The 69,304-nt window shown below is 37.3% G+C and overlaps 8 protein-coding genes across 11 annotated transcripts; 2 read left to right on the forward strand and 6 right to left on the reverse strand.

Moving 5' to 3' along the window:
• Positions 1-10,205: 10,205 nt before the first annotated feature.
• On the reverse strand, positions 10,206-15,148 carry LOC149932410 (uncharacterized). 2 transcript variants are annotated; one of them, XM_090157056.1, is made up of 3 exons: positions 14,029-15,148; positions 13,875-13,951; positions 10,206-13,799 (listed from the first exon to the last, which is right to left on the reverse strand). In XM_090157056.1, the coding sequence occupies exons 1-3, from the start codon at positions 14,246-14,248 to the stop codon at positions 13,254-13,256; spliced, it is 843 nt and encodes a 280-aa protein (XP_090013182.1). In that variant the 5' UTR covers positions 14,249-15,148; the 3' UTR covers positions 10,206-13,253. The 2 variants fall into 2 exon arrangements, with proteins under 2 accessions (XP_090013182.1, XP_090013181.1); XM_090157055.1 differs by having other exon boundaries at positions 10,206-13,951.
• A 103-nt stretch (positions 15,149-15,251) lies between these two features.
• gny (ALG6 alpha-1,3-glucosyltransferase garnysstan) lies at positions 15,252-17,709 on the reverse strand. Its single transcript, XM_090157054.1, has 8 exons — positions 17,532-17,709; positions 17,222-17,396; positions 16,730-17,152; positions 16,526-16,661; positions 16,094-16,264; positions 15,960-16,030; positions 15,684-15,891; positions 15,252-15,533 (listed from the first exon to the last, which is right to left on the reverse strand). Exons 1-8 carry the CDS (start codon positions 17,623-17,625, stop codon positions 15,336-15,338), a joined length of 1,476 nt encoding a protein of 491 aa, XP_090013180.1. The 5' UTR covers positions 17,626-17,709; the 3' UTR covers positions 15,252-15,335.
• Positions 17,710-18,748: 1,039 nt separating this feature from the next.
• sqh (Myosin regulatory light chain sqh) lies at positions 18,749-19,546 on the forward strand. Its single transcript, XM_090157057.1, has 3 exons — positions 18,749-18,951; positions 19,018-19,247; positions 19,304-19,546. Exons 1-3 carry the CDS (start codon positions 18,765-18,767, stop codon positions 19,409-19,411), a joined length of 525 nt encoding a protein of 174 aa, XP_090013183.1. The 5' UTR covers positions 18,749-18,764; the 3' UTR covers positions 19,412-19,546.
• Positions 19,474-22,398, reverse strand: Tgs1 (Trimethylguanosine synthase 1). Its single transcript, XM_090157058.1, has 6 exons — positions 20,926-22,398; positions 20,550-20,869; positions 20,351-20,482; positions 19,886-20,099; positions 19,748-19,826; positions 19,474-19,690 (listed from the first exon to the last, which is right to left on the reverse strand). Exons 1-6 carry the CDS (start codon positions 22,206-22,208, stop codon positions 19,583-19,585), a joined length of 2,136 nt encoding a protein of 711 aa, XP_090013184.1. The 5' UTR covers positions 22,209-22,398; the 3' UTR covers positions 19,474-19,582.
• Positions 22,399-39,958: 17,560 nt separating this feature from the next.
• On the forward strand, positions 39,959-41,086 carry LOC149932414 (uncharacterized). The gene is made up of 5 exons (XM_090156070.1): positions 39,959-40,117; positions 40,208-40,390; positions 40,451-40,552; positions 40,626-40,676; positions 40,734-41,086. Exons 1-5 carry the CDS (start codon positions 40,025-40,027, stop codon positions 40,827-40,829), a joined length of 525 nt encoding a protein of 174 aa, XP_090012196.1. The 5' UTR covers positions 39,959-40,024; the 3' UTR covers positions 40,830-41,086.
• An 11-nt stretch (positions 41,087-41,097) lies between these two features.
• On the reverse strand, positions 41,098-44,531 carry LOC149932415 (golgin subfamily A member 5-like). Of its 3 annotated transcripts, none has more exons than XM_090156068.1 (12): positions 44,470-44,531; positions 43,947-44,029; positions 43,622-43,828; positions 42,956-43,546; positions 42,772-42,895; positions 42,611-42,707; positions 42,446-42,552; positions 42,077-42,385; positions 41,911-42,009; positions 41,704-41,853; positions 41,402-41,635; positions 41,098-41,327 (listed from the first exon to the last, which is right to left on the reverse strand). In XM_090156068.1, the coding sequence occupies exons 3-12, from the start codon at positions 43,810-43,812 to the stop codon at positions 41,241-41,243; spliced, it is 1,989 nt and encodes a 662-aa protein (XP_090012194.1). In that variant the 5' UTR covers positions 43,813-43,828; positions 43,947-44,029; positions 44,470-44,531; the 3' UTR covers positions 41,098-41,240. The 3 variants fall into 3 exon arrangements, with proteins under 3 accessions (XP_090012194.1, XP_090012193.1, XP_090012195.1); XM_090156067.1 differs by lacking the exon at positions 44,470-44,531 and adding an exon at positions 44,075-44,134 and having other exon boundaries at positions 43,947-44,018; XM_090156069.1 differs by lacking the exons at positions 43,947-44,029; positions 44,470-44,531 and having other exon boundaries at positions 43,622-43,872.
• Positions 44,532-57,131: 12,600 nt separating this feature from the next.
• Positions 57,132-61,506, reverse strand: LOC149932416 (chymotrypsinogen A-like). Its single transcript, XM_090155698.1, has 9 exons — positions 61,385-61,506; positions 61,100-61,284; positions 60,793-61,021; positions 60,606-60,722; positions 60,312-60,534; positions 58,681-58,804; positions 57,612-57,780; positions 57,416-57,555; positions 57,132-57,353 (listed from the first exon to the last, which is right to left on the reverse strand). Exons 1-9 carry the CDS (start codon positions 61,440-61,442, stop codon positions 57,171-57,173), a joined length of 1,428 nt encoding a protein of 475 aa, XP_090011824.1. The 5' UTR covers positions 61,443-61,506; the 3' UTR covers positions 57,132-57,170.
• A 50-nt stretch (positions 61,507-61,556) lies between these two features.
• LOC149932417 (plancitoxin-1-like) lies at positions 61,557-65,801 on the reverse strand. The gene is made up of 7 exons (XM_090155812.1): positions 65,660-65,801; positions 65,198-65,390; positions 65,058-65,133; positions 64,833-64,997; positions 64,483-64,689; positions 64,142-64,401; positions 61,557-61,825 (listed from the first exon to the last, which is right to left on the reverse strand). The coding sequence occupies exons 1-7, from the start codon at positions 65,782-65,784 to the stop codon at positions 61,652-61,654; spliced, it is 1,200 nt and encodes a 399-aa protein (XP_090011938.1). The 5' UTR covers positions 65,785-65,801; the 3' UTR covers positions 61,557-61,651.
• Positions 65,802-69,304: the final 3,503 nt, after the last annotated feature.

Raw genomic sequence — 69,304 nt, forward strand, 5'->3', positions numbered from 1 at the left:
GTTATGTCTTTAGACGGTGTCGATTTACTTTATTTAGATGGTTCTAAAATATTTGCAGATTCGAAGGCTATATCAGAGTATAATCGCCTCAGAGCTGAATTTAGGCCTGATTGGCTCCAAATCAAGTTATTTATAAAGAGGAAAACTAGAATCATTGAAGCAATCACGCATGGACATTGATACGTGTGCTGAATTTACTCCTTCCAAAAGTACGGTGTCTAAAACCAAAAGCTCAAACATTCAGAGCGAAGTTCCGTCTCTCACATTGAAAGGTTTCATTAATAACGATAACTCTTGCTATGCTATATCTATTTTGCAAAATCTTTTATACGAGCCAGAATTTGTTAGAAGCGTTCAAGAAAAAATGATTACTCCAGGATAAACAACTGCTGCATTGCAACAACTGCTGATAGACAAATTAAATTATAATATTCCTTATTTACGAACCACTAATGAAAGGAAAACGCTTGATATTCGATTTCATTGCCTTAATCAAGAGGACCCCGTAGAATATTTAATTAGTCTTTTGCAGAAGCTTAAAGATGAAAATGTTACTATAGAAAATGTATTTTTACGTCGCATTCAATATCAAGATAGATGCCAACAGTGCCCTTTAGGGCGAGTTTTTAATTATCCCCCTGAAGTTGGTTATGTGTACATCGTTGATGTTTTGGCTGACAAAAGAAGCTTATTTTTTAACGATTTTTTGGAACACTGGGAATTTTTAAAAAAAAATATTCTTCCAGTAAGTACCTCTTTCTTAATCTAGCGAGGTTTTCTTATAGAGAAGCTGAAAGGTTTAAAATTGACACTGCAATAAAAGGATACATTTTTGACAAAGTGAAAATTAATGAAATCTTTTTTAAAACTAAAGCCGCTGTAGTTCACATAGAAAGTAACTGCGGAAGTGGCCACTACATAGTTGCTTACAAAAAACCCTGGGATTGGAACGGGATGGACAGTTTGCAACGACAACGAAGTATCTTCAAGAAAAAGGTTTTACAACAATTTAACTAACGTTTACTTTTAGAAAAAGAGTAAATTTGCGAAATCTATGGAATTGCAAATACGTGAGGTTCTACAGCGGAAGAAGGAAAATTTCACTATTGTGCTCAAATAAAGAAAACGCTAAAAATTATTCTTGGCTAACTAATATATATTAATGTATGTATTGACAAGAGTTGCAAATTATCCAGTTAATTAATGGTAAACTACTCTAATTAGTTTTTACATGATATTGACAGAATATTCGAATCTTTTAAAATCAGCTAAAGGGAAGGTTATCTCCAAGGCGATCTTTATCGTATACCCTATAATTTTAGGGATTTTCTAGCAATGCCGTAACTATATAAAGCCAAAATGGGAGCTGAAAAATTTTCACCCTTTCATGGCGACAAAAATACTAAGGGTGGGTTTGCCTTTAATTAGTTTTTATTTCGTGCCCGCCCTATAGGGGGGGGGGGTGGAACGAAATTTTGCGTTAACTCAATAGCGGTACAAGTAGATGGTTAGCTAGCAGTGCCCGTAAAGGCGGGAGAGAACCTCTCTGAAAGAGAAGTGGCGGAGAAAACTGGAAATCAGTCACCTCGTAGCGGTCGCAAAGGCACACTTACTGCTCCAAATCCCGAAGAGCAGTATCGGTTAACCTATAAAAACGTTTTGTCGAGTAAACGGAGAGAATAAATGAGGTTAGCTGCTAGTACACGTAAGGTCTCGAGGAAGGTGAATTTTCTGTTTAAAATAGTAGAGAGTCCGACGAAGTAACCTCTCTGTATGAAAGGTGCGGAGAAAAAGAAAATGAGAAACAGTTACCTAGTAGTGGTGAAAAACTCGCACTTACAGGTTCAAATCACGCAGAGCAGTATCGGTTAACTTGAATTAGACGCCACGGAACTAGAGGTAATTTACTGTGGTAAATTACCATGGTAATTTACCATCGTATTCGTGTTTCACTGTTTCTCAATTTTCTTTGATCTTTCGGGCTAAAATGTACCTAAAATACGTCGCACAAGATTACAAAACTCAAAACCTAACGTTACTCGCGTTTTAGTGTATTTTTGCATCGTTTAATAATGTAATTTCACTCCAGCAAACACTAGATCATAGGCGTAAGCCGCGTAACGCACTAACTCGAAGAGCTAGGCACCGCTGCGCCACCTAGATTCATTTTGGTTGCGAATTTCCAAGCAGTCGAAGGTCGTGTTAAAATAATATGATACGTTTAATAGGAAGAATACTTATGTCTAGCCCTGTGTATACCGGTTCAATTAACTATCGATGAATCTGACGAGGATGAAAACGATAGTGAGTACCCTGAGGAATATGATGATACTGATAATGCATCTCAAAATGAAGATAATTGAACATTTTTGGGCATTCATAACCTATTGTGGCAAATTATAAAATGTATAATACCCAACAAAAGCGTTTCTTCTATGTATTCCTTGTTTTAATCGTAAAAAAAACTTTTTTTTAAATTACGGTAAATTACCGCGTAATTTACTGATTTCCTAAATTACGGTATTTTAAGAACTCTACACGGAACGAGAGAGCGCATGCTGCCGTCGGAAGGGGAAAATTCGGAAATTGTCTTCCCTCTTTTCATAAAATGGCCCCGGAACTAGCCTTTAAACGAAAATATTTTTACAAAATGCTAGTTCCTGGGCGTAAAGATTTTCTTTATCGTGTTTACTGTTTACTCAAAGAAAAAACAAGAATAGTTATATGATAAAAACTTGCACTGGCTAAAGCTGCAGGTGATATATCCATGTTCAACTTTCACCTAAGAAGGATCTATCATGGATTAACAGGCCCGTAGCCAGGATTTTTCAGTTGAGGGGGCCTGAAAAATTCCTAATGGGGTACGCTCACGTCGTCAGTGGCGTACCGAGGGTTTGTGGCGCCCGGTTCAAAATGTGTATATGGCGCCCCCAATTAAAGTAAATTAGGAACAAGTATTCTTTACACACTACTTTAATTATATTGAAATATAAATGATTTGAACACGATGAATTTACTGGATTTAGGAGACTCTACATCGGCATCTCTTTTCCTTTTCCGATAATAATCGCCATTCGCTTTACGTTAAGACATTTTCTACTAAAACACTTTTATTTAAAGTTAGGAACTGTGTCAATAATAGTCCAGTTTTTAAAAATTGTAATTTTTTTTTTATAAATAAAACTATTACTGACACTGGTCCTAAATTTTACCGTTTGTTGTATTTTAACAAAACTAACGTGAAAGGCTTAGTTTTTTTTAATTACTAATATGTTAGGCACATTGAATAGTTCTGCTATCATAACTATTATAATAAACGATAATCATGTAACAATAGCACAAATATAAACTTACTTTTTAATCGATTGCCCCAATTTGGGTTTTGTTTTGATTGTTTGTTACGAGCTTTAAAAATATTAAGTAACAGAAACTTACACCTAATAGATAAGTACCTATAATTATCTGCTGAATTCTTGATAAAATTATTTATAAAAGTAAGAGACTCTTTCTGTTAAAGTCTGTTAAACCATGGACTGTAAATTTTAGAGGACGAGTAAAGCCTTGCCTTCCCCTGTAGAATTTTGGTTTCCCCGAGCATCAATCACTTCGAACTAGAGAGAGAGAGTCCGTCAAGGTCATTTGTACCACGCATAGAGATAGACCCCCCCCCCCCCCCGCATGTTATCTGGAAATCTGGCCGACCGAATGACACGCGCTTTAGTTTTTATTATGATCTTGAGCGACGCCCGTCAGCCTGATCGGTGAACGGGGCGTAAAATACCTCGGGAATACCGGTCCTCTAAAATTTACAGTCCGTGGTTAAACAACTAGAAATCTCCAATTTCTCCATAATGGCCTTTCGATATAGACTACATTCTAAAATGACGATTTGGACTAATTTCTCAACAAACAAGTTGCTTTTCTTCCTTACTTCTTACGTCGTTGGTTCTGTTCTAACGATAATTTAATATTATATACTAATTAAATTCCCAACGAGATCGAATACAGATCATTGAATTGGGAATAATACTGCTAGAATTACAATTATGATTTCGGTTACCATGGTTACGCGGGACCTGTTCTGATAAGACTGTATGAAATTCATCTTTATAATTAGGTGGTAGCGCCATCTATACTTTGTAAAGTTATATGGCTAAAAATAAATAATTATTAGCTAACTCACCGTAACCTGAGTTAAAAAGGATCGTGTTGACATAATAAAATTATTTTTAAACAACTTCAAAGGTTTGTTTGTTACGAGTAATCATACATTTCAATTTCGCATCAGATTCGCGAAAAAATTCAATTGCAATATAGTTTCCACCACTAGAGACAGATGCCGCCACGGTAGAACGATAAAGTTGATAAAGTCTCCTTATTGAACGAAATAGGTCCCGCGCCAGCCAGATTTGGTTGTACCTCTATTTATTCCCAACTCAATGATACAGATAAGGCCGTTCTTCGACAGAGTTTTTTTAAAGCCGTTGTAAACTGAGAACTACACGGAGGGAATTAAGTGAAATACGCCGCCATTAATAGTTGGATAACACTGAATACACGACGACGACCATTATCAGTTAGACTACAGTGCTACGGGAAATTAACCTTAGACTTAGTTAGTATAGTCAAATCAATATTTGTACCAGATTACGTCCCATATTATTGTTTCTGCTACAGCTTAAACTTTCAACTTGGCGCACGTGGAAGGGAACTAATATAGTAAAGCGAGGTACACGAAAGGTGATAATATATTTTGTACAGCTGGACAGAACTAAATATAATATGTAAATAGGACATATTTTATTGATTTTGTTTACTTACTTTTTTCTAGGGGCACAATAATATTTTTAAGTGGGCACCGAGACTTTTTGAGGGGCACAACGGGGCACTCTCAGATTCTTTTTGAGGGGGCCAGGCCCCCTCGCTGGCTACGGGCCTGTGGATTAATCAAACGGACATAGATTCTTCTTAGGTGAAAGTTGAACTAAGTTCTAGCGCGTCGCGTCGCGACGGTGGCGCCGCCTGGATTAAAAAAAAGGAAGCTCAACATCCATTTTAAAAACAAATGCCCTTGACAGTGTGCCTTTAAGGCTCGTCCAATGAAAGGTGTACACAACACTGCGATAGCGTGTTTAAAGACCTGGTGTGGAACTTTCTAATCGAAGTCGTGTATTTGCCAGAATTAATAAATAAGTGTGGAACTTTCTTATCGAAGCCGTGTATGGTCCGAAGTAATAAATAAGTGTGGCACTTTCTTATCGAAACCGTGTATGGTCAGAATTAATAAATAAGTTTGGCACTTACTTATCGAAGCCGTGTATGGTCAGAAGTAATAAATAAGTTTGGCACTTACTTATCGAAGCCGTGTATGGGCAGAAGTAATAAATAAGTGTGGCACGAAATATTAAAATCGCCTTCTTGGCGAACTTGTTATACTATTGGCAGGAAATCGATATCCTTTTTTAAAAAAGGCTAGAATAACGGATAATATGTTGGAGGCCAACCGCGCCACATAATTTGGACCGTTTTTTTGACACAAAATATGGACAGTCTGTCCTTCATTTTGATTAACTACTTACAAACAAAATTAATGAGTACGTTTCGAAAATACCACCTTCGGCTGCGATGCAGGCTTGGGCGCGAACAATCATATTGTCGAAGGCGGCTTCAATCATTTCCGGGGTTACTTCCCGGCAAGCGCTTACAATTCGTTGACGCAGCTCTTAAAGGGTCTCAACCGGAGTGGCGTACACCTTGTCCTTGACGAAGCCCCAAAGACAGAAATCCAACGGAGTCAGATCGGGCGACCTTGCTGGCCAGTGTACGGGACCGTTCCTCGCTATCCATCGTTGTGGAAATTCGTAGTTTAGGCATAGACAGTATATATCCCTAAGGGGACGAGAATACGCTCTGATTTTTAGACCCCCACCACAGTCGCTTTGCGGCCAGCTGCAAGAGTTCGTGTCGATGCTAGGGCCCCAACCGAATAAAGACGGCCGTACTTTAAAAACGGGAACTTTCAAGGTCATTTGAAGCGCTTAGAAGCTTACGTGTTTCCCCCCCTCTTTCAATAACAGAGCGTCAGTGAGAGAAACAGCGACGTTAATGCAGTGGAAGGTAGGCGATTTCTCGTCCCCTTAGGGATATATACTGTCTATGGTTTAGGTAATCTCTCACGGCTCTGTGGTAATGAGGCGGGGCACCGTCTTGCTGAAACCCCAGTCTTGCTCGTTGCACCAACGGCAGTTCGTCAAGTTGTTGTTCTAGCTCATTTCTCAAGAAATCTAAATCAGGGTTGCCACGAAATTTTCAGATTCAAATTCCCTGTTTTCCCTGACCATTTTAAGAGATTTTCCCTGACTTATTAAAGCCAAATTTTTTCTTTTATATTTTACTTTTATCAGAAGTTAATAAATTTAGATGGCCTTATATTTCAGTAAAAAGGTTATTGCAATGTTGAAAAAATTAGCCAAACTTTCAAGGAAATAAATGATAATCGTGGAATTTGTCATACATCTAGAGACAAATACAAATATTGTGGAACTGTCCTGTACATTTAAAATTTTAAAGAAATGAATAAAAACCACTATTGCACAGTAAAATAGTTTTGTATTCGCCTGACGACGACGCCGGTTAGTGCGCCGAAACAGCCGTAGCGTTTTAATAAACAAAACTATTTTACTGTGCAATAGTGGTTTTTATTCATTTCTTTAAAATACATCTAGAGTTAAATTACCTTCAAAAAGTGCCCAGATAAAATTGAATTCCCTGACTTTTCCCTGTATTTTTACCAATTCTTAAAATTCCCTGACATTTCCCTGACTTTTTAGGCCCATTTTTAAATTCCCTGTTTTCCCTAACGCGTGGCAACCCTGTAAATAACTCTGGCCATTTAGATTTTGCGGTAAGAATACCGGACCAATTAACCGGTTTCCAACAAGACCAATCCAAACATTCAAGCGCCCAAATTGAAATTGGTGACGGTGTTCATATCCCCAGTGTGGATTTGTGTCTTCCCAAACATGATTATTTTGGTGATTGTAAGGGCCGTCTGTTGCAAACGAGGATTCATCCGAGAATAGCATGTTGCGGAGGAATTGGGGGTCGTCGTGCACGGAATTTAGCAGCCAGTTGCAAAAATCCAGCCGTTGTTGAGCGTCTCATCTCGTAAACCGTGGTGAAGAGTTGCTCTGTAAGGATGGTACTTATGCCTATGTAAAATTTCCCAAATGCGAGTTTTACTGCAAGCCAAATTGCATTAAAGGCCGACTACATAAATCTTCGGTTTACTCTGTCTTTCACTGGAAGTTGGCTTACTGCAAAACACGTGTGCCATGTCACTTTTTCAAGTCATATTTTGTCAGTGAAAAAGACGTCTATTTTTTTCACCCAACGCTATTTGTACGTTTTCGGTAACGCTCTACAATTTTCTCATTGACAATTTTCTTATAGCACCTAGCGGTTAAAATTTAAATTTTCAAAAAACGTGAAAATATTTTTCGATTTAGATGCAATTTTGGTAGAAAGTGTCCCCCGGCACGTATAATGTACAGAACAAATTTCAACTTTCTAGAAATCATAGTTTTTGAAAACAATCACTTTTTCGAGCAAAAAAAAACACCCTGTATTACTTGATCAAAGTGAAGCCGAGAATACCTTTAACCCATGTGGCTGTGGAAATCAGAGAATGCATAAGAGCTTGTGGAGCCATTCTCTTGGTCGGAGTAGTGGCGTACTCTATTTTAATTATGGTTGTGAGGTTACGAAATATTTTCAAAGAGTCTGGAAGACGTTTCTCCAATAAAGTATTGGAGACATGACATTGTAAGGACAAAACACAATTCTTGTAAAGTTCCGAAAAATAATGATGAATTTATTCAAGTGTTTTTCTCTAATTCCTCGAAGTACTTAGGTCCTGATGGGAACTAGTTAACCAAATAAATTTGGGCATTTATCTAAAGGCGTGACTAAATTCAAACGCCGTTGTTGTCCTTCAACTTCATGTGGCACCATCACTTTTGGAATAGTCAACGTGAATTAACAAAAAAATGTTGCTTTAAAAAAACGTTACGAAATGTCTAGAGCTGGCTTATTACCCGAAGTACACTCACCATTTTAAATAATAGCATGACCCCTCTTAGTTTTTACTTAAATTAAGGTATTTCTTTCATGTGACCCGTATTTTAGTTTCCATTTAAATCAAGGGTGTTTTCTCGTTTCATTTATTTTCCTACTAAGAAATCCAGGCTACCTAATACGGAATTTTAAGGCAAATGAAAAGATTGGTGAAAACCAAGAAATTATTTTTGCCAGAAAAATTGCATAGATGTAGACTGTGCACATATAAAATATAAATTTTAATTTTACAATTTCAAAAATGATCCCGGTAAAGTTGTTTAGAAATCACAGCGATCACGAGGAGGGATCAAAAAATTTAATTTAAAATAGGGATTTTGGATAAGGCTCAATTTCATTCCATAACTTAAAAAAGTAGAACAACATTACTAGCTGTATAATTGTACTCACGCGAAAATGTTTTTAAAACATAGAATTTTGTACTTCTTAAAAAATAGTTGAAAAGAAGTATAACTGGAGAAATATGTCTACGATTTTACTAAACAGTAAACATAGTGGACAGAAATATATTTTTTTTTGGTAATGTATTGTTAACTGTTCATTAATATAGTTTTGGTTTGATAAGTGCCAATGTATGCTTTAAACTATTTCTTTTCATTGTATATTTCTATGTTTAAATACGTTCATTTTTAAATTGAGAGAGAGAGAGAGAGTATATATATATATATATATATATATATATATATATATATATATATATATATATATATATATATATATATAATTTATAAAATTTAACAAATAAAACATTTCAAGAAATATATGTGTGTATAGTTCTTAAGAAGCTCAGCTACGCCGAGTAAAGAAGGTGATATATAGGTAGACCTGGGTCATTCGTTGCGGCCAAGAAGGGACAGGTATTTGAGTGGCTAATAAACAGTTTTAAATGTAAATAAATTCCAATAAAGTCTAGTTTTTGGGGTTACACACATACGTAATTAACGAGGCCTTATAGTGACCGACGCTGTATGTATATATCAAAACACACTAAAAACTACATAACCGTAATGGCAACTGCAATTGTTTACTACCCGTAAGCCGCGTATTTGATTAATAAAAAAAAACGTTGAAGTTGTAACAAAGTGTACAATTATCATCTTATGTATAGCTGTTTTCCTTTTCAGCCTATATATAGCGGCCATTTTTATTACCTTTCATTAATCACTAATATTCGCAAACGATGCGCGGAAAAGGCTTTAAAATACTACAGTATTAGTTACATGTATAAAGTACACAAAAGAGGACTATTTTATAATAATTGTTTTTCTGATTAGAAGGATAAACTTTCACCGATTGTCAATACACTATAAACACTTAATTTTTAAGGTATAATAAAGTTCGCGTTCGGTCTTGGGCTAGTACGACGCCGTTCTCAACACTTATACAAGCGTGACTATTTTACAGGTAATTATTGTAAACTTTAGTCTAAATTTGATATATTTACTAGACAGTGTACTTTTCCACTAAGTAACCATAAAAACAAGTTTTAATAAAAATTATTATTTAGTTTTAAATATATTTCGCCGACTAACTTCAAAATGGCCGCTATATATAGGCTGAAAAGGAAAACAGCAATACATAAGATGATAATTGTACATTGGTGTTGTACACTTTGTTACAACTTCAATGTTTTTTTTATTAATCAAATACGCGGTTTACGGGTAGTTAACAATTGGGGTTGCCATTACGGTTATGTAGTTTTTAGTGTGTTTTGATATATACATACAGCGTCGGTATGTATACGGTAGCCTCGTTAATTTCGTATGTGTGTAACCCCAAAAACTAGACTTTATTGGAATTAATTTACATTTAATACTATTTATTATCCACTCAAATAACTGTCCCTTCTTGGCCGCAACGAATGACCCAGGTCTACCTATATATCACCTTCTTTACTCATATTATAGGAAAAAGCTCTGCTAAGCTATGTATTTATATGTGATAGGAAACATTAGGATTTTTTTTCAAAATTATAATTTATTGTTGGTGAATATTTGTTTTAGTGAGTTTCTTTTTTTAGAGGGCGCCACAGAAGCTTCTATTGGCTTAGGCGTATTATTATGTACTTTTTTATGAAATAAAATAAATATAATGTTACAACGCACCGAACCAAAACACAGATATATATCGGCGACGCTCATCGCGCGACGACTATACTCTTTAATACAGTGATTTCAGTATCACGTGACACGACGTCACCTATGCTTTTTCCCATAGAGAAAAAATGCCGCACAAAATGGCGACCATAGCCAAAGCTACGAACTGAAACTACTCTATAGTACAAGGGTCGGTCAGAAAAATTTGGAAATTCCGCCAAAAAATCCACAGAAGTATCAACAAAATATACAAATCCAACCAAAATACAGATCCGTGGATTTCTAAGGCTCCACAAATCCAAGTGAAAAACCAAAACCCACAAATGCATTTTATTTTGAAATTCTGGACATGTTTTCTGAATGCCCGCTTTCTCGATCGAAAATTTGCTTCGAAAAGTTGGGCGTCAACGGCAAATCGTTACTAGTTCACCGCCGCGATTCTTTTGTTTTTCCCCCGCGTAGTTTAAAACCCTAATATCAGCCAAGTTTATGTACTAATGGGGTTACCGTGACAACCAGCTGTTCATTACAGATATAGGAAATTTTATGTCCGAATGAAGTTACTGTAACCTCGCGCGTACTTGGCATTTTGTTATTATACATGATTATTTTATCATAATACCATTTAATAACTTGTTCAAAAGCAGAAATTTGTATAATTACGCGGCAACAAAGTTGAACAAACTTATTTTTTCATAGGGGTTGGAGCTAAAAATGAAAACAGTCAAAATAACGGGGGGAAATGTATGGTGGGTTAGGGCATGGTTAGGGGTTACGCGGGTATTTCCGTTATTTTAATAAGATTTGAAAAAACCCGACGTTGCATTTAATTTATTTTTTATTTTCGATGCCACAAATATGTGAGGTCAATAAATTTGATATATACTCTGCCCGTACATATCCAAAACTTATGTAAACAAATATATATTCGAAGCTTGTAGCTCATGGGTGTGGCCTGTTTTCGTTACCGAGGTAACGAGTTTAGGCCGGCCATGACGGTCACGTGATTATTTGACCCCACAGGATTTTCTTCAAGCAGATAGCAGACTAGCAGAGCAGAGAACCATTTTTTATATGGAGATATTTGGAATTATATAAATCAGTTTCATGTTTATTAAATGGGCATAGCACCGAGGGATATAAATTAGTTAGAGTGCGACAAATTCAATCAATTTCATCAAGGGGTGTAACCTTCTTACCTCTCTTCTAATAGCGTTTTCCATTTGATTGCTCGAGATTCGCTCCGAATCTGTCTCTGACGTCATAGAACTCGCCCCAATCGACTAGAGTAAACCGAAAATGGAACATTCCATGAACATATTTGAATTTTCGCGTCTTGGTCTGCCATTTTGCCAACAAAACTAATAGCGATTTCCATTGGGAAGCTCCGAGAGCGCCCTGAAATCGATTTCGACGTCACAGCTCGTGTCGAGATTTCCAAGGATCGCGGTCGAGCGAGTTTCCCAGTGAAATACAACCTCGTTTTAAAAGCAACTCTCGGGGCGAGCATTTTCGATAAACTTTATTAATCATCCATGGTTAAGCCTAGGCGTAAAGGAGAACTTACTTCATTTTCGGAGTAGGAATATACCACATCCTCTATATATCTTATTATTTTAGGCCTTTATACTATTTCCGGCGTTTGCCTTAAAAGAATTGCCTTTATTTCTTCGTCGGAACTATCCGAAGACGATTCTATAAACAAATAAGCAGCCCGAATATTTATTGTCCTATCTAGTTCCGCCATTTTTAAAAATCACGAAAACCGCTCGAAATCTGTCGATCCGTCGAATTTCTCGGATCAAAATTTTCGCTCTCAGAGCGCTCGCTGTGAGAGCGAGATTGCCAGTGGAAGACACGGATCTCGTCGCGAGCTGCTCTCGATTTCCCAGTGGAGGACGAAATCTCATCACGAGCGCTCCCGGAGCGCCCGAAATCCCCCAGTGGAAATCGCTATAAAAGGAACACGCAAAAATTTGCTCTGATCTAGATCTTGATACGTTGATCTGTCGAAATCGGCAGATCAGATTTGGCCGATCTCGGACCATCCGAGAGCGGGAAATGGAACACGCGAAACTTGATCGTAGCAGATCCGAGCACGCAAATGGAACATAAAATGTTGATCAGATCGATCTAGAGCGCTCGAGAGCAGTCAAATGGAAAACGCTATTAGTTACCATCTCTAAGTGGTTACTTTTCGCCTGTTCTCGGACTAAAAGTGTACTCTTTTTAACCTTTAACGTTTTATTCGCCTGTTCCAAGGATACGAATTACTCTGCCCCATAAACTATTCGCTTATTCCAGAGTATTAGGGCTACTCTTTTTACTCCTTCTGAAAAGGTGTAAAGAGAAGAAATCGGATTTTGTCGTCTGCTAGCCAGAATTTATCGTTTAGTAAATGACGGTATCGCTAGGTTATTACAACACAATCTTTCAGAAATATTGATGGAGTAGGCACTAGTAAAATCTTTGTATTCATGATTACTACTTCCACTAGATTCTCATTGTTTTCTTTAAGCGATTTCACCTTCGATTAGTACACCTTATTACTTAGTAGGGAGCTGTTGGCTCGCGTGGCATGTAGGGCTTGCTACCACCCTCCTACGCATTGTAATCCGGCCACCTGTTTAAAGGCATAATGAAGTCGCTAGATGACTTGGGCCTAAGGTGGTGCCTTGGGTATTGGCCTAGCTGATTATTATTATTATTATTAAGTAGCTACCCCCTCGAATAATATGAAAATCTTGGTCTACCAAACCAAGTCACTGAGTAAGATATGGTTCAATAAACCTCTATGTTCCATTACATATTTAAATTATTTATCACTGATTCTTCCTCACTAACCATACCAAATAAAACTTAATGAGGCGTAATACCAATAAAAAAATTACAAGCGTTGTGGTATTTATATGGTGACCATGTTATAGCTCTATAAATAGAATCTTATAGACTTATATGAACACAAACCAGTAAAATTTTACCAGACTTTCATTGTTTCCTTCAAAATTCTTCTCTTTAAATTCAATTTGCAGTTCTTTTTGACTTAAGAGTGTGCAATTCTTCACGCAAGCATAAATTATCATTCTCTAGAGCCAATATATCACACATTGAGAGTTCAGTCTGACATTCTATGCTGTGCTTATAATTGTAGGGATCTGTATTCATAGTAGTTGACACTGAACCATTGGTGGTTGACGTTGAGATATCCTTGGTTGAGACTGAACCATCTGTAATTGACGTTGAGATAACCTTGGTTGAGACTGAACCATCTGCAGTTGATGTTGAGATATCCTTGGATGACATTGAACCAAAACAAAACTGAGTAGAATGATCTGAAATTGAAGGTGAGTAATCCATAGTGGTAGTGAAGACATCCATTGAAATAGGTAAAATGAAAGTTTCACAATCCAAAGGAACAGCAATTGAATTTTGCCAGTTTATGATAGGCTCACTATCTGATTCAACATTTTCTTTAACACTCATGAAAGTCTGCGTATGCACCAGTTCCAAAGGTACTACTGCTGCAGTTACTTCAGCTGAGCAGTTGGGAGATTTGAGTTGCCTTGACTGAGGGATGTTGATATCAAAGAATGAATGTTGTTTCATTTTAATATTTTGTAGAGAATCATTTTTGACTGTAACCTTTTCATTTTCATCATCCAATCTCAGAGTTGGTACCCAGTCAGGATTTGACACATCAAATAGTTTGGCTGGTTTACCTACAATTGATTTTGTATTAAAACCCAGGTTTAATTCTATTATTGGCATCATAGCATTGGGTTAAGCTTAGACTTACCAGAAACAAAATGTAATCCACAAACTACTGTACTTGGATTTGCAGTGTGCTCATTAACATCCTCACGATTAATAATCTCAAACCACTTGAGCCTTCGTAATGACGATAGCTCTTTAGTTTTATCGCACTGATTAGTAATTTTGGCTGGTATTCGAAAATATGATATGGTACTTTTCCAATTTCTTCTACTGTTACAACTATTGATGATACACTTAGACATTTCAGAATTGGTAATATTAAACGCAATTCAATAATTTAAACCTAGACCAATCTACGTAGCGTAAAATTATTAGAAAACGACAAAATGTTCATGTCAAAACTAAATTCGTAAATTTGCATGTAGAATTTGACGTAGAATAATGTCATGGTGGTCGTATTAAGGCGGAGCTTAGAACTAAGCCTATGCCTACGATATCCTTCGTAAAATACGAAACGGTCTAAGCACATTCATTATGGAACTTTATTAAAAACACACCCACGTGTGGTTATCAATTTTAGCAGGTTTACACTGTCAGGTTCGGGTAGGTATTTTATAATGCAGTTGGGGTAACTTTTCCTTATTTTTAAAATCGTCACTCTTATAGCCCCGTGATTTTAATTGAGCAGTCCAATCACTTAATCAACCGAGATCTTTTTAGTATAAACTATATATCGACATTAAACAATTATACAGGGAGGCTCTTACATGATGTAGGCAGTTATTGGTGGATACTACTGCATAGTCAGAGGCTTCAATTATAATACTAATAGGAATCAGTTTGCAGATATCCCAGGGTCGCTTTACTTTTAGCAAGTGCCAAACAAAACAATCCCTCTCTTTGCGCCGCGCTACTTTTGCCATCTATGTGCAGCTTTAGTAAACTACTTAAAAGGAAGCACCTAACGCCATCTTAAATCTTATCAGACTCAGACTGATACATTGTTGTCAAATCGTTCGTGGGATTTTTTATGAATTTTAGAGGAATAGGATAAACTTAAAGTGATTTTTAAGAAAGCTTCTCCTGTGTTTTGAAAGTGTTAACACGTTTTCTGTATGGAAACCTTGGGGGACGCTGGTCTATAATAAAATATGAACCTTTGTAATGAATAGGAAAATGGGAAAACTATAATAATGAGAACACTACACAAACCAAATATAACTATTGCATCTTTCTAATCTTTCTAATTTGAGTAAAAGTTAAAACGGATGGGGGGGGGGTTCAAAAGTTAATTAGCCACAAAAGTATATTAAAACAACCCTTTTTAATGAATAGTAAAAATCGGTAGACTAGAATGATAAAAACACTAAACAAACCAAATATGACATCCTATTGCATCTTTCTGATCTGAGTAAAAGTTTGAGATCGACGTAGTTGCAGCCAATTGCAATACGTAAAGAAAATTAAGAAATGAAGGCAACTTAATTCTGCATTAAGAACAGTAAACAAATCCGGATAACGAGATGGTTTGCGAAAAACCAAGGGAGCCACGCTCAAGACAATACAGCCTGATAATGAGCTCAGCATCTATTAAATGCAATAACACAAACACTCATTAAAAATGTTATGAATACCTAACTAAAAAAAATACGAGTTGCAAAAACTAAGAACAGTGAATTCTAACCAAACATTCCCAGTGCATTTTTTAAACGTTAAGTTAAATCAAAGCACACTCACAATCAGTTTGACATAGAGCCGCTGTTTCTTTAGTCGAATCCAAGAGTCCTTGTAAGATTGAATGGCAACAGCGCCAAATATCACAGTCAATGCGAAGTATGGGATGTTCAGACCATCCTTGATAAGTAACGGATGCAAACTGAATGTTGAAACCACCGAGAACCAAGTAGTTAAAATTGGGTGTTCATCCATCAACAGCAGAAACGGTCTATTAGTAAAATATAATGATAAAATTAATTCTTTATCAACTAATATTATTTTGACTAAAAAAATTACATTGACACAAGTAAAATACTTTTCTCGTGAACTTGATACGAAAATAAGAAAAATGCCAGTGAACAATTGATCTGAGGGACAAACATTTAGTAAATTCCTGAATGAAGTCATTAAATAAAAGATAACTATCAAACCAGAGAAAGCTTAAAAGCACTGAAGTTGGGGTTTAGAAAAAGGTGCCAAGCTGATGGTAGGCACGCTAAAAGGGTTGATACACCACTGATCAGAACCAAAGAATGGTTGGAGAAGATATTTCTTAATTTTAAAACAACCGAAACAGCACACCAAAAGTTTGCAACTTTATCCTAGGAAAAATCAACATTTAAAAAGTTTATCAAAAGAATTTTAAGGGAAAATTACACCCCTCAATTGGAATTTTGCAACTATCAATAATAGCAAGAAAGAAACCAGATTTTGGTTGTTTCCCAGTAAGCTAGTCACAATTTTGGTCAAATAAAAATGCTTATAGCTTCCTTGTTATTATTGATAACGGCAAAATTCCAATTGTAGCTATTCACTATTTTTGACTGCATTTCTACTGATAACGTTCCTTTAAAAACTCTTACTTCATACAATCCTCGGGCCACTGGGAATAATCTCTTAAGAACCAGAAATGGGGTTTCTTTATCCATGATAAATGGTGTCCAACACACTGCAAATGTTGCCACAACTATAAGTCCCAATGACACAAACCTTTTCGTTCTATATATTACATTTTTATTACAAAATATTTTGTAACTCAAGGAATACTTATTAAATAATATACATACCCTTCAACAATGCCCTTTTTAACGCAGCTTCCAAATAGATACGCAAAAAATGGAATTGCATGATAAAGTTCCATTTGCTTATAGTTTAATGCCAATACAAATGTTGACGATGCAACTAAATCCAATTCCATGTAGATGAATAAGACTGCCCACAAAAACAGGCCCAAACTGACGCAGTTGTACTGAAAATGACCATGATCAATGACAATTAATCCTGGGTACAACAATGTTAGAGTAATAGCTATGGCTTTGTTTCTGGCTTTAAATGGATTGGATATAATATTCCAAAAGAAAACAATGGCAGTGAAATAAATTGCGACATCAGCAACAAGAACTGTAGTTCGCATGAAAAGTTTATGATCTTCACTCTCATAGCCCCGTGATTTTAACAAAGCAGTCCAATCACTGTTAATCCACTGGGCTCTGTTTTTTTAATGAAATTAGTGACAACTATATATCGACATTACACAATTATACTAGGCATGCTCTTACATGTAGCCACAAAGAAGACTATGGTAGGCCGTTAATGGTGGATAGTCAAGGCCCCAATATTCTAAATCATTGAGAGTACTATTCTTGTACCATTCTCTCTCGGGAAGATTCACAGTAACTTCCATCCAATGTCTTTGGGCTTCATAATCACCATACAAAGGTGGCTTACCAGCTCCTAAAGTAAGAAATAATACCTTTTAACTTCATCGTATTCAGGAAAACTTATACCAGAAGCCAAGGCTTAACAAATGTCAAATATGTCATGTGCGTGTCAATACAGCAAAGGCCTCTGAGATATTTTAATAATTACCGGAATAGGAATAAATAGAAGCGCTCCAACGAGTATATAATGAAAACAATATTCCAAAATACAAAACAGCATCATGCCTCGAAAAATACATCATGTCAAATAGGTCATAAATAAGATGAAAATGGATTGCATTAAACTCATGAAACGAAAACCCAACAAAATTTCGTAAAGGCTGTTCTAGCGCAAAAAAACCCAACAAAATTTCGAAATGTCTTCTACCGCAAAAAAAGGAGAAATATCGCCTTTATTATTGGGTATTTTGAAGCACACAAACAGCGTGACGTTTTATCATATTTAACCAATGAAAATCAAATAGATTGAAATGTATAATACGTGACGTCATCTTAATATAGTCATTGAAAAAAAACTACAAAGTGTCAGTGTCACTCGCCTCCTTTGAAATATTTAAAAAATAGTTTAAGTTTTATTTGAAAATTTTATCGTAATTGTTCAATCAGTAAGTACAAATGTTCTTGCTTTATAAAAATATTACGTTAGAGTTCGATTTTGTTAAGGGTTCATAGGCTTTTAACTAAGACTTTGATTCTCTAAAAATCTGATCCTTCTTAGAAAACTTGGGTGAAATCCTTGATATAAGTTGGGTGTGGTGTTTCGTTACTACAAATTATGATTTAAAAATCTCAGTAAACAACTCCTACGTGATAATTTTAAATAAAGTTTAATTCATAAGTTAAGTTCATATGGTTTAGCTATTTGGCTTATCAGTGTTAGTATAAGGTTTTGCAATCGGCACTAAAATTTGTATTGTTAATTACATGACTTCCTCCGTATAATCCCCTTAATTTACCATTAAGACTTAGTAGTGAGCTTAGAAATCAATGTTGTTTTTATGCAAGAACCTCCCTTCAAGCTAATACTTATATCCTGTGTGCTTTATAGCACCGTAATCATATAGAAGTACAAAAAAAATAGGTCATATTGAAAGGCTTCTTTGTTTATATAGTGATTGAGTAAAACATGGTCAAATAAGGGAATAGCATTTTGCGTCTGGCAAAATAATTTTTGGGTTAACCCGAATTCTTATTTCCAACAGCATTTTAAAGGAAAAGGTCTTAAAAGCAGGATTAGATTTATTTTTGTTATATTATTTAGGATGTTAAAATATACTCTCTGGTAACTAGGGAAGTTTTTAAATTTGATTTTAAAGGTTATTGAGTGTTGTATTTAATTAATTGGAATATTTTTCTTATTTATAGGCAAAAGGCTTTCACCATGTCTAGTCGAAAAGCAAGAGGCCGTGGAGCCACTAAAAAGAGAGCGCAAAGGGCAACTTCCAATGTATTTGCCATGTTTGATCAGGCTCAAATTCAGGAATTCAAAGAAGCGTTTAATATGATAGATCAAAACCGGGATGGTTTTATTGACAAAGAAGATCTTCATGATATGTTGGCTTCATTAGGTACTTATTAATATTTTTGTACAGATATCAAAACACTTAACTTAACAAAATTTTAAATTTATGTAGGAAAAAATCCGGAGGATCTTTTCCTTGAATCAATGATGAACGAAGCACCTGGACCTATAAATTTCACAATGTTCCTGACACTTTTTGGTGAAAGGTTGCAGGGTACTGATCCGGAAGAAGTTATAAAGAATGCTTTTGCTTGCTTTGATGAGGAAAATGGTGGCTTCATTCACGAAGAGAGACTACGAGAACTACTTACCAGCATGGGAGACAGATTCACTGATGAAGATGTATAAATTATGTTGCTATTATCTTTAGAATTGCTAATGACATTTTCCTTTTACAGGTTGATGAAATGTACAGAGAAGCTCCAATTGACAAACACGGTATGTTTGACTACTTGGAATTTACCCGTATTTTGAAGCATGGGGCCAAAGAAAAAGATGACCAGTAGAAATATTCCAATTTGAATCTTAAAATTATAAAAATTATTCAAAGTATTTTTTCTTAGAGCTTTTATAACTAAGCTGTATTTAAGATATGTGCTCTTAGTATGATTTATACTTTAATAAACATTTTTAAAAGTAATTTAGTATACTGTTGTAAAAAAGTTAATTATACATTTTCATTTTTCAACAAGATTACCATAATACGCTGTAATAGTTTTTAGTTTTTTGTCCAGAATATTCTGTTCAATTTCCACTTTATTTCCATGACCAGCCATTTTCACTAACTATATATTATACATTATTAAACAATGAAGAAAACCAACTTTTTGCTCATTAAATACCTGATTATTGTTGCTGTTTCTTGGAACAAATAAAACTATGTTCTGGGTAATCTTTTGACAGAGCTCCATAATTTCAAAAGTAGCCATTATTAAGGAAATAAAAGCAATATTACCAAAAAAAACAATAATAAAGGATATCAGTTAGGAATGGTGTTGTTCAAATCATAGGTCTCTTCGTTCAAATATTCAGGTCCACCCCAAGGCATGCTGACAAAAACAACGTCTGCCCGCAAATATTTTCCAATTTCCATAAAATCTCCAACCACAAACTCTATTCTATGGGCCACACCATAGACATTGGCATTGTGACGTGCTAGCTCAATTTTCATTGGGTCTATATCAATTGCCAAAACTAACAAGAAAACCTTGATTAGCTATCGCTTCACTTTGATTACACTTACAAGGAAACTATCCGAGCTGTTTATCTCCGATTTTGTTCAAACTCGGGTGGTAGGTACACCTTTGTGTAACTTGAACATCTATCCCATTCTTATCTACCCATTTAGGGATTTTCAAGTTACACGGTCTACTTACCACCAGAGTTTGAAAGAAATCGGAGATAAACACCTCAGGTAGTCTCCTTGTTAGTAACACTTTAGATACCATGTTGGCATGTAAATGCAAACTGAATCGTGTTACCACCAGCACCACAAAATGCATCCACAAGATAGTCACTTTGACACCTCCTGGCAATGTGCTTACTTATTCTTTCTGGTGTCACAGAATACCATGACTCTAAATAAAATTGGAATATTTTAAATGAACATTGATATTAAGCCGCAAATACCACATAAAAATTTACCAGCATCAAGCTTGATTCCCTTGTCAAATTTGGAGAATAGTCTGTAACGTTGATGCCAATATTTAGCCAACTCTGGATTCAAACGCATTTCATCTGGTATTCCTTTACATTTATTATTTTTCTTCTTTCTGTTCATTTTATTACACCCAAATTCAGTGAAACTATCTTGTTTTGGTGGCTGTTCATTTATTGGTTTCAGGTTTAGATGACGAATTATATTCATTGGAATTGGAACGTCAGCTCCTTCAACTTGAACTAATAATCCAGCCTTTTTAAATTGAATGCTAAAGTCAGCACTTTCCTCCAAATCTTCTTCATGACTAAGAAATATATCAGTTAAGTTTATTATGCATTAAGTTCCTAATATTGAAATTACCTTCGTTTTTTATCAATTGACTTCTCTTCCGGTGGTTCATCATCACTTCCCTCTGCACAGTGTTTCTGGACTAATGCTTTTGACGATGCATGTCCTGAGTTAGAATTCCCTTGAGCAATATTTACATCTGTAGAAGTGTCAATACTATTTTCATTTGAGCTTTGGGGTTCATTTGTGTCATTGCCGTGTTCTTTATAAAACCTTTCCTTTTCTTCTTCACAGACAATCACCCAGTGTTCATTCCAGAGATCTTCCCAAAGTACATCATAGTCAGAGTTGCTATTCCCATTGGATTCTGTCTGTAATGAAGTAGGCATACTGTTTGTTTCGCTACAATCTTGAGCACTGTCACTATACATATAATCAGAATATTTCAATTTCCATGATTCCAAAACTAAGGTATAGCCATTATCATTCCAAAAATTATTAAAAGCTTCTTCTAAAACATTCAGAGTGGATGTTGTTGTCATTGATACTGATGAATTAAAGGCTTGCAATTGCCAAATAAATCTATCTTGAAGTTCTAAAGTTTCAAATATTAAATTTATAGTTCTTTCTGGCAATGTTTGTATTCCTGAAAAGGTATTCAATTGAACAGATGAGTTAGTAGAACATAACTGGATTGGGGGGAATATGAATCCTTTCAATAAGCAAATCACAAGATTATTTCTAAACGATAATTCAGTGTAGAGTATATCCTTCAGAAAACCAAATTTTGCCTCAAGCAGCCTTGTCCAATGAGCCAAAGACAAAATATCACAGATTTTATTTATGTTCACTTCATTTTCAATGCTCAGACACTGTATTCTTCTCATGAAATTATCTATATTAAGATTATTGTTTAACCTAAATTTAGATTTATTCTTTGATTTTTTTTTCTTTTTTGCTTTGATTTTGGTAGCATTTTTATTTGTCTGCATGTTTGTTTGCTTCCCAAATGAAATTGGTAACCCCATTCTCTCCATCAACATTATTTCTTCTGAATCTACTGTTGTTTCAAGATATTGAGTCTCACATTGGTCACCATTACTATATAACCATATTATCGAATCATCAGTCTCTGAGAGATGACATTTTGTTATGTTTTCTGTGTCAGAAAATTCACATCCCCCAAGATCACGTTTGTCCAATTCATCTTCATCTTCACTACTTGACCAAACTCTAAGATTTAATTTGGGGTTTTCACAATTTTCACGAGGAAACTTGCTGCAGTGCAAAAACACTTGTGAAAAAACGCAAACCGCTTCGAAACTAGTAGATTTCTCATTGAACACAACTTCCATAAATAAAGGAGCTTTAAGCTTTCTTTCGTAGCTGTGAACCAAACCAGCGTGGCTTCCAAATAATGAATTTTGATCTTGGGGTTAGTCCATGGGTTAGTCCATGGGTTAGCCCTATAGTGCCGCTTGTAAGAACCTTGGGTGCAGCCAGGATAAGGGAGTCGTAAATTACGCGCTGTGTCCAAGCTAGGAGGATTCAAGTGTACCTGGAGAAGAATCCGGGGGGGGGGGGGGGCCACGGGAGCAGGCTTGGAAATAAGCGGTGGTCACTGGGTCAAAGACCAGTTTATTAATTGCTCAGACTAGTTTTTTTATTCAAAAGCTAGGGGTTCACTGGTCCAGTGTCCAGTTTATTAATTCAAAATTATCTACCGTATTATTAACCAACTGGTCTACGTGACCACTTAAATAATTCAAGAGTTGGGAGTCACTGGCCAAATAGACCAGTTTAGAAATAAACCTTATATCCAAGCCTGCACGGGAGAGGCTGCTCAAAGCCTCAAACCCTTGGACATAAAACTACAACGGAGCCATCTAGTGGGGAAAATGTGAACTATGACCACGTGTTAGGTTTAGGAACTGGATAAAAAATTATATTTTTATGGCACCTAGAATCGCTACGACAGTTGTCAAAGCAACAATATTTCCCCATAATTAAATTTAAAACTTAACATACATTGCAACTTTTTTTGAAATTATATAGTTTTCGGGCAAATTTCTTCGACGTGGCCTAAGCTAAAAACCGTTAAAGTTCGAAATACTGTCTAGCAGACGAATGTTTTGGTAACTCCTAGGTTACTCTGAAGCTTTGTAGGTGGCGCTAAAAACGTTATGTCCAAGTATTTGACATACCAGGCGACAGTTGTAGCCGAGCCGCGAGGCATTGGTCGGGGGAATACAAATTTCTTCTCCAGGTACACTTGAATCCTCCTACGTACAAGAAGGGGAACCGGGAGTCCGGGAATCCACTGCTACAGGGGAGCTGATAATAGGGTTTTTTGAGCAGGTTAATAAGTGTAGTCATATGACGTAATTTTACTTCAATTCTGTCTTGACGAAAAAAAAGATTTGGAGTAAGAAGGGAGTTATTTAAAGGTTATTTATAAAAAGCTTGCCCGTCATGTTTTCGTGAAACGAAATTTAAGCAGACGACAAAGCTAGATTACTCCCTCTATATTAGGTGTTTTTTCGCCTGTTCTGGGCATAGAAATCGGATAACAAACTAGAACGCTTAATCGAATCATAGAAATCTCATAGGTAACTAGAATGCTGCCGCCGTGTAACTGGCAAATGGCCCAAACGCCGTGGCAGACGAAGCCAGATCTCAGCCAATCAGAGCTCAAAGAGCGGTTCTGCCAAGAATTTAATGTCACCGGAGAGAATGACATCACCTATCTCCCGCTATAGTAACGGAAACAAGGAGGATTATTATCCTCCTTGGCGGAACCACTCTACGGCCTCTCATTGGCTGAAGGTTCAAGGCGAACTGGCGTCAAGCTCGGCCGTAGGCGGCAGCATTCTAGTTACCTATGAGATTTCTATGAATCGAATGACTGACCAGGGAGGCTATTCTCTAATTTATCTCGATCTCACTCTCGATGTCGACTCGAAGTCGATCTCGAAGGCGATCACTTCGATCGAGAAGTCATTTCTCGATAAACGCTATTCTATACTTCATCGAAATCGACTTCGAAGTGATACATCTCGACTCTCGACAAGCGGGTTCTACATATTTCCGGTTGTAATCGCGCATAGGCTCTCTATTTTCCGACCAATAAGAATACACCATCACAAAAACAGCTGATTACAAACGCCCATGTTTTATAGTTTAGAGAAAGGATATTTATTTTCATTGTAATACTGCAGTATATATTTAAAGTCCAAATAGAGCTCGGCGAAACAGCTAAATTAACCGCTAAAGTTTTGATTAACCATAAAAATTACGATTAACTGTTTATCCATGGATATTATCCACGGCTATATAGCAATTTAACATGTAAAATAATCGGGTTTTTTTCGGATAATTTTCGTTTGTGGATAAAAATGAATAAAGTTATTATTTCTTATCCAAACGCCGAGCTCTAAGTCCAAAGGATTTATTGTTTGGTCTCTTATAACTCTTTATCTTTGAAAATTACGCCTAATATCGATTTCTAAGGCTATATTTAACAATACAAGCCGAGCTATAGCAAGCGCCATTGCTTTTTTCCCTAAGAAAGACGATTTGGGTAGTGGTAGCTTTTGGCAACACGGGAGAAGGGGGGGGAGGTAATTAAAAAGAACTACTAGCTCGATGATTGGTTGAAACCTCTGTCGAAAGCGATCTCGTAAGCTTCGGACACGACGAGATCGACTTCGAGAAGTCCATCGAATTCGAGTAGCATTTTTCGACAAATATTTTATAGAATAGCGTTTTTCGACATCTCGTGAGAGCGATTCGAGATCGAGAGAGATCTCGATCGAGAAGTGCTCACAGAATAGGGTCCAAGGTACCGATTAGATTCTTGGCTAAAACGACAGTAACGCCATCTGCGCTGCCTAAAGAGGCGCGCTCGCGCGTAACTTGGTTAAAAGTTTTCTCCCACCCCATTGAAATTAATGTAAAGTTGGCGATAATTAAACGTTAATTAACCTACCAAATGATATAAGAAATATTCCACTGACAATTTTTCCCGTTTATATGAACTTAAATGTAATATAAAATCGTCTTGAAAAATCGTTTATCGCTTTATAACATTCAAAAATAATATTTTTCCCGCACCATGTAGATAACCGAGCATTTGCTCGTCTAGGTAAAGTTTGTGTTGTCAACGCGCGTATTAGAAAGAAAAATGAGATTTTAGAAAGTAGGTTGTAATTCGGAACCATAGATATAAGAAATTTATATAAAGGTCTAGATAAATTTCGGGGCGTCTAAGCCTAACATAAAATACGGAATTGACACCTAGCAGACACCGAGGAAGGCACGTGACCAAGAGCGCGAGCTCTCTTATAGCGATTTCCACTGGGGGATTTCGGGGGCTCCGGGAGCGCTCGTGATGAGATTTCGTCCTCCACTGGGAAATCGAGAGCAGCTCGTGACGAGATCTGTGTCTTCCACTGGCAATCTCGCTCTCACAGCGAGCGCTCTGAGAGCGAAAATTTTGATCCGAGAAATTCGACGGATCAACAGATTTCGAGCGGTTTTCGTGATTTTTAAAAATGGCGGAGCTAGATAGGACAATAAATATTCGGGCTACTTATTTGTTTATAGAATCGTCTTCGGATAGTTCCGACGAAGAAATAGAGGCAATTCTTTCAAGGCCAACGCCGGAAATAGAATAAAGGCCTAAAATAATAAGATATAAAGAGGATGTGGTATATTCCCACTCCGAAAATGAAGTAAGTTCTCCTTTACGCCTAGGCTTAACCATGGATGATTAAATGGGCTGGAAAGTGGGGTTTTGAAAAACGTCATCCGTGACGTCATTAACGAAATTTGGCGCGTAGAACTACTTTTTCTCAAGTTCGCGAAGACGTAAACAGGCACCGCTGTGTTGAGATTTTTGTATGACGAAATCCAGCGTGGTCTTGGTTAGTGTTATAGCTGAGCTCGTAGGAAGTTTTCAAATTTCATTAATCTTTATTGAGATTTAGTTTAGTGAACAACAAATGTTTAACGAAAAATTCATTTGAGTGTTTCGGCCTGTTGTAAAACTCGTAAATAATAATTTTTTAAATTATTATTTACGAGTTTCATCGAATTTTGTAAAAAAACGCTAGATGAATCGAAGCCAATTTCTTAGGGCCTTGGTTTCACTGGAGCATTTTGATAAACCTTAGTACTACACCACAGTTTTTTGCCTTTTCCCACTTATCTAATTCGCCAACAAGATATATTTTCGTATCATCACGTTTCCGTTTTTTATTTGAATTAAACTCGTTCATTAACATCATTATAATTAAATAAATATTAAAATACTAGAACCAAAACCACGTCCACGAAGGCCCGAATATCTTAGTTCGCGTATGAATACCTGTCATTAGTCTCTCTCGGGTCGCTCCTCACTATTTTCAAAACATCTCCGTCAGAGCCAAATTCCTCAAGCGGGGAAAAAAGGAAATAAAGCAGGGTCCGGATTTTTTTGGAGATACCACGTCACTAGACGATTTCAAAACCCCACTTTCCAGTCCCTTTAATAAAGTGTATCGAATACAATATTATTGTCCGCCATGACTTTCCGCTTATTTCACTGGAAAATCCTCCCCCCCGAGAGTTGCTCTTAAAACGAGGTTGTATTTCACTGGGAAACTCGCTCGACCGCGATCCTTGGAAATCTCGACACGATCTGTGACGTCGAAATCGATTTCGGGGCGCTCTCGGAGCTTCCCAGTGGAAATCGCTATTAGCATTTTAGTACTAAGTGCTTGACCTTTCCGCAGGCCGTAGTCTTTAGACACCATCTGTTGGTGACTTTTACTATAATTTTTAAGCAGGAGACAATGGCTCTCGCGACGATAGCACGAGCTTTCTAACCAATAGATAGCGCTTTATAAGGATAGCCTGCAGAAATTACGCGTTTCTGCTAGCTGTCACCTCCGTATTCACTCCCTTTGAAATATTTTATCTAGACCTTTATATACGTTTCCTATATCTATGTTCGGAACAGTGTTGGAAATAAGGCGGTGGCGTCGGTCAAAGACCAGTTTATTTTGGACTATGACCAGTAAATTAAATAGAACCTGGGGGGCGATTCTGTAAATATCGAATGGGAATTCTATCTCGATACCCTATACCATGTCGAAATCGACTACGACAATTGCATTGATTTATGCTTATTCGAAATCTATACCGAATACCATTCGTCGAGATCTCGAAGTTCGAAATGTAGTTTTCGATCGAAAATTGGATTTCGAATCCTTACAGAATAGGCCCCCTGGGGGGTTCACTGGTCATAATGGCCAGTTTATTTTTAATTAAAAATATAATTCTATACCGAAAAGAGAAAATGATAAAAGCGTTGCGCTCTCAGTTTCTCACTGATAAAAGCGTTGCCCGGCCCTATTCTGTAAGCAGTTCTCGATCGAGATCTCTCTCGATCTCGAATCGTTCTCACGAGATGTCGAAAAACGCTATTCTATAAAATATTTGTCGAAAAATGCTACTCGAATTCGATGGACTTCCGAAGCTTACGAGATCGCTTTCGACAGAGGTTTCAACCAATCATCGAGCTGGTAGTTCTTTTTAACTCCCTCCCCCCACCCTTCTCCCGTGTTGCTAAAAAGCTACCACTAGTCCACTACCCAAACCGTCTTTCTTACTTTCTTAGGGAAAAAAGCAATGTCGCTTGCTATAGCTCGGCTTGAATTGTTCATGATGTGACAAAAATTCCACTATTGCCTCTTGCTGGGAAACTGAAACACGACTTTGTCTCTCCAACATTGAAAAAATTAGTTCAGCGATTAATTTATTTCTTTATAGAAGATAATTCTAAGCTAATAAAAGAAATTTCACTAAAAAAACACAACCAATTCTTTACACCAAAACTGTTTACCAAACAATAAATCCTTTGGACTTTAAATATATACTGCAGTATTACAATGAAAATAAATATCCTTTCTCTAAACTATAAAACATGTGCGTTTGTAATCAGTTGTTTTTGTGATGGTGTATTCTTATTGGTCGGAAACCTAGGAGTATGAATGTTCCACTGGAGAGGTATTGTGCCCGCCGCGCGTAAGGCAGTCTGAAACCATAGAACGTAGTACAGTATAGACCTCTATTGGTGAAAATGTGATATTTTATCCAAACATTTCGTCTGCTAGTTGTTCTTGGGCAGTGAGATCGTGCATTCGTTGAATTGTTGGGCCGGTTTGGCCCATTGATTAATGAAATAAATCACTAACACATAATAGACATTCCGGAACCCTTAGCCCGGCCACCTGAATTAAGGGCTTCAAAAGTCGCATGATGACTTAGGCCTAAGGTGGTGCCTTGGGTATTAGCCTAGCTGATTATTATTATTATTATTGTATCGCGATTCAAATTTTCGAAGTTTGAAACCCACGATCTGGCATTACTGTCTGGAAGAACTAGCAGACGAATTAAAAAAAAAATGCAGTTTCTTTAAGCGTCGTAGGATGGCGGTAAAATCTTAGGTTCTATAGTTTGAATCCCGCCGAACTGCCTTAGGTAGAACGGAGAGCTCGTTGTGGGGGAATACAATTTTCTGTTCCAGGGTACGAGTATTATATTCCTAGCGGAAACTAGAGAGCCTATGCGCGATTACAACCGGAAATATGTAGAACCCACGTGGTCTACTCGCTTGTCGAGAGTTGAGATGTATCACTTCGAAGTCGATTTCGATGAAGTATAGAATAGCGCTTATCGAGAAATGACTTCTCGATCGAAGTGATCGCCTTCGAGATCGACTTCGAGTCGACATCGAGAGTGAGATCGAGATAAATTAGAGAATAGCCTCCCTGGTTGCGCTCTCAGTTTCTCACAGCCAATGAAATTGTGGATTTTGACTCTTAAATTGAGCGTATTTCGTGGCATCTGGCAGTAATGCAATTTGACGTTATTCCACTACAATCAGTCAGATTCGTACAAAGATAATATACAGTACCCCCGCCAGGAATTTATAATACACAGGCCCGGTCTGATTTAGAGGCCCGCCATCTATATATTTTAATTTAGAAATGTCCTATTTTAAAGAATTTTTTTTTCAAATTCATCCCCTAGACAACTAATTGACTCTTAACTTTCTCTTCCCCTACTTATTTTAATTAAACTCAACTTAACAAATTATAAGTTCATTATTATATATAAGCTTAAAAAGTGTCGCAAACTCTTCGATTAGAGCTTTTACCAAATTCGTCACTCACTAAATTAGGGTTTTCTTTTAAACAATTCGACAAATCCCGATTAATGGACGACGTAGCCAGATTTGAAAGTCTAAATTATCCCATAGTTGTTCGTAGACGTGTTTCTATTCTTTTCAGGGAACTTAAACTTCTTTCTGAGATAGTGTTTGCCACAGGAATGCATGAAACAGCCTTGTAGTACTCAACAAGGTCAGGCAAGCCATCTTTCATGGTCATTAAATAGTGGAAGCAGTCGCTTACGCTGTTAAATTTTTTGGAGATAATAAGATTTCTCGCAAATTTAAAATGACTTTTTAAGGAATAAAGGTCGGAATGAAACCTATCGTATGTGTTACAATTGGTTATCATATCGATTTCGTTTAGGAAGTTCTCAGAGTTAGGGTCACACGCCATGATACCTTTATATAGACCAGAGTTAGCTAATAATCGTATTTTCATTATTAATTCGAAATAGGTGGACCTCATCTGGTCTATCAGGGTTTTTGCTTCAGTTTCCCTGGGCCCCGTTGTACTTGTTACCACAATATGTTTTAATCTCCTGTTAGGGATAAATTTATGTTTCCGTAAAGCTAATGGTTCGCTGTTACGGTCAGGTACTGCAAATAAAGACTATTCCGCGAATTTAGTAGCTTCTTCCCAAATAGAATCAAAGCGTTCAGAGTTTCTACACTCTTCTAAAGTCTTGACAGTTAAGCTTGGCAAATGGCAACGGCTTCCGTAAAAATAACTATGTAACTTTGTAAATATTTCGACAGGGAATTTGTTACACCTAATACTTCGTCTAATGCAATGACTAATTTTAAGTTATCTAATTGGGATATATACCCATGCCACTCGGCAGCCTCGTCGGGTTTTCCGTTTTCAATCACATTCTCTAAAGTTAAAACTACGGAATCGAGTCTATTTCTAAAATAGTTAATCCCCTTTTTTTGCTCCACCAACGAGTGTCGCAACTGTGTGGCATTTTAAGTATATCGTAGCCTAGATCTATTTGGGAGTTTTCAAAATATTCACTTCTAATGACCGAATTGCTTTGAAAGTTGTAAATGGCTTGAACCAAACCAAGTAATTCCCTAATTGTCGATATTTTGGAGCAACAGTCAACCAAAACTAAATTTAAGCGGTGGGCGTAGCAATGAACGTACGGACAATGGGCACCTACTGCTTCTTCTACTTTCACCCTCACTCCTTTTACGTGCCCACTCATTGCACTAGCCCCATCATAAGTCTGTGCAACACAATTCTCCAGTTTGAAACCACCCTCTTTCAAAATATTTATAACTGCCAAGCTGATACTCTCAGAATCAAACTTGTGTAAATCTGTGATTCTGACCCTAGAAATCGTTCTACGACACCTATTTCTGCTTGAGTATATCGAATACAAAACTTAACTGATCTACTCCCGCATTGTGCCGAGTTTCGTCAGCTTTTACAGAGTGGAATCCACCGGATTCATTGACCTCTTGAACAATAATTTTTCTCACTAAACTTGCCTTTGGTAGTGTACTCAGGAAATATTGATTTCGAGGATAGGTGGTTCAAAAGATAACATTTTGTGAGGGCCATTTAGGACTATTGGAAATTGAAATTGAATGGGATTACTTTTTTAGAGGGCTAGATGACCAATTTAAAAAAAAAATTGAAAATCATTTTCGGTCACATTTGGAGGACAAAGTGGGTATTTTTTTAAACTTTTAGAGGCCCCTTAAATAGACCTAAAATTTTTCAACATAGGCACGTGCCTACTTGTGCCTACTGCTGGCGGGGGCACTGATAATATAACTACGTACCCTAGATTCGAAATCTCCATAGCCCGTTTTTTATGAGGCTTTTACTGAGTTCGCGCCGGAAGTTCGGAAAAATCGGGCTCCATAGCAGGGTGGGAAATAAGGAATTTCAAGAGATAACCCAAGATTATATTACTCACCTTTAGTTTTCTTTCGTTTAGAAACATTTTTAGAGCTACAGGCATGATCCATTATTGTTTTAAAACAATATAACGCAAAAATATCTGGTATCTTGGAAATCGTAAGTCAAAAACCACGGCGCAATTTTCACTAAAACTTTACGTTTTAACTAGATGTCGGTAGCCCTGCCAGCTCCATGGAGGCCATTTTTTCCGACTTCCGCCAGGAACTCAGTCGTAAACGCGCCAGGAGCTAGATTTCGAATCTAGGGTACGTAGTTATATTATCTTTGCTCTTACTGAGTTCCCGGCGGAAGTCGGAAAAAATGGCTTCCATGGAGCTGGCAGGGCTACCGACATCTAGTTAAAACGTAAAGTTTTAGTGAAAATTGCCGAGATTTCGAATCTAGGGTACGTAGTTATATTATCTTTGATTCGTAGAACTAAATGCGAAACATCTAGATCAATCATTAAGAATATGTTTAAGAAAAAAAGCATAGAAGGCATTGCAATTTCTTTATGACTTTTAGAAACAAAAAGAAGGTAAAAAAGGAGTAAAACTGTTTTTATTCGAAGAACAAGAATATGATGAAATATTTTTTAAAGTTCCTTAAGAAATGTGATAAATATCCAAGCTTTTTGGTTTGTGATAAATAAATATCATTATAGTTCCTAACCGCTATTAACAACTCACTTTCATAGGTAAAATAAAAGGGGGGGGGGGAGAGAGGTGGGGCAGAAAAGGGTGGTCATGACCAATTATTTTATTTTTAAGTAGGGGGTATAGTGGTCACATTGACCAGTACTTTTAAAAAGCTTATTTCCAACACTGATTCGGAACGGTATTAATACTTTTCACGAATTTTGTCATCGGTGAATTATAAATATGACTTGAAATAAGTTTCAAGGTTTATTTAAAAGCTAGTTTCATAACTTTTCATCCATTGGTTCGTTCAGAATGTATCTTTAAAGTAGACAAAAATTTTAAGGCGTGGAATCTTGCCCAGTCTTAAGCCTCGGGCTTAATCTACTGCGTATTTTGAAACGGAAAAACCCGATTACTATCGTCAAAGATAATTTAAACTCGTACCCTAGATTCGAATACTGAGAGCTTTCCCATTGACGGTTTTGTTACGAAGCGTTTACCCTTTTCCGGCACGTGACCTCAGAAAAGTCGGGCTCCATCGGTTGCGGTAAGGCACAAACCATGGAGCGAATTTTTTCTGAGTTCCAGCGGGAAGTGGGTAAACGCTATCAACTAGTCAATATTTGAATAAATAATCATACTATATGTTAAACAATATTCCAACTAGTCCTGTATAAATTATCATTATAATACATCATCCCATATTCCTACTATTATGTATTATTAAACTTATTTTGGCTCTTAAAAAACAAGTCAATACCTTAATAATAAACTTTTACATATTCTTCAAGAGAAGTCACATTTGTTTTCTTTTAAAATTAATTTATTTTACTAATTTAATTTAATTAAATTTTTAAACATTAATACAAAACAAAGGCCTCTGGAAGTTACTACATAACAAAAATACAGCTGTGAGGAGAACCCGCTCGGGAGAACCAAGTGTTTACATTTTTATACAGAAAACGTCGACGGCGACTTCTGGCTCCGGAATCACCAAATTTTAATAACGTTTTTCAAAACTTTACTTTGCGTTAAAAAATCTCAAGAGGTGTTTAACTTTTTTATTATTAATTAACTTAAATATTAATAAAAAAATATTTTACAAAAAATTACACATTACGCGATAATAATTGAAATTCCAAAGTTCCGCGCAGTTCCTCCCATTCGATAACATGGCTACGAATTTTCTGAAGGGGGGGCTACACTAACGCCAAAAAATGATGTGAGACGTTTTTGAACTAATTTCCCATACGCGATTTTCGTATGATCGCCTGGGCCGCTATGAGCGCGAAGCAGATCTCGAGACGGCCGTGATTGAACCAAGGACAGTAGATACTACTGTCCTTGATTGAACATAAGTTACTTTAAAGATGTAAAAAAAACCGCGTTAATTAGCGTCGAGCTAAAGTCGGCCATTTAAGTTTAGGCGAAATAGAGTGTTAGTTCACCAGTTTGGCACCGATGGCGTAACTTTCGTTGCCAGCCAAAAGAAAAGCATGGGCCAAAAGCAGGGTTTTTTAAAAGTTCTAATCGGAACCCGCGACAAAATTTCAAAAATCGTTCTAGTTTGTTATCCGATTTCTATGGTGAACCCCCCAGATTCTATTTAATTTACTGCTCAAAATAAACTGGTCTTTGACCGACGCCACCACCTTATATCCAACATTAGGTGGTTTTTTTTTCGCTTGTCCGGGGACCAAAAGTGTAAACTTTTTACCCTAAGACGTTTTATTTGCCTGTTCTCGCGGGGTAAGATTTACCCTGTCCCGAATTTTGTTCGCTGGTTCCAGAGCTCTAAGGTTACACTTTTTACTCATCCTCGAAAGGAGGTGTAGAGGGAGTAATCTAGCTTTGTCGTCTGCTTAAATTTCGTTTTACGAAAACATGACGGGAAACTTTCTGTAAATAACCTTTAACCTTTAACTACTCCCTTCTTACTCAAACTCGTTTTTTCGTCAAGACAGAATATAAGTAAAATGACGTCATATGGCTACACTTTTCAGAGGTGGGCAAAAATAGTGAGCACTCGTTTTTGAAAATCCTGCAGTAATGAGCGAGCGCTTCAAATTCGAATTCCAGCTGCTCTTGTTCAGCGAGAGGGCTAAATTGAGCAGCCTCTGGGCGAGCGCCGAATAGTTCGTTCCGGCGTTGATGGCTGACGGCGCGCTGAGGGAGATTCCCCCCTCGACGGGTTAGTTCCCTCACTTTTAAGCGCTCACCGCGCGCTGAGCGAGATCTCCCGATCTTCGGAATAGCCCCCTCACTTTTAAGCGACGCGTTAGTACCCTCAGTAGAAAGCGCTGACGCAGCGTTGAGGGAAAATTACCGAGAGAAGGAATAGTTCGCTCAGATTTGTGCGCTAGCTACGCGCGGATTTTGATCACGGTGAGCGACGGTAAAGTTCGTTTACGCAAATCGCTCACAGCGCGGCGAGCAAAAATTTCAAAAATCAAACATTAAACTATTACTCGGCTATGGGTTTCTTATATACTTTTTTTATTAATAAAATGAAGGGTACTCTAAACGTCGGGAGTTAATGATATCTTCGATTGAATAAAATTCAAAGGTTCTTCCTAATTTATCCAACGATAAACTAGACCGCAAATATTCCGTTTAGTGTTAAAAGAGCTTTATTAAATATTAAAAGCCACAAATTATAACAATAGGCGCTAGTATACAATCTTTTGGTCTTGACAAACTTGGCAGGTGAAATGGGCTGCGCGGTACGCGTTTCTTCATTTTTAGGGGATTGTGGCTCGCGCTACTTTAATGGAAAATATTAATTAATGATCGGTACCATAAAAACAAGTGGACATTTACTAACCCCTAATCGAACTCATTTGTAAATCTCCAGAATTTAATAGACAGTTTTAGCAACTACCTACAGGGGCGGTGCCAGAAGATTCTTAGGTGTAGGCTAATAATGTTTATCATTTGTGGGCCCCCTGTTCCTCAATATTGGGCCCCTCTATGTATTGACTTAAAATTCAATTTTGCAAATTCAGGTAATTTATTTATTATTTGATATTAGTGCGGTTTTTAAAATTTTACAGTATTAACTATCATCACATATTTTATTTGAATTTAAAAATCGACTTGATGTGGCCCCGACAGATCGATTTGTGGGCCCCTATTTGAACACAAAAGTAGGTTATAGCTCTAGTTGCCTACCCCTATAACGCCGCTCCTGACTACCTACACCAGGATTTTAATCAGAGTGAACGACGACAGAGTTCGTTTACGGTAAATCGCGAAGAGCAAACATTTCAAAAATTAAACTTCACATTTGACGGTATGAATAAGTTAATAATAAGATTATTTTTAATGTATATGTAAAATATAATACAATATCTGTGCATATAACCATCTTCGATTTTGTCCATTGTTTATGACATCGACAAAAATAACCATATCATCAAATGATCAAGCTAATTGCGAAGACTCACGGTTTTTAAATAATAATTTTTTTCAGGAAAAAAGGGAGGGGTTGGAATTAATATAATGGCCAGCCTGTGCCAATATTAAAACTGTTTTAGTTCCAAATTGAGGTAACTCGATTTACGCGAATTTTCTTTTTTGCCGTTTTTCAAACTTCTTTTACACTAAAAATATAAATATTACAAATAGCGGCCAATGTATAGTTACAAAGTTATCGATTATTTTCCATTTTTAAAAAGAATTACGTTATAAATTTTTATCAAATTTAAATAATATTTTTAGATACCTGGTTTTGAAACTAATAGCGTTCTTTTCGTTTTTATTTCACACCGAATTTTAGTAATAATAAAATTGTTTGAATAATTCTAATGTCTAGTTTGTGCGTGTAACAAAAATCAACAGTGAAGAAGCTGTCAACGATCACCGTCAAGCTCAGCATGTGGGGAGTGGGGACCCGCTGGCTGCCGGTGAGTATGAACAAGGAGGGAGGGGTGGCATTACCAAGGTAACCTATTTAAAGTTACTATAGACAATAGGCTATAATCACTATGCTGTAAACATCTGTGTCGCGCGAAAGCGATCCAAATGTAACGACTGACGATTACGATAAAAATTACATCATTCTTCCGAACTTCAAAAGGGCGTTATTTTATTTCTGGGGGGGGGGGGGATTTCTATTTGAACTTGTAATAACTTACACACAAATATTTTCTTTACATTTTTCTGTTTTTATTGCTTACGATGTTACATTTTATATACAATATCGGAAATATTTCAATAATTATTTAAATCTTCGCTCTTGCTTGATACCTACAAAGATTCTCAAAAACATTGTGTGGAGCGTGTCATTTTCGCCTAATTTGGTTTGACAACAATGAAACGAAACCGAAATTAGTTACCGCCATACGCCAAACGAGGAGGCAATGAACACCGCTAATGCCCCACAATGGAACATTTTGAAAAAAAGGATCCGCCGTGGAACTTCGGATGTCATTAGAAAGTGTTCATCTTGTAAAATACGGAAGCGAACTTAAAGCCTGAAACTGAATAAAAAAACTCAAGCCACAGTCGAAGTACTATAACTCCAAAACTATGGACTCGAAAAAATTAAACTTCGGAGGCGAGAAAAATTATGAACAGCTAAAGCAAAAAACACGAAAAAATTAAACTAAGGAAGGACCGAAATACGAATCGAAAGACGCAGACTTGAGAAAAGTCGACAAGAAACTGTAACGAAATGAGAAAGGAACCTACTATTTATACTATTATTGTAGAAAGGATTACGAAGCGAGGTATAAGTATAGGAAACTTCGAAATTGCCCTAGCATTGGCTATCTTAAACGGCTAAGACCCAAGGGAGGGGCGACTCATTGGCGTCAGTTCGGAATTCTGGCGTTGACCCCGTCATATGACGTTAAGAAGTACACGCTATTGTTGAAATTGAAAACTGCGAGAATGAAGAAAATGGGTTCGATGCTAAATAGAAAAAAACCTCCATCGACTGTCCCCCTATTTTAATATTTTTGTCAGGTGCAGTAACGAGTAAGTGGCGCCCTTGCTGTCTGGAATGGGCAGTGTTGAAAAAAAAAGCCCAAAGTGGGAAAAAAGGTTTGCAGAGCCAAATAGGATTTTATGAATCGGGCCAAGCCGCCAATTCAATGCTTTTGAATTAACTAATATTATTCTAATGTCTGAATATGTCGGCTATAGATTCCAAGGTTCAATAATATCTAATCGGCCCGATTAGTCGCAACTTAGTAAATAGTAACACAGAATAAATAAACATTGTAAATAAATGTAGTAAAAATAGCTAATAATACCATTAGTTAATAATATTGTTACATAAGTATGACACGTCTTATTCTTTATATGCAAAACGTTTACTGATAACTAGCCACAAGAGACACTCTATATAGAGGGCTTCTCGTGTATGACGTGCCCTTTATCAGCATCTCGCTAGGGGTGATTTTTTACCGTGATGACGTCACTCTGTAAATAGGTTTTAGTGAATTATTTCCATTAAATTATGGATTTATGATATTACGTAGTATTTTTATTTTTATTGATTAACGTTTTCATGTTAGTCTATCCGTAGTCCAGAAAAATATACTTTGGAGCTAACGTTCCGTAGACGCGGCCCGAATATACATGGTTTTCTCCGTTTTAATATATGGTATTTTATTATAGAATACTTATTTCGGTTTCAGAAGGGCTAGTTTTGATCTAGTCTATGAAGCTATACGACTCATTTTTAGGGGGAGTTCAGTTTAGCGAAAAGTATATTTATATATGTATATTATAAGTCAAGCCTAAATTAGCGAGTGAATGCCTATTTCGGGGAAATATTTGGTTAGTAATGTCCCGCTGCGACGAAGAGACGTTTCCTATGAGTGGTCAACCTTTCCCTTTTCGTTAAGATGCCGAAAGAGACGCCTTCGTGTCTGGACTCCACCTGCGGGTCCCAAAATTGAAACGATTGGGATAGTTTGGAAAGGGGTTGAGGTTCCACCCCCCCCCCCCCTCTTTTCAAGCTTCAAGTTGAAAGCCGATCGCTAAAACGTAAATACAGCAAATTAGTTTTACCTATAGTTATTATTATTGTTACTAATTATTGATAATTTTTGTTTTTTTATTTCTTAGGACGATTTACAGAAAAATATTTTGATATTTTCTGTAACGAACAAGAACTCGACCAAAGGCCAGATGAGCTGATGAATGCCAAGTTAAAGAACGGGGCAATGGAATTTGAACTCCAGTTGTATAAGGAGCAGTTGGACAATGCCAACAAAGCCCCCGAAGTGGCTGTAGCTGGTTGTTCTTGCGTAAAGGTCTCAAAAATTCAAAAACCAGAAGAAGCCAAATAATTGGCTAAAACCAAAACGGTCCTTTTCAGGACCACCTTCATTTGGTCTAAAGGCCATTAGGCTGTGTGATTCTAAAATGCTGAACTATTGAAACTAAAATATATTCGCTGTTTTAATTGTTCCGTATTTTACAAGATGAACACTTTCTAATGACATCCGAAGTTCCACGGTGGATCCTTTTTTTCAAAATGTTCCATTGTGGGGCATTAGCGGTGTTCATTGCCTCCTCGTTTGGCGTATGGCGGTAACTAATTTTGGTTTCGTTTCATTGTTGTCAAACCAAATTAGGCGAAAATGACACGCTCCACACAATGTTTTTGAGAATCTTTGTAGGTATCAAGCAAGAGCGAAGATTTAAATAATTATTGAAATATTTCCGATATTGTATATAAAATGTAACATCGTAAGCAATAAAAACAGAAAAATGTAAAGAAAATATTTGTGTGTAAGTTATTACAAGTTCAAATAGAAATCCCCCCCCCCAGAAATAAAATAACGCCCTTTTGAAGTTCGGAAGAATGATGTAATTTTTATCGTAATCGTCAGTCGTTACATTTGGATCGCTTTCGCGCGACACAGATGTTTACAGCATAGTGATTATAGCCTATTGTCTATAGTAACTTTAAATAGGTTACCTTGGTAATGCCACCCCCTCCCTCCTTGTTCATACTCACCGGCAGCCAGCGGGTCCCCACTCCCCACATGCTGAGCTTGACGGTGATCGTTGACAGCTTCTTCACTGTTGATTTTTGTTACATTGATTTTTTAAACATTATTAGCCTACACCTAAGAATCTTCTGGCACCGCCCCTGTAGGTAGTTGCTAAAACTGTCTATTAAATTCTGGAGATTTACAAATGAGTTGGATTAGGGGTTAGTAAATGTCCACTTGTTTTTATGGTACCGATCATTAATTAATATTTTCCATTAAAGTAGCGCGAGCCACAATCCCCTAAAAATGAAGAAACGCGTACCGCGCAGCCCATTTCACCTGCCAAGTTTGTCAAGACCAAAAGATTGTATACTAGCGCCTATTGTTATAATTTGTGGCTTTTAATATTTAATAAAGCTCTTTTAACACTAAACGGAATATTTGCGGTCTAGTTTATCGTTGGATAAATTAGGAAGAACCTTTGAATTTTATTCAATCGAAGATATCATTAACTCCCGACGTTTAGAGTACCCTTCATTTTATTAATAAAAAAAGTATATAAGAAACCCATAGCCGAGTAATAGTTTAATGTTTGATTTTTGAAATTTTTGCTCGCCGCGCTGTGAGCGATTTGCGTAAACGAACTTTACCGTCGCTCACCGTGATCAAAATCCGCGCGTAGCTAGCGCACAAATCTGAGCGAACTATTCCTTCTCTCGGTAATTTTCCCTCAACGCTGCGTCAGCGCTTTCTACTGAGGGTACTAACGCGTCGCTTAAAAGTGAGGGGGCTATTCCGAAGATCGGGAGATCTCGCTCAGCGCGCGGTGAGCGCTTAAAAGTGAGGGAACTAACCCGTCGAGGGGGGAATCTCCCTCAGCGCGCCGTCAGCCATCAACGCCGGAACGAACTATTCGGCGCTCGCCCAGAGGCTTCTCAATTAGAGATAGAGAAAATAAACTCGTTTGCCTTGAGTACTCGCTCACTTGAGCAAGCCGTGTTTAAAACTCTATATGCTCATTTTTCCGAACGCTCGCAATTTTTTGCCCACCTCTGACACTTTTTAACCTGCTCAAAAAACCCAGAACAGGCGAAAAAAAAACACCTACTGAGTATTCGATGACGTTTTACTACGAAAAGCCCTGGACATAGCGAAAATTCGACGAGGCACCCTGTTTTTAAGCATAGACTGAACTGAACTTCTACGTTTTTCGTGATGAATGAGCTACATAAAAACAAGCTCAGCTGCTGCAGCATGCGTAGCTTCTTTTATAGAAAGGCCTATTCAAATTTACCGCCAATTTTCAGGCATACGATAATTGTTTTCTGAAATCGATAATTTTTTTTAGCCTTGGATCTGGCAACGCTGCTTTGTAGTTGGGTGTGGATACTGACGCTAATGCTAAAAGTAATGTATTAATAAGTCATTTCAATTGTGTACTTAAATTATGGCTATTTTACAAAAATGCTGGACACCTTTCATGGTGTACTCATGGACGTCTTTAAAATTTGGTTGTTTTTATTCTGCAATGTATACAGCAGTGCGTATCTTTAATACTCCACTTTAATCAATGTAACTCCCATTTCAAATATTCAACACATCTTTACCGACAACGTTTTTTGCTCTTTAGGTAATACATCTCCTGTGCATTTGCTACTCAATTTTTGTGCTTAATGGTGGAAACTCTGATGAGTTCTTTTCTCCTTTTTTTGAATTGGAAAGATCTGGTCTTACAGCAGCTGTAACATTTAGCATTATATTTAGTTTGGTCTTCATTGCTTTCTCCGCACTTTTGGTTGTCGGTGTTAGAAGGGTAAACATCTGTAAATAAAAATCTGATGATGGTGAATAGCTAATTCATTTGGTATTACAGGATAATAGGGGCTTACTTTTACCATGGATGATTGCCACAACATTCGAAATATTGTTAGCCATATGTTTTGGTCTTTGGCTTATTTATCGTTACTACCGCAATGTATGTTTTAAAAGAATCTCAAATTTCCTTAAGCAAAAAATTTGCTCTTATATATCATAGTTCTCTTCCATAGCTTTATTCAATATTGGCAGCTATTCTTATTTGGACTTTGGATGGAATTCATGTAAATAAGTTTTAAAATTTTCTTGAAATTTTAAAACCTTAACACTTTCAATTTCAGGTTTACTGTTTATTATGCGTGATTTCTCAGTATCAAGTGATAAAAGAACTTCAGGAACCAAGTTTTATCATTCTTTACCCAGATTACCCATATTAAGTATAGATATTTTCATTCTCTCACATTCCATCATCAACCTACATTCCATGAACAACCCAGAATCTCTAGATATTTTTTAAACACCCTTAGTCTAGTGCAACAGTTTCAAACAACTGACTTTTTTTATTATTTTGAAAAATATTTTAAATACAATTTTAGAGAAGGAAACATAGTAGAATTTAAGGCCTATCACTTTATCATAGGTTTTGAAGCAATTACATCTATGTACAAAATGGTCCATATATTTTTATACCATTAATCTAATAAATTTTATAAAAAAATACTTTTCTTTTATTCACATATTATGTAAGAAGTTGATTTTTTTCCGTAAAGAAATCTTAAGAACTGTCTCAATTAAAAATGTAAATAAATTAGATTTATAGTGGGCAATTTTAATTTGCTTGATTAGAGTTACGGTAAATCAATTTTGTGGTTTATGCCATGAATTTCAGGTTGGTAGCTGATCAGAATTACCAAGACCCAAATATGCAGCAAGAACTATAAAGCATTAATTTAAATTAGGATTAAGAAAAGCTGTTTTATTTCAATAATTCGGGTAAAGGGAATTTTACCATATAAGCTAGTAGAAATGCCCGCGATGCTGGATTTCTTCTTAAAAATGAACCAGTTCTAATACTCAGCGAATCTATAATTCCATAGGCTCTTTTCACATTTTTTGTGACACGCCCATCAAAAGCATTTTCAACAAAATATGACCCATGATATCGGCTTTTGGCGTCTTCAACGGGTATCCCAACACTTGTATTGCTCTTATTACTTGTGTTTTGTACATCTCTCATTCTTTGCTATAAAAAATAAATAATATAAATTAATAGTCAAGGGAAAAATTGCTCCATAAAGTAATTTTAACAACCTCCATCCTCTCCAACTGCATTACTAAAGAGTTCTTTTCAGTACTCAGTGCTTCCAATACAGTTTGTTTTTGAATTAGACTTTCTGTTAAATTACGTATCCGAGATTCTAATTCAGACTGATTACTTCCACTGGTGATCTTTGCTGTTAGCTGGTGAAAAATAATATTGAAACCTAAAAAATTCTTAATTTTGAATTACTTGCATACCTGCTTTCTCAATTTCTCCACTTCCGAGTCTCTGTCTTTAATCCGTGAATGCAAATTAGTTTTGGTCCGCGTTAAATCCTCCCGTAAAAATTTCAGTTCCTAAATAAAGTAAATATGTACATGTAATATGTAAATAACAAGATGCTAAATATAATTTACTGTCAACCTCTTTCAGCTGAGCAATTTCATTTTCAAGATCTTCTCGACACTGTTTTTCAATTTGGAGATTTTCATCCAAATGTCTGACTCTTTCATTTCCTCTTTCAACTTCTTCCTGGTAGCTTTGTTCCAGATTCTGTAATTCCGATCTCAGCATCTCGCATGTTGCCTTTGATTGTATCAATTCTTCTCGCAAGGAATCATTCTCTTTGGTTAAACATTCTTCTACAGCCAGTCTATTTCCTTCACCTCCATCTGTTTGCTCATCATTTGAGACATTGTTATCCTTCAAAGTTGATATTAACTTTTCTTTGGACTAATATAAAAGTAAATTATTAAATAAATATTTCCTATATTTTTAAAACTAAGCAGTTACTTGCAAAAGCCTTTGAGCTTTTTGCCTATAATAAGCCAAGTCTTGCTTCACGGTCTCCAAAGAAGATTTACTTTGACGAAGCTGTTGATTTAAGTCCTTAACTTGGGCTAAAATAAAAATTAATGGTGAATGTGAACGTAATAAAAGTTTTATGTAGTCGCCAACCTTTTAATTCAGTCAAATTCTTTTGCGTGGAGGACAGATTTTCAGCATGCTGTTGTTTTTCTTCTTCCAACTTTGAAAAGTTTGACCTAGCTTCAATCTACAACAAAAGGTCACACTAATAAAGCTAAGTAATTAATCTCTCTAAATTATATGTACCATACAGTGGCTTTTTCACGTAAATCCTTTTCTTGTTGGAGAGCTAATTCAGTTTCTTCCAGTTTTTGTTTCAACTTAGTAATAGCATCACTATTAACTTCACTAACTGCAGTGTGTTCTTTCATTAATCTAAAAAAAGCTTAGTTATTCAATACTTGAACAAGATAAATAAAGTCAATAAAAACTTACCTATCATTATCTTCACTGTACTTTTTCAATGCCTCTTTAGTGGATTTTAAGTCAAAGTCCGCTTCTTGAAATCGTATCCGTAATACAGCCAGCTGGGAGTCTTTAGCTTCAAGAGCAGCTACGTAATCTACTTCTCTAGCTTTCAGTTCTCGAACTTCAGAAGCCAAATGGGATGGTGGTTTGACTTCAGATTGTTTAACAATTTCTTCTGTTTTTGGAATCTTATTAGGAGTGACAATAATTTCAGTGACAGATAAGTCTGTAACAGGCTCTTCAATTTTAATATCAGTATTTTCTGTTTCCTTTGCCAAATTGGCTGATATTTTATCATCTTGTTTCATTGGTATACTCTCAGCTTTTGGTATTTTGACTACAATTTGAGCTGGTTTAAGAGGCGTTTTTGATGTAGAAGGAATAACTTCTGGAGCATTCAGAAAATCGAACAGGCTTTCCTCATCATTTGAGGTTTTAGGAGGGCTTTTAGACTTTTGACTCTGAATAACCGGTTTTGAAGACTTTGGTATAGCACCAGTACTAGGTGAAACTTTTCTATCGATAGAGGTTGTAGGAACGTAAGAGGGAACTTGTTTACTATAATTAGAATTGGAGAAAGCTACATGTAGTCAACCATTATTACCCCAATACACAGCTGACATCTACAAATACCTCTGGTTTGGAGAGAGATTATCATTCGATCTAAGAGAATATTCACTTTTACCATTGATTTCATAATTAGGCTGTTGAGAAGAAGGAAGATAACTTTTCCCATCAGTTATTTGCAGAGCAACTGCAGCAGTTTTATCAACTCTATTCAACAACTCTTCCGCTTTTCCAGCAACATCCGCGAACCATGACATTTTGAAAGCAAATTACCTAAAAATACGTGAAAAAGATGAAAATGGGAAATGACTTAGAAAAATGGAAGTTCCATGATAGAAACTCGAATTAATTACGTGCACGTAATTAATCCAAGATAGAAAGGAAGACCTACCTTAAGCCAAGGCTAAAGTAAAATAAGCTACTTTGATGGTTTAACTTCCGATTTTGCACCAGTTTTAATTTCCTGTAATTCAACTAAAAAAAAAACCTGCTCAATAAGCACTTAGTAGATACATTTACCATGTAAACGGCGGTTAAAATTGTAACTCATCAAAATTCAGTCAAATCTACTTCTGCAGTAGAAACGCTTTTACAACATTGAATGATGAATGAATGAATGAATGAATGAATTTTATTTACCCATAAGATCCCTTTTAAATCAGGGAGGAGCAAAGGTACATAATGGTATTACAGAAACAACAATAAGAAACGTTGATATAATAGGTTTCGAGTTAATATAAAAAAAGGTGTTAAAAAAAACCAAAAAACTTCGGTTAAATGAACAAGTGCTATATACAAAATGGTAAACTATTACTTATAACACGGTCAGGGGGGGAGGGTTAACACTATGGCACAGGTCCGGACTGGGACCTAAAACCAGCCCGGGCATTTTAGAAACGTCGGCCCCTACTTACCACAAAAACACTACATTGTCATGCTGGCTAGATGGCCTCACGGCCCTTGGACCACACCGGCCCATCGGGCATTTGCCCGATCTGCCCTATGGCCAGTCCGGGCCTGCTATGGCATAGCCTTTCGTTTTTCACCGCGGACGGTCCACCAAAGCTTCAGAAGCGTTTTTGTATTATCGATCAGCTGGATATCTGGCTCATTATCAAACGCGAGGAGGGATTTAAGCGTTAACCGTCGATGGTCTTCCACTCTGGCGCGATCCAATTCTGGACAATCTCGGATAATGTGGAGGAGGTCTTCATTTGGCGCACCACAAAGAAGGCCAGCCGGGTTTTCTTGGAATATTTCCTGAAATCGTCGGCCAGTGGGGAGGGCTCCACAGCAGGCCTGGAAAAACCGACGGCCTCCTAGGCCATTGGAATAGAACGTTTCAGTGGCCGGAGATTCTTTGCAGGAATACAGGACTAGGCTGTGGTGTTTCTTCACCTCGGACACCCAGTCCACTTGGGCCTTCTCCAGTACACCCTTGCCAACTTTGGCGCGCCACTCTTTCTCATTCGTCGCCTCTCCTCTGTTAGAGCCCTGTCCGTATAACTGATCAAGATACGTCAGTCGCTTAAGCCATTTGGTGTGGGTGCCGGTGAGGCGAATGTAGTCAAAGACTTGTTTGGCCAGTCGATCTTACGACATGTAGCGAAGGCGGCCCAAATAATTTAATTTACTCTTTGCCTCACGTTCCTGAAACGAGGACCAGGACAATTCGCCTTTTACGCTAGCCTTCGGTGTTATAAAGTTACCACCAACAGCAGTTAGACCAACTCGATGTTGGGTCCGGTCAAGGTGTTTTTGGACCTCGGGGTCAATCTTGATAACTTCATTCCCATATGTCAGGGCTGGTACGCCCACGGCCTTCCAAATTGTTCGAGTAGTGGAGTAGTAAATAACAAAGTTTGTCAAGTCGTCTGTTTGGAAAGTTACGGTAGATTTCAATTTCAATGTTTTATTAAAATTATAATCGGTGGTGGCGCCATCCGCTGTTAGCGGCGGGAACTATATACTATACAAATGAATTAATAGTACTAATGTACTTTGAAAGTTATAGATGGCGCCACCCGTATAGTGATAGAGTTGACGGCTGAGTGCGCCGACACGAAATTTCAGAATTTGTTTCGCGAAACAACGACTACCGAACGCGCCTATGTCATTCTAGCAGTACTATTCCCTATTCAATGGCGAAAACCGCTCTGCGTCTAGTTATAGCTTGGTGGAATAAAACAAGTATACAGGAGTTGCTGAGAGCTGCGAAATCGGTTTCGTCAGTGACCGTGAACTCGCGCGAGACGGAGGGGTTCAAACTGGACTAGCGCCAGCTGCATACGGAATTTTGCAACTATTCTCATTTTATAGCATTGTTTTCGCGTCGTCTGGTTTGTTTTATTCCTCCAAACAAATACGACTCATTTTGAAAAAAGGAGAAAAGAATTTAGAAATGTTTCAAAACAAAGCAGACGACGCGAAAACAATGCTATAAAATGAGAATAGTTGTGATAAGTGTCAGCCCTAGAACCGCTCTGGAAACAAGCTACTCAATTCGCAACTAAAATCAGGCGCCCTCGTTACTGATTAGCTTTTGGTGAATGTGGCGTTAACGTGAATTACAGTTGCTTTTAATCAGTATGTGCATAAGTTACATAATATACATAAGTATGACACTGAATGATATCGGTTAATGACATTCTCTCACAAAGTGGTTGCGTAAGCAGAGTAATCTGAGGATTTGTAAAACGAAATTCGACACTGCCTATTCAAAATGAATGCTGTAACGTTTTCCTGGTAAGAAGGCCAATACTACCCTCTGACCAGCGTAGTCGATATACTCGATAACGTTAATAGTTAGTTCTAGTGAAATTAATAGTTATTAAGGGAAATTAGAACGCAAGAGATTCAGAACTAAGATAAGATATTTAATATTTAACACACGTTAATTATTTACACACAATTAAGATTAAACCCTACTAAGCTAGGTGGCCAATTTCCCTATCATTATTATGCAGCTAACTTAAATACTAATTAAACACTTTAGATTACAATGTTAATTAAAACTAGTAAACACTAATACAATTTCGTAAACAAAAGTAACTTAATAAATGGCTCGGTGGTGACGATTAACTAAACGCACGATTTCTGGTGGTTAAATTACAACACGGGGGTACCCCACTATTTAGCACTATGCGCGGTTGGTACGGAGACGAACTCCTCAATTAAGTATGACGAACGACGAAGTTCGGTGCCAACGAATGGCTTAATGACCGCTTAATGATCCCCGAAACGATTGTACTTATCTACGTTGGCTCATTGAGTATCGGCTCCGGCGTCCAATGACGGCGAGGTCCGGTTGGTCCAGCGGAGTGTACGGACGACTTGATCGGCAGACTTCCACGGAGAGCGTATCTACATGGTACGGTCGACTGGTTTTAGCTTTGCTAAACTAAAGTTTCACGAGTCACGACTGTGACGAGCAGAGTTTCTGGCTGCTAAACGTGGCTGACCTCTGACGACGGAGTAGTTTCCTGTAGCTTGTGCAAAGTACGAGTATATTGTTTCGCGCCCTTTTATAGGAGAGCCTCAATGTTTCACCACTCTTGACCGACACTTTCATTTTAGTACGTCACTACCTTCGCGATATTTCCCTGACCTACCGAGCCATTTCTAAAAATAAATACCAAAAAACTATCTGCTGCGTTCTATTGTTGAAGCGGGGAGGGGGAATTCTCGAGTAAAAACCCAGCTGGCCAGGAGCGGATATTGGCGACCTTTCCCACATTCCTACTTTTCTTCACAACTAAATGCATATGCCTAGGCTTATTTGATTTATTATTTATTAACTCTAGTTAATCCCAAAAATATCATCACAATGCATATAATACGTTCCGATTTATCTATTGAAAAGTTCAGTCCTTAGCCTGTAATGATGTATATGGTCATTGACGAAACCGATTAATCATTAAATAATTAAGAGTTGGGAGAATATTAAGTTTCATACTTGTGTATATGATGTTACTTATGGTATTTGTATATATTAAGTATTAAAGTTGATTTAGTATAGTGTCATTCTATTCTACAACACATTTCTGGCCAATTGTGAGTTCAATTCCTTTTGTACACATTGCCAGCAATAGATGGTTGTTAATAGTTGATTTTATAAAATGTCTTTACGGTTTTTCTTTTACGAACCTTGCGGTTGCCCAACTTGTTGAAATGTTGCCCTGGAATAGTTCAACCAATGCCTAAGAATAAGTTCATAAGCTCTTTAATGGGAGAGAAAACGGATCCACAGCTGAAGCGGGGAGGCAACATTTCAACAAGATGGCCAAGGTTATTTTATAAAAAGAACTATTAGCTTTTCGTTTCAAGTCGCTGGAAGGTGCTGCCACCTAGAAGAGCCTTCTAATTTTTTTTAATTTGATAGAGTTCAGACTCGCTTAATTAGCATGGCTTAAGTTTATGTTACCCACTTTTATTCAATCTGAACTATCCTAAACTAACATTTGCAAACGTTTATGCAATTAGCACAAGTATATTATATTTAAAGAAAGCCTACTACTAACGTCTCTGCTTCTGCCCTCACTCTAACGAAATTCACTCGCAAACCATCTGACATTCTTCTTTTACTTAATAAAATCAAAACCAGTAAATCTTCTGGCCCTGACGGAATCCACCCTTATCTACTCAAGCAGCTTACTGGTGTCCTTTCTTTTCCTTTATACCTTTTAATTTCCCGTTCTTTTACCAATTGTGAACTTCCTTCTTCCTGGAAGGACGCTAATATCACCCCCATTCACAAAAGTGGTTCCAGGGCTGATCCATCTACTTATCGCCCTATTAGTAACTTAAAACAGGTGCCTAAATTTAACGAACAACTCGTTCATGCTCAAATTACTTCCTTCTCCGGTTTTCTCAATAAGCGGTCTTGTCTCACGAACTTATTGCAGGCCACTAACACTTGGTCTCAATGGATTGATGAAGGGTTTAGTGTAGATGTCATCTTCCTAGATTTCGCCAAAGCCTTTGATTCCATTCCCCACGTGTACCTTCTCGAGGCCCTTCACTCTGCTGGTATACGGGGCGATGTCTTATCATGGCTTTCCAACTACCTTTCTGGTCGTAAGCAGAGAGTTATTCTGCAGGGGCAGGCCTCTTCTTGGAGTGCTGTTGACCAGGGGGCCCCCCAGGGTTCTGTTCTTGGGCCCTTGCTTTTTAACATCTTTATTAACTCTTTGCCTGTTGTTGTGTCGGTCGCTTTGGTGTTGCTTTTCGCCGACGACACTAAGATTTCCCATAAAATCAGGTATACTTCGGATTGACAAGCGCTCCAGAAAGACTTAGACGCGGTAGATGGCTGGGCCGATTCTCATGGTCTCTCCTTTAATGTTAAGAAGAGTGCTGTCCTCCACCTAGGCCGTAAGAACCCCATGCAACTTCACGTATTACATTAAAGATGTCCCACTCTCTTCTTCCCCCTCTCAGAGGGATTTGGGTATTATAGTCGATCCGTGCCTCAAATTCTCTACCCACACTTAGTGCTCGGAACTGTTTATTCATTATCCACAAATTTTCAGATTTATTTAAAAAACGTTGGTAAAAAGAATATCATTTTAACTTATTTAATTATGTTTTTTAAGCTACCAAGCATTTATTTGAACAAAAGTGGTATTTATTTAAATAATTGTTTGTTTTATTTAAATAATAGGCTTATTCACTTTCGATTATTAAAACATTTTACAATTTTTATTCAACTATTGGTTATTTAAATAAATATTATTTAAATATCGCCGAGCTTATTTTATTCATGGATAAAAATTAATCGAATGCCGAGCACTACGCACACTAACAAGGTTACCAAACGTCTATCAAGTATTGACGGGCTCATTCGCCGTAACTTAAACTTTCGTTCCCCCCGTTTAATTAAGCAACTTTACAACTCCCTTGCGCTCCCTATTCTTGATTATTGTTCCCCCATTTGGACCCCTCATTTAACTACAGACCTATCTGCCCTACAAAAGTCTCAGAATCGCGTAACAAAACTTGTTACTAAAATGCAAAATTTGCCTGCCCCTTCTCGTTTAAAATCCCTTGGTATTCAGTCTGTTGACTCGCGTCATAAAATCAATAACCTTTGTCTGTTACATAAATTCTTTTACAATAATTTAGATCTTAACTTTAATGAATTTTTCACCCCTCAAATCAATTCCCGTACTCGTGGCCATTCTTTAAAATTGTGTAAACCGCGCGCCGCCTCTACTACTCGACTAAATTATTTTTCCCATAGTGTCATTACCGATTGGAATGCTTTGCCATCAAATATTGTTACACAATCTAATTATCACAAATTCCGCTATTTATTATCTGAACATTTATCTGCCTGGTCATGATCTCATAATTATTTTTTTCTCTCGTTTGTTCATTATTTTCTTAATGTTGGCGGTACTTATATAAAAAGGCGGTACTTATATAAAAAGGTGGTACTTATGTAAAAAGGCGGTACTTATAAGTACCCCACGCGTTGATTGGATTGTTTGTAAATTGGTCAATAACATAAATTACAGCAATAATAAACAAAATTGTTACATGGGATATATAATTTAGATTAAAGTTAACAAAATAGAGTATAAGTTGTCTAACTATAATACTCTACAATGGCTTTCTGACGACGGTATCATTTGGCTATTTCGAATTTTAGCTTCCTTTGCCATAAAAAGATGGCACCACGCTCTCCAGTAAAGTCACGTTTTTCAAAGAACCGGCTAGATTCCTGGCCATCTCTAATAACAGGGTCCTTTTCATAATACAGGTGGCAATGATAAAGCCGCCATTTGCTTTAAACTATAGCGCGTAGTTTTGATATCACCGCCGGCGTTGTTAAAGACCCTGAACTAACTTGGAAGAAGACTGCCATCTGATACAACTAACGATCTTAAGTAAAACGACAAGATTCTTTCAATATTGTTATTAATTGAAAGAAGATGACAAAATAATATTACTTTCAAGGGTATAAATAAATGACCAAAATGTACAAGAAATTAAATTAAAACACAAAATTAAAAATGGACTACGCGCTATAGTTTAAATATAATCTACTGATGCTAATTGCAGAACCATTAGCAGATGCTAGTAGGATAGTTCAGATTGAATAAGAGTGCGTAACATAAGCTTTAGCAATGTTAAAGCGAGTACCGGCTGTATCAAAATAAAAACAAAACTATATCAGAAGGCTCTTCTAGGTGGCAGCACCTTCCAGCGACTTGAAACGAAAAGCGAACTAACAACCATCTATTGCTGGCAATGTGTACAAAAGGAACTGAACCCACAAATTTAAAAATGGGCCAGAAATGTGTTGTAGAATAGAATGACACTATACTAAATCAACTTTAATACTTAATATATACAAATACCATAAGTAACATCATATACATAAGTACGAAACTTAATATTATCCCAACTCTTAATTATTTAATGACCATATACATCATTACAGGCTAAGGACTGAACTTTTCAATAGATAAATCGTAACGTATTATATGCATTCATTTTGAATAGGCAGTGTAGAATTTCGTTTTACAAATCCTCAGATTACGCTGCTTACCCAACCACTTTGTGAGACTGTCATTAACCGATATCATTCAGTGTCATACTTATGTATATTATGTAGCTTATGCACATACTGATTAAAAGTAACTGTAATTCACGTTAACGCCACATTCACCGAAAGCTAATCAGTAACGAGGGCGCCTGATTTTAGTTGCGAATTGAGTAGCTGGTTTCCAAAGCGGTTGTTCTAGTGCTGACACTTATCACATAAATATAGAGATTTTTACCGCTATTTGAGAAGTTATTTAAAGTATCAATGAGCTGTAAACACAAAATGAATTTTTGATATGTTGTATATGGTGGTATGACAGTTTTAAGCAATTTTAGTTTCTCACCAACCCGAAATTGCAACCAAAGACGGCTTTGATTTTGCAAATTTCAAAAAAAGCCAATAATTCATCACTAACAATATAATACATGTATCTACAGTTCGGAATTGGGAAATTGTTTAAATAAATCTGTCGAACAAAAACCGCGATGTATCAAGGATCTTTGAAAATTTTTATAAAAAATAATACTCATTTTTTACAATTGTGATACCTTAATTGTGGACTCTAGCAACTGTTTTATCAAAATAATTGATTTGTGATAATAAGATTGTGTAACAATATTTGATGGCAAAGCATTCCAATCGGTAAAGACACTATGGGAAAAAGAATTTAGTCGAGTAGTAGAGGCGGCGCGCGGTTTACACAATTTTAAAGAATGGCCACGAGTACGGGAATTGATTTGAGGGGTGAAAAATTCATTAAAGTTAAGATCTAAATTATTGTAAAAGAATTTATGTAACAGACAAAGGTTATTGATTTTATGACGCGAGTCAACAGGCTGAATACCAAAGGATTTTAAACGAGAAGGGGCAGGCAAATTTTGCATTTTAGTAACAAGTTTTGTTACGCGATTCTGAGACTTTTGTAGGGCAGATAGGTCTGTAGTTAAATGATTGGTCCAAATGGGGGAACAATAATCAAGAATAGGGGGCGCAAGGGAGTAAAGTTGCTTAATTAAACGGGGGGAACGAAAGTTAAAATTACGGCGAATGAGCCCGGCAATACCTGATAGACGTTTGGTAACCTTGTTAGTGTGCGTAGTGCTCGGCATTCGATTAATTTTTATCCATGAATAAAATAAGCTCGGCGATATTTAAATAATATTTATTTAAATAACCAATAGTTGAATACAAATTGTAAAATGTTTTAATAATCGATAGTGAATAAGCCTATTATTTAAATAAAACAAACAATTATTTAAATAAATACCACTTTTGTTCAAATAAATGCTTGGTAGCTTAAAAAACATAATTAAATAAGTTAAAATGATATTCTTTTTACCAACGTTTTTTAAATAAATCGGAAAATTTGTGGATAATGAATAAACAGTTCCGAGCACTAAGTGTGGGTAGAGAATTTGAGGCACGGATCGACTATAATACCCAAATCCCTCTGAGAGGGGGAAGAAGAGAGTGGGACATCTTTAATGTAATACGTGAAGTTGGGGTTCTTACGGCCCAGGTGGAGGACAGCACTCTTCTTAACATTAAAGGAGAGACCATGAGAATCGGCCCAGCCATCCACCGTGTCTAAGTCTTTCTGGAGCGCTTGACAATCCGAAGTATACCTGATTTTATGGGAAATCTTAGTGTCGTCGGCGAAAAGCAACACCAAAGCGACCGACACAACAACAGGCAAAGAGTTGTTGGCGCGGAGGAAGGAAGTAATTTGAGCATGAACGAGTTGTTCGTTAAATTTAGGCACCTGGTTTAAGTTTCTAATAGGGCGATAAGGTGATGAATCAGCCCTGGAACCTCTTTTGTGAATGGGGGTGATATTAGTCTCCTTCCAGGAAGAATTAAGTTCACAATTGGTAAAAGAACGGGAAATTAAAAGGTATATAAAGGAAAAGAAAGGACACCAGTAAGCTGCTTGAGTAGATAAGGGTGGATTCCGTCAGGGCCAGAAGATTTACTGGTTTTGATTTTATTAAGTAAAAGAAGAACGTCAGGTGGTTCGCGAGTGAATTTCGTTAGAGTGAGGCCAGAAGCTGAGACGTTATTAGTAGGCTTTCTTTAAATATAAAATATTTGTGCTAATTGCATAAACGTTTGCAGATGCTAGTAGGATAGTTCAGATTAAATAAGAGTGTGAAACATAAACTTAAGCTATGCTAATTTAGCGAGTCTGGACTCAATCAAATTAAAAAAATTAGAAGGCTCTTCTAGGTGGCAGCACCTTCCAGCGACTTGAAACGAAAAGCGAACTAACAACCATCTATTGCTGGCAATGTGTACAAAACGAACTGAGCTCACAAATTTAAAAATGGGCCAGAAATGTGTTATAGAATAGAATGACACTATTCTAAATCAACTTTGATACTTAATATATACAAATACCATAAGTAACATCATATACACAAGTACGAAACTTAATATTCTACTAACTCTTAATTATTTAATGATTAATCTGTTTCGTCAATGACCATATACATCATTACAGGCTAAGGACTGAACTTTTCAATAGATAAATCGTAACGTATTATATGCATTCATTTTGAATAAGCAGTGTAGAATTTCGTTTTACAAATCCACAGATTACGCTGCTTACCCAACCACTTTGTGAGAGACTGTCATTAACCGATATCATTCAGTGTCATACTTATGTATATTATGTAGCTTATGCACATACTGATCAAAAGTAACTGTAATTCACGTTAACGCCACATTCACCAAAAGCTAATCAGTAACGAGGGCGCCTGATTTTAGTTGCGAATTGAGTAGCTTGTTTCCAAAGCGGTTGTTCTAGTGCTAACACTTATCACATAAATATAGAGATTTTTACCGCTATTTGAGAAGTTATTTAGAGTATCAAGGAGTTGTAAACACAAAATGAATTTTTGATACGTTGTATATGGAACCCTTATCTTTCCAGTGGTATGACAGTTTTAAGCAATTTTAGTTTCTCACCAACCCGAAATTGCAACCAGAGACGGCTTTGAGTTTGCAATTTTAAAAAAAAGCCAATAATTAAATGGTCGTATCTCCACACCGTGACGTCATTAATAAATTTTAGTTCTATTTTCGAGTTTCCCGACCCTTTTTTACCTACTACAAGTCATCACTAACAATATAATACATGTATCCACAGTTCGGAATTGGGAAATTGTTTAAATAAATCTGTTTGGAATTTTCTTTAAAATTAAGTCCGATAACTTTAAAAAAATTATTGGATAGGATAGGATTCAGCAGACCTACAACTTCGGTTATATCAGTAAATATTAAACTTAAGTATAGTTTTCAGGGTAATTTACGGGACCTCAATTTTCGTGGTTTTATATTTTCGCCTAAAAATCTACATACAGTTCCTTAATTTAAGTCCGATTTTCATGAAAGTTATATTTTTGAATAGCTGTGGCTTACATATAACCTAGATTTGCAAATACGTTCCTTAAATTTAATTCTAAGTAAGGTTTTTTGAGCAGCGTATACGGACCCCCCCCCCAATTTCCAAAATTGTAAATCCGCGTGTTTATAGAGGTCTACACGCCCGTTTCCCTCTGGCGTTTTTCAAGGCCGTTCAGAGTCAGTGGCGTAGCCAGGGGGGGGGGGGGCACAGGGGCACATGCCCTCCCGAAACGTATGGTCGTACGTACAAATATTTTTATTTTTTACTTTTTTTTCAACGGTGTGCCCCCCCCCCCCCCGAAACCAAATCCTGGCTACGCTACTGTTCAGAGTGCACCGCGCTATCAACGTATGACCAAAAGTAACAATTAAGTCTGACACTGATCGACCTAGTCTTCGGCGTAGTTGTAGTAGTAGAAGTAATAAGTGTGACACTCATCGTAACAAATAAGCTGCCAAACTACCGGAACGGTAAATTGGGCAAATGCCCAACTTCTTGGGCTTCGATTTCAAAAATTTATGAAAGGCTATCAATGGCGATGCATGTACACTCGAACGAGATATCATTTACTCTTCTAGCCCTAACCATTGAATAGATATGTGCGACACGGCGGCATTGGCATTGGCATTGGCAACGGCTACACTGTGCATGAGACTAATGCACACAAATCCTTAGGATTGTGTGTAAAAACGAGTTTTTTTAAAGTTTTGGAATTTCGACCTGGTCCAGGGGTTTATTTCAAAGCCGATATCCCTAGAGCTATATGGAATACGGAGCTGCAATTGTGGATTTCTTACTAAACCGATGGGAATTAAATTTGGTGAGAGTTTCCCTAAAATCGGAGGGGGTGGCGTGGGGACCTTGGGTGATTTGACATGGATTTACCCATTTACAAGTATCCTATGGGGACTTGCCAATGGCTGTTGATAGCCACAGTCATAAATATAAGGGCTGATGTTGCAATTTCGTCCGTGGCTTGAGTTTACGAATCGGGAAAATTCATTTCCTGTCCATTCAGTATGTTACTTGATTGACGTTTCAAGTTGATGATCTGATTTGTCACTCTCATTTTTAATGTAGTTAAAACTTTCAGCTGTGACCAATTTTGTTTATCCATTCTCCTAGAGGGTTGTGTTTTCTCAAGAAATGGTATGCTTTCGGAGAATTAAAATGAACTGTCATGGCAAAGCTTCGTAGTAACTGACGAAACGGTCTTGGAGTTTATTTATAACAAGTCGACCCAAGCCGTAATATTAGTTCCACATCGGTGTATTCGGGTGGGCAAATCCATACACCCTTAGTCAAAGACTATATATACGCTTCTCTTACTAGACAGGCGTGTTCTACGGCTCAACTTGCATACCGATTGTGGCTGCACTGGTCAAAATTTTCCCCTAGCTTGAGCTGTGTTACTAGTGGTGCCTCTAGCCGCGGGCCAAAATATTACCCCAGCTTTTACAGTGCTACAGATTTGTTAACAGGTTTTTCCTAGGAACACGCTTTTCGTTCCGTCAGTGCATAAACTATGTATCCTTTGTTGATGTTAGACGGTACGTTGTGTTCATCACTTCTTTAAAATCTGCTTCTCCAAATTCGAAATCCCCGAAAGACGTAGTCGATTTAATCCTCTCCACTTGTTCCGACGTTTTTGGAAACACGAGAAGGTCTCCTTGCAGTAGGGGCTTTGAGATTAACCCCCTCTCCGAAAGCACGAATAGCGTATTCATGAATTTGTTTGGATCCTATTCCCGAGAATTTCGTTCCGATACTAGCCGGCTTCAAATGTTTGAGGGCGAAATAACCCCCGACCTTCAGTCCCCAAACCGGTATGTTGAGGGGGGTTTCTTCGGGTCCCACACGTATGAGTGGTTCTGCTGAGGCTCGTATAGTGAATCTCCGATCTTGAACGATGTTAGTCGGGTGTCCCCGGTGGTTTACCACCATGTAATCCTGAAAGAGGAGCGGAGATCCACCCCGAGCGCTGGCTTCTTACGAAGAAGCAGCCATTTTGGGAAATTTTAGGCTCGCGTACCACGATGGCACAAAAACATTGGACCAAAAATTGCAGGGAACCTAATGGGAGGGAAACTGAGAGAAAACGCTAAGAACAGCCACAGTTGATCACAGGTCATTAAAAATAAAAAGGCTAAAGATGAAAGAAAGGAAACGGACATGAACTGAAACAAGTCCTTCCTCAACAAAAACCAACTTGGACCCCATCATTTCCCATTGTTAAAATGAATTCATTCTTTCTCAAACGTCGTCTCGTACTTTCTAATAACAAAACGTAAACATAGATGGCGGTAGTCTGTGGGAAAGAGTGTCACGAATAATCTAAATCCGCCGATGATGGATTTAAAGTCTCTGCTTTTCCCGTATCGTTGATAGTTTGAAAGAAAATACAGAAGAAGAGGCATCTTTCATCTCGAGATACTACGGCTGAACACTCTACATAATGTTCTAACGTAATCCTCATCGATAAGCTTAGTACGTAATTTAAATTTTGGCAAGACGTATCGCCGCCTACCAACCAATTTTTAAATTGAATGTCTGATGATTAAAAAGTTTCGGTAAATATATGATGTATGCAAAATAATTATAAATAAAATTTTTGTGTATTGGTTTCCAATAGAAAATGTTTATTATTATAAAATAAATTATCCATATATACGAATGGTACTGTTTATCCAATCCATTCGGAAGGAAACTTTGGTGAATCCAGAAGGCTTAATAGCGCAGACACCATCCAAAACATTTGAGCTAGTCAAAAAACTGGTCACGCCGATTATTTTCCATCTACCACCTTCGTCTCGGCAAACTAACGGTCCCCCGCTATCACCCTAAAACATTCAAAAAAGTGAAAGAAAAGGACAATAAGTGATAGCAAACATTAAAACCGTACGTGGCACAAGCCTTGTAGTTCGTTCGAAACTCCCGCGCAAACCAAGGTTAAATTGCTGACTCGAATAAACTCGTTGCGACATTTTTCCATTGGTAAGATTTCCAGTCGGAGCTGTTTGAGGACATCACTAAGCCCGCTTCCTGTATAAAGAAATTCGTTCAAAACATATTAATTATTCTCCAAAAATAGCATTTACCTCTGGTATCACCCCAACCAGAAGAGTAACACTTAGTTCCAGCGACAATGTCAATTTCATCCTTCGATGGCAAACAAGCGGGCAGTACTCTATCAGTAAATACCACTTTCGAATTTAACTTCAAAAGAGCTACATCGTGGTCTTCCAAATACCATCCTGTCTCCTGAAACTATACCAAATACGTTTCGCAATAAAAAATACATTCGTATTGAAACTCTTATCGTAAGAAGTATTTCAAAACTTTCGAAACCACTAAAGGGGAATATAACCACCAAGGGGCTCTGTACGGAAGACGCAAACAATTTTAGAGATTATCTTCGCAACAAACCGCTAAGCCGAGTCGTTGAAAACCATAGGAGTGATCGGAAAATATTGGAACCTTTTTAATGGGCGGCTTTGGGGTTTCGGCCACCCATTAAAAAGGTTAATAGGTTATAATCAATTTAAATACAAGTTAGTAAAGTATATACTGATAAAACATATCTGAAGGAAAGACAATATGTCCAAAATTGAATAAAATATCTAACAATTTCCGCTTTCAAACAGAATACGAGAAAAGCAAATAAAATATTTATAAATGGCTGTTTTAAGACCGTAAAAGAGATATTTCTTAATAATATGAATTAAAACAAACGACTTATACTTCATGGTTCATAAGATATTTATTTCAATCTAAAAATCTCCAAGCTTTCGGGCTCGAGACCCCTTCTCAAGCTACTGTCTTGGTTAATTAACCAAGACAGTAGCTTGAGAAGGGATCTATAACCAAGACAGTAGCTTGAGAATGGATCTATAACCAAGACAGTAGGGGTCTCGAATCCGAAAGCTTGCAGATTTTTAGATTCAAATAAATGTCTTATGAACCATGTAGTATTAGTAGTTGGATTTAAATCATATTATTAGAAATTTTAACTATGGTCAATAAATTTTCCTTATATGACGACATTTTTCATATTATCGACGAAGAAAACTATAGACGGATGGTGCGAATAAAAGGCGTGAATAATTTCTAAGCGGAGTAGAAAATGACGAAGAAGGGTTGATAATGATAAGAAAAAAGTTAGAGAACCTCTGCTTGAGACACCCCATAAATTACTATTCGCTCCACACGCCGAATCTGCTCCTCCTCGGCATCAGCTAAAAATTTGCGATGTCCTCCAAGACGCACTCTCCATTCGGCCGACCGAGTGTTTCTGTGGTCAAGATTAATGATGCATTTTTCAATAAAGATTTAAAAATAATCGGCACGCCTCTTAAGCGGGCGCCATATTACATTCTCCTAGTTACCACCTATCTCCGCCAATCAATAAACCACAGACGGAAAATGTTCGTTTCGTTTTTAAATAAAGATCCCGAAAATAAACAAGACGTACGACGGTCAGAATACACACAATCCTCCTAATGTGTTAAGTTTGTTTGAGCTATTCAGAGCAACCTGCAGCGCCGTTATCACAACCAAAATATATCCACGGTCACACATATATACAAATTTACACTTATTTGTTACTTCTAGTCATACTTTGAAAGCATCGAAGATTCCTTCGATCAGTGTAACTCTTATTTTTTACTTCTGATAACACTTATTTGATACTACTAGTCAGCCGTTGAGTGTCACACTTATTTCTTCTGGTTATACGACAAAGACTAGTTCGATTAGTTTCATACTTATTTGTTACTTCTTATCACACTTATTTGTTACTTCGGATCACACTTATTTGTTACTTCTGATCACACTTATTTGTTACGTTGAGTGTCACACTTATTACTTCTGGTCATACGCCGAAGACTAGGTAGATCAGTGTCATACTTAATTGTTACTCTGAACGGCCTTGAAAAACGCCAGAGGGAAACGGGCGCGTAGACCTTTATAAACACACGGATTTACAATGTTGGAAATTGCGGGGGTCCGTATACGCTGCCCAAAAAACCTTACTTAGAATTAAATTTAAGGAATGTTTTTACAATTCTAGGTTATATGTAAACCACAGCTATTCAAAAATATAACTTTCATGAAAATCGGACTTAAATATGTAGATTTTTAGGCGGAAATTTAAAACCACGAAAATTGGGGTCCCGTAAATTACCCTGAAAACTAAACTTAAATTTAATATTTACTGATATGACCGAAGTTGTAGGTCCGCTGAATCCTAACCTATCCAATAATATTTTTTTTAACGTTATCGGACTTAATTTTAAACAAAATATCTACCACATAAAGGAAATCACCGAAAATAGGAAATTGGGCAAATTCCCAACTTCTTGGGCTGCGATTTGAAAACTTTATGAAAGGCTATCAATGGTAATATATGTACTTTTGAACGAGATATCATTGACTCTTCTAGTTATAACCGTTGAAGAGGTATGCGTGACACGGCGCCATCGGCGGCATCGGCGGCAACGGCTACACTGTACGGGAGACTAATACACACAAATCCTTAGGATTGTGTGTAAAAACGGCGTCGTTTTTAAAACCTTAGAAAGATGTTCTCTCGGATATTACTCGAGACTAATTGTCGCGAAGGAAAACGATATTTCGAGTTATTTATGGGGAAATGGTTTCTGGTACTTTTTTATCCGCCCGCATGGCCGTCGAGAGTAAACTATTTACCGACAAAATGACGCTGTGGGTTATAGGAAAGACTAACTGCGCTGCTCAAACAAGATAAGACACTCTAAGGAATAGAGCGAAAAAATATTTACGTGGAGAAACAGTGGGCAGCGGTTAAAACCCATTGGTCATTGATCAAAGTCCCCCCGCAAACGTGACCTCCGGGATAGATGCCTTCGAGTTGCAAGTCAGCTTGCCACGGCCAACTACCGGGAACGGCTTCCCTTCCTCCGACCACCCGATCATTTCCTGGTAACACATCAGGCTTGATAGCCGGTAATCCGCAGATATTCGACCAGGTATTATTCCTCTTAGCTGTTAAACACCCATTTTAGGTATTCAACGACGTTTAACAAATTAACAGCAGGAAAACTGTCAAAACGTACGACAATTAACTTCGTCAGAGCCATCGTAGCAGTTATCTACTTCGTTGCATACGTTAGATCGAGGGACGCAGCGACCATTACGGCATTGGAATTGACGGGGTCCGCAAGTCCATTTGGCTAACAAAAGAAAGCCGATTAAGATAGCGCGGCGAATTCGGTTAATAAATAACTTGTACGGTCATCTCACATTCACTGGAATTCCTCACTTGGTACGAAATACGAAATCCTCTTCCGGTGACCATGAAATCGCTGGCGAAATAGATGGTCAACCAACTACTGTTAGAGTAGAGTTCGTAGCCCTTTAGGTTGCCGCAGACAGTCTTAAGTAGGCCCTGACTATCCCGGAAACGAATTTGATCAGCCGCGCAAGAGCCGCTGGCTTCCAGGTCCATATCCACAATCGTTACCTCCAGTATCTATTTTGGCGTCTTAAATTACATTTCCTTACAGCGCGTAAAAGGTAGTTCTTACGGTACACCGAGGTTCGGTCTAACCTTTCCAGCTTCACCGAGGATCATGTAGGAGCATCTTTGGTTGTTTCCGTACTTTAATCCGGCCTCGTATCCGGGGCTGAAGATATCACCTCGTTCGTCGCCATAAACAGCCGGTTGTTCCGGCCCGCAAGCTCGTTCCGTGATTTCCTCGGTGGATAAGCCTAACGATAATGCCCCGAGAGGCCCTAGGGAGACCCACCAACTTTCATTATACCGGCAAGAAGATGAACGGAATAAAGAAAATAAGTAAAAGATGCCTATAGAGAAAATATATACAACGCTTACCAGCGAACAGCCAAACAGCGAGCAAAAACGCCAACAAAAGAGTCGTAGAAAAACCCATCGCTATAAGTCCCGAACACAATTTGCATATACCTAACCACTGCAAATTAGAGCCTCTTACTCTTATTTTATCCGCGAATAAGTTTGGGAATAAAACCATCAGGAGCCAATCTCCTTATCTCTTAAGATTAAGAATTTCTTCCAATTTTTATTATTTTGAAAAGATTGTAACACGTAACCAATGACAGAAAAAAAGCCTTTTCGTATTATTTATTCGGTTGTATAATCGTCGGATTCATAATCTCCAGTCTCCTCAACGGGCGTCTCTTGAGGAGACCGCGAAACGGAACAGCCTTCGAATTTGTCGATGATGGCTTTGTAAGCCTTCCAAGCAGGAACGTTTTTCACGCAAACGGCTCCTCCGCCTCTTTTTCTTTGGGATTCCTGCGGAAAAAGTTTCATATTTCGGTTAAGGCTTGTTTCGTTAGAGAAAAACCACCGCGACGGTGAAGCTCGACATAAACAAGATGTCACGGACATTTGAGTAGACACAATGCCCCCGATGTATTACATATGTTTTGAATGTGGAATTTAAATTTGAACCAAATTTCAATCATCCTGTACATTAACTTAATTAACGTACTATAATAAACCAAGAGGAATTTTGCGTAAATTTCACCAAAATACCAACATTAACTTGATAAGCACATTATAGCAACCTAAAAGGAATTTTTAGAAAATATGAACCGCAATGTACAATAACTTAATCACTCTGTTCTTTAACGAAATCAGCGCACATTCTTAGCAACCTAGTTCCTAATCTCCTTGTCATTCATCGAGTTCATTGGTATAAACAAAAACACCCGTTATAAGAATATTGCCACCAATAAAACTCCGAAATTACTCCGCTATGAATTTTCGAGATCGGGGGCCCACAAGTTGGTCATTTCCCATTTTAGTGCTTTTTGGAGATAATGTATTCGATTTTAAATATACATACGTTTTTACATTAGGACCGACTTGGTTGAAAATTATATTTTTAGTTAGTACTGATCATTTCTGAACTAAATTTTCGGGTGTATAAAGAAATTTTAATTTTAAGTGAGATTCCTAACCAGTTCACGGGACCCCAGAACACTCGTACGCTCTATAGGCTCTGTCAGTTTCAAACGAAAATGACACGCAGCGCCTCTAGTGGCGAGATCACACGTAACTTGGTTAAAAGTTTTTCCCCGCCCCCATTGAAATTAATGTAAAGTTGGCGATAATTAAACGTTAATTAGCCTACCAAATGATATAAGAAATATTCCACTGACAATTTTTCCCGTTTATATGAACTTAAATGTAATATTAAATCGTCTTGAATAATCGTTTATCGCTTTATAACATTCAAAAATAATATTTTTAATGGGTCATGTAGATAATCGAACAGCTGCTCGTCTAGGTAAAGTTTGCGTTGTCAACCTGCGTATTAGAAAGCAAAATGATATTTTAGGAAGTAGGTTGTAATTCGGAACAATATTAATACTTTTCGCGAATTTTGTCATCTGTGAATTATAAATAAGTTTCAAGGTTTATTTAAAAGCTAGTTTCATAACTTTTCATCCATTGTTTCGTTCACAATGTATCTTTAAAGTAGACGAAAATTTTAAGGCGGTGAATCTTGCCCAGTCTTAAGCCTCGGTTTAATCTATCGCGTATTTTGAAACGGAAAAACTTGATTACTATCTTTAATTGATGGCGAACGCTAATTGTAATATAATTTCTATTAAATATTACTCTAGGTTGTAAAAGATAGAAGTTTTAAAAATTCGCTGTAATTACCGCCCTCTCCCTAGATGTATATCTAGGCATACGCGTGAACTTTGAGCCCGCCTATTTCGAAAATAAAACGATAAAATATATCTTAACTTTATGCTTTTTTTGGGTTTATTTTAAATTCATTTATTATGGAAAAATGTTATTCAAATATTTTTTCTAAAAATTATTTGTTAATTTCCTTTAATCATCGCTACATTTACATTAGCGTCAACGGGAATAGTAGTTTATTTTTAACCAAGTTACGCGCGAGCTCGCCCCTTGAGGCGCTGCGCGTCAATCGCTCGTACTCTATTGTGATATTTGAATTTCGTACCAATTGATACAGGCGCCATCTTACCCCAAAAAAAATTTCCGTTTCGTTCACCTATTTCCAAAACCAAGTAAGTATTTAAAATATATTAATACCTCGGGCGGATTGTGTGTACTTAAATGGCCGTGACATCTTGTTATAGTCGCGGTTCGGCATCGAGGCGTTTTTTTTTAAATAAAAACGAGCCTTTAAATTCGTGATTTAAATACGTCTGTTTTACAACAAATATTTATGTCATCGGTAGTCGTGACGACGTGTATTTTAAAACGAAAATCACTCGCCGTCTGTTTACAGGACAACTAGCTCGGTCACGCCACTTGCGGTGAAAAATTCTTCTTAGAACCTCATTGCAATATACCATTTTATAAAACTGTCTCTATAAATCACAGCGACTTCAAGCGTCGACGCAAAAATCTCCATTAGGCCTAAAATGTTTTTTTTTGCGTCGACGTTCACAGTCCGTTTATGAAAACCAGCCCTTATTTTTGGCACCGCTTTAAACCAAAACGGCAAGAAACATATAAAGCGTAGCTTCCACGTTCATGTTTATACTTCCTAGCGAATTGCTGGATCGGTTTTATTAGAAGGTCTATTGGATTTTCCCCCCATTAGTAAAGAATTGTATTAACCATTCGATTAATGTCGCCCATGCATACCCAAGCCGGGTATCCCTCTTGGGCGATGGCCCATTTACTGTGGTCGTTTGTGCGAGGAAAAGAGATGACTTCCGGGTTGGTCTCGCCTTTAAAGTCGATTTCAACCACGTCCACGTTATAGACAGAGTAAGGGCTCGTGCAGTCGGAATCCAATTTGGTACCCGCTCCACTCCTCCAAGTCTGAACTAAAAGTGGCACTTTCAGGTTAGGCGCGACGGCGTTGTCATAGAGCTCTGAACGGAACATATGTGAAGCCGGGGAAAAAATAAGATGATGTTGATTTGAATTTGGAATAAGGGACTCGCGAGATATACCTTGTTCCCATTTGGTGTGTTTAGCAAAAGCCACGAATTTTTGACCTCCTAAACTCTCAATGTCCGAAGAAACGTTGAAAGGCGCGGTCTTGGCCCAAATATTTCTCGCATCGGTGAAAAAACTCTTCACTTCAGGCTCCATCGAATCGATGACGGCGTTGGATTTCTTGGCGTAGATATTCGGTTTATTGTAACGCAATAGGTTCGCTGTAAAATGGTCCGCGTATAAAGACGACGTGAGTTAGAAACGGTAATGTACCAAAGTGGAGGCCTAACGCCGGACGTTTTCGGTCCAATATCATTTCATAAACAGGATATCAATATTATCAGAAATCTATAATAAAACTAACTTATGGATGGAAGGATTTTGAAGTCAAACGAGATGCAGAGACCGCCTTGAGCATTGTTTCTGCCACTGTCTGGAAAATCGAATTCCGCGTCACCGGGGATCGGTGGATAATTTGGAACGCTGTGAATCAACCAAAATCCTGTCACGCCGTCTGTGGCCAATATTCCTGAAAATACATACGTGTCTCTCGTACAGGGAACTACGAAAATAAAATAAAAGATTTTACCCTTCGTGTGTCCGTAGTTAGTCGAAGAACCGTTTTTATTGGGTTCTTGGTCGTTGTAAATAATATAAGCTAAATTCTGAATTCAACAGATCGTATTTATTATTATTCTTCCGTAATTCGATTCGTAGGTATTAACTTACGCTTTCGCCTTTAGTTATTTGCAAGTAGGTATATCCGAATATGGAATTACTATCTTTAACGCTGCGTTCGGACAATATCCATTGTCCAGTGGCTACTCCTTTGGCCGGAACTTCCAAATACGTATAGGCTTCTCCAGCTTTAATTACCTTATTCGCCGATTTGGAATCTTTCGGAAGTTTGTAAAAGATTTCCCTACAAGAAACGGGGATTAATTTGAACTTCATTTAATATTCGGAACCAGAAAAGCTGTTTTCCAAAAAAGACCATTTTGACGCATTTTATTTAAATATTAAATTAATGAAGCGCTTTCGGGGGAAAGAATCCAATTAGAAGGCTCGAGCCGAAGGGTTTTACGATTTTCAATTTTTTTTCTTACGGCGTTTAACCTGTTTCGCGTCATTGCCAATTATAGATTAATGGATCGAATTCTCTCGTCTTTCGGTGAAAAAGAAATTCCTTACCAATCAACGTCTTGGCCCTTTTCGTTTTTACACGTTAATTTCGCCTGGCAATTACCAAAAAATTCCCCGAGAGCCAGCAAAACGAAAAGACGCGTAAAGTGGGTACGAGGGCTTCCGGTTTCCATTTGGACAGCTCGCGAAAATTCCTCTTCCGAAAGAGGAGAGAATAGGATGCGAGCTAAATATTTATGGACTCGGAAATTTTTTCGTACGTGGCACGTATTTCTCTCTAAGCATCCGAGTATTTGCGGAGGAGCGGAGACGAAGGGGCAAGGGCACGATGAAGAGTGATTTCTTTTTACTCTTCCAAAATCCGAGTCAGTGCAATGGGCAGAAGGGTACCCTGTCGCTTTATCATTTTAACCGCGCCTTAAGCTTTTAGGTATATTGCTAAAATGACGTATGGCTAAAAATCTACCAGGAAAGAAGTTTCGGTTCAAAACCTAGGCCATTGTTTCTCATTTGTCATCAAAGAAAAGGCGATATTTCAGGTTCAAATAGTCGCGCCGTATAAGTGACATCTCCGATAAATTTCAATCCGATTACGCGAAAGCGGTTAACGCTTTTTTTCCCATTCGAAAGCACGTTTTTTTTGTTTCAAATAAATTGATTCAACAATAGTCGAGTAAAGGTTCGATTTGTATACGCATCTATTGACTACGTTTACAATGCAAAGAACTATCAAAAGAACCTTATATAGAACGTGGGTTTCATCCCTAAAGGTTTTAAGTCGATTTCGAACTTTTAACAAACAAACGAAAAACCGAAGAATGAAGAAACGGTAAGCTTAAACTGTCACCGACTGAATTCAAATAAAAAATACTTTTAAAGAAAGTAACTTTTTTTTAATTAAAAAATCAATTGTTAGAAGTCATTTTTGACGTTACTGTATAAACAAAAATTAAATAGGGTCGAATGAAAGAAGGATGAAAATAATGAAATATAAAGAATCGGAAATCAATGGAGAAAGAGATTGGCCATTCCAAATCAGAGCCAGTGATCAGTTTTTGTGGGGAGCGTTGGCGGTTGAGCAGGGCGAGAAAAGGGATTCCTCTTTGATTAAAGAAGTTTTTCATCCGGGATAACAAAAGAGGACAACACCTGTCGCGGGCCGGGAAAAATGCAATTCAACGGAATAAATCGAGGAGAGGTTATTTCTTTTGTCATCTACAGTGAAATTCTTTGTAACGGATTTTCTCGGTTAGTTAGAGCCCTTTCCATCTTTTGACGTGAGACGAACGAAGAAAACCTAATTTGGAAAAGTTTCGAATCTCACCGAGAAGAAAAATCCCGGATCAACGTGACTGTAGCCCCTAATTGTTTTCCGCACCGAGATATTTCAAAATGGGACGCCAATAATGTTAGGTGCGAATATTTAGGGCTCAAATAAGCCTTTCTATAAAGTCATTACGCATGCCGAACTTGTTTTTAATTTATCGATTCGTCACGAGATACGTAGGAGTTCAGTTCAGTTTTGAAGGATAGATCTTTATAAAAAGGGCGACTCGTTGAATTTTAATTCAACTTGTTAAAATGTTCCACGCGCTCTTTAATTTTTTTAGCGTAAAAGGCTCACGCTTTTTCTTTATTTCAGGGAGCACGCGTGAAATCGCTCGAGCCCGGTTACGCTAAAATATCAAGACGCGAGTTTGAACTTTTTAACAAGTTGAATAAGACATAAAAAGAGTTTATGCTAGCGTCTTTTGGCTATCATAGTGAAACGTCACTTCTACGTCACGAGTGACGCGCCGGATACATCTAAACAAGAAGGCCAATGTTACTTTATAGAAAGGCCTATTAGAAGTGACTTTAGTTCGCGAAATACCTTTTAGTATTATAATATGTAATGTACCTGAGAACGTAAAAAGAGATTCCCCCAGACAAATACAAACAGAAAATTTACACTAAGTTTCCTTTAGGCCCTTATTTAAAACTTTAAATGTATACGCGCCATAAAGCCTTCTGTAAAAGAAATATTTCGAGGCTATTTTATTTTTTATTGCCATAAAACGGTATTCATATTTTTTTCAGACTACTTACAGTTGAAGAATTCCCGCGTTACGACCGAAAAAAAATAAAGTAAAAATTCTACCTTTCTTCCGTCTACAAACGATATACAGAGAAAATATAATTTTATATATCGCTACCTGAAAGCGAGAGTCAAGCAAAACGAGTTACGTGACTTTTGAAAGAAATTTGAAATAAGAATCGTCAAACGTTTTTATATTAGGTTGACTCTTTACTTAATATATTTGACTTTCTATTTGTGTATTTCCGTTTTTAGTTTACTATGGTCTTATTTATACCGGGTGCTACAAAAGGTTATGCAATAATATGAAGGAGTTTTAGGGGGTGAGTTGAGAAGTATGCCTGTTTTTCCCCATTTGAAACTCTCTGGCGCTCTTTTAACTCATCGTAGGAAAATGGGGAAAAACAGGCATACTTCTCAACTCACCTCCTACAACTCCTTAAAATTTTTGCATAACCTTTTGAAACACCCTGTAGATTTAAAACAAAAAAACATGTTTTTTAAAATAGGTCTTTTTAGACTTGCTTGTCTTTCGCTCTCGGTTAACGATACGCGAGCCTAGCTCTTATAGTAAAAACGCTTGTACTTGAATTTCGGCGCGTTATATGGGATACTCAAAAAAATGTTTAAAGTAGCTTTGAAGTTTAATTTTCTCCGTGGCGCGCTATTATAAGATAAGCTGAAAAAGTTCTCGAAGTCAAACGCAGATTTGCCAGGAAATTTCGTTGAGTTTACAAACTTTACAGTTAACAACAGCCATCACGACTACCTGTAATTTATATTTAAGAGAGAGATAAAAGCTAGCACGCGGACGTTACTCCGATGGAAACTCAAATCTGCCAACTGCAAAAAACTTGGATAGCGTACCGTCAAAAATGCTTTTCTCTCGGATCGTAAAGAGAGGAGAGATACTCGGCAGCTGCGATGAGGCTTCCACCTTTGGATTGTAGCGCGCTATTAGCAAACGCTACTTTCATACGCTTCATAAACCTAGTAAGGCAATTTACGCCCTACCGCGGTCACAACGGCGCTTTAAATCCTGGCCGTAAGGGACGGTCTTTTCGGAGGATGGCTGGCTTTTTAGACCTTTCTGGAGGCCGCGGCACTTCCGAGAGTTCCTGTTCCGTATCAGACGCGCTAGAGGCGACCCCGCATCACTCGATCCAATCTCTCGCCACCCTTAAAAACTCTTAATAATAAACAGAGTAAGAGTAATGGACGGCCGTTTCCAACACCTACGGGCTAAGCGGAGAGAATTCCATAAAAAGAATACGAAAAGATGACTTTTACTCCCTTTCACACAACTTTTTCTATCTCTAGACCAACAGCATTTTCCAATAGGCCTATCGACAATTTTGAGAGGAAAGTTTACTTTTAGGAACTCTTCATCAATTTATCTCCCGAGTCGAAAGAATTTGAAAGTCTGAGTCATTAAAAGTTGCCGAGACGAAACTTTTCACCGAGGAATCCCCGAACTACGGTTTCAAATTTTCAGAAATTTTCGCTATTCATAACGGAACAATTGGGCGATTGATGAGAGGCAGAACCTAACGTCGCTTTGAAAAAAAAATTAAAATAAATCAAGCGAGAAGGTGAAAATCGAGATGCGACTCGAT

Source organism: Leiobunum rupestre, chromosome 8, assembly GCF_980474605.1.
Source record: "Leiobunum rupestre chromosome 8, qqLeiRupe1.1.hap1, whole genome shotgun sequence".
Lineage (NCBI taxonomy): Eukaryota > Metazoa > Arthropoda > Arachnida > Opiliones > Sclerosomatidae > Leiobunum > Leiobunum rupestre.

Coding starts and splice junctions, on each gene's coding strand:
- LOC149932417 (XM_090155812.1), bottom strand. CDS start 65,784: ATGGAAACCGGAAGCCCTCGTACCCACTTTACGCGTCTTTTCGTTTTG. Junction 65,134..65,197: donor AAATAACTAAAGGCGAAAGC/GTAAGTTAATAC, acceptor TGTTGAATTCAG/AATTTAGCTTATATTATTTA. Junction 64,690..64,832: donor CAAAATCCTTCCATCCATAA/GTTAGTTTTATT, acceptor ACCATTTTACAG/CGAACCTATTGCGTTACAAT.
- LOC149932415 (XM_090156068.1), bottom strand. CDS start 43,812: ATGTCATGGTTCGCGGATGTTGCTGGAAAAGCGGAAGAGTTGTTGAAT. Junction 41,854..41,910: donor TGGAGAAATTGAGAAAGCAG/GTATGCAAGTAA, acceptor ATTTTTCACCAG/CTAACAGCAAAGATCACCAG. Junction 41,328..41,401: donor CATTTCTACTAGCTTATATG/GTAAAATTCCCT, acceptor AATGCTTTATAG/TTCTTGCTGCATATTTGGGT.
- LOC149932414 (XM_090156070.1), top strand. CDS start 40,025: ATGGCTATTTTACAAAAATGCTGGACACCTTTCATGGTGTACTCATGG. Junction 40,391..40,450: donor TGGTTGTCGGTGTTAGAAGG/GTAAACATCTGT, acceptor TTGGTATTACAG/GATAATAGGGGCTTACTTTT. Junction 40,553..40,625: donor TTTATCGTTACTACCGCAAT/GTATGTTTTAAA, acceptor TCTCTTCCATAG/CTTTATTCAATATTGGCAGC.
- LOC149932416 (XM_090155698.1), bottom strand. CDS start 61,442: ATGGGTTTTTCTACGACTCTTTTGTTGGCGTTTTTGCTCGCTGTTTGG. Junction 61,285..61,384: donor CGCTGTTTGGCTGTTCGCTG/GTAAGCGTTGTA, acceptor GGGTCTCCCTAG/GGCCTCTCGGGGCATTATCG. Junction 57,556..57,611: donor TGGTTGGGGTGATACCAGAG/GTAAATGCTATT, acceptor TTCTTTATACAG/GAAGCGGGCTTAGTGATGTC.
- sqh (XM_090157057.1), top strand. CDS start 18,765: ATGTCTAGTCGAAAAGCAAGAGGCCGTGGAGCCACTAAAAAGAGAGCG. Junction 18,952..19,017: donor TGATATGTTGGCTTCATTAG/GTACTTATTAAT, acceptor AAATTTATGTAG/GAAAAAATCCGGAGGATCTT. Junction 19,248..19,303: donor ACAGATTCACTGATGAAGAT/GTATAAATTATG, acceptor TTCCTTTTACAG/GTTGATGAAATGTACAGAGA.
- Tgs1 (XM_090157058.1), bottom strand. CDS start 22,208: ATGGAAGTTGTGTTCAATGAGAAATCTACTAGTTTCGAAGCGGTTTGC. Junction 20,870..20,925: donor TCAATTGATAAAAAACGAAG/GTAATTTCAATA, acceptor TATATTTCTTAG/TCATGAAGAAGATTTGGAGG. Junction 20,100..20,350: donor TGCATTTACATGCCAACATG/GTATCTAAAGTG, acceptor TTTTCTTGTTAG/TTTTGGCAATTGATATAGAC.
- gny (XM_090157054.1), bottom strand. CDS start 17,625: ATGATGTATTTTTCGAGGCATGATGCTGTTTTGTATTTTGGAATATTG. Junction 17,153..17,221: donor AGTCTTCTTTGTGGCTACAT/GTAAGAGCATGC, acceptor TTAAAAAAACAG/AGCCCAGTGGATTAACAGTG. Junction 16,031..16,093: donor GTGCTTTTAAGCTTTCTCTG/GTTTGATAGTTA, acceptor TTTGTCCCTCAG/ATCAATTGTTCACTGGCATT.
- LOC149932410 (XM_090157055.1), bottom strand. CDS start 14,248: ATGTCTAAGTGTATCATCAATAGTTGTAACAGTAGAAGAAATTGGAAA. Junction 13,952..14,028: donor TGGATTACATTTTGTTTCTG/GTAAGTCTAAGC, acceptor AATCAATTGTAG/GTAAACCAGCCAAACTATTT.